This window comes from Schistocerca piceifrons, chromosome 4 (assembly GCF_021461385.2).
Source record: "Schistocerca piceifrons isolate TAMUIC-IGC-003096 chromosome 4, iqSchPice1.1, whole genome shotgun sequence".
NCBI classification, from domain to species: domain Eukaryota; kingdom Metazoa; phylum Arthropoda; class Insecta; order Orthoptera; family Acrididae; genus Schistocerca; species Schistocerca piceifrons.
In genome coordinates, this window is record NC_060141.1 from 61,544,619 (window position 1) to 61,616,707 (window position 72,089).

Below are 72,089 nucleotides of genomic sequence, written 5' to 3' on the forward strand. Positions count from 1 at the left end.
AAGCTTGGAATCATAACCACCTAGATTTTCAATGATTGAGCCATGATAATACGAGACCAATGTGGGAAACACAAAAAGATGAGTGCCTAGATTTTTGATTATTACATGAAATAACTTTATTAACTGTGCTCTAATGACACCTGCCACATAATAACTTAGTTGTTGCCCGAAAATGCAGTATTTAGCAGTTTGAGGAACATCACAACCATTATTAAATGCTGACCCTTGTCGTGGTAGGGTTGTTAGAAACTGATAAAGGAATGACAGATTAGATGAAGGTTTTAAAAATGTGTTACTGCATATAAAGATAATAAAGATTTAGAATGTAGACATCAAGCTGACAAACAACTTCAGTTAGCGGCAAAAGAGACTGTGTATGCTAAAGATGCTTCACTTCGTGAAAAATTAGCAGCAACAGCTGTTAGAGGAATAATGTATGGGAAACAGAAATTAGGTATGCGTATTATACTTGATGAAACTGGATGGAGTTCGTAAAAATAATAATAATTTTTTGTCTAGGTAAATGAATAACTTAAGCACTGATTATAAATCTCTACCTCGTGGCAAGGCTAAACCAAAATCAATTAAAATTATATTGAATAATGAACAATTAAACAGTATTGATAATTTCTTAACTCATGCACAAAAAAGAAAGAGAGATAAATCGACAAAAATGATGATAATTTAATCATATCTTCAGGTTTTCCCATTTTAAAAAGGATTATCGAATATCTATAGAAAAAAAATTCTGGATTAACAGACATGGAGGATTTTTACCATAATGTCTGGCCAATTTACCATATTTAGCAACAATTGGCTCATCAGCTAGTGGTTCTGTAGCCATTGCAAATGCAATAATATATGAAATAAGATTATAAAGAATTATAAGAACAGAAAAGATATATTTGGCAATAGAAAAGAAAGCTGGCACTGGAGTGAAAAAGAAAAAAATTGCAAAAAATAACAGATTTCTATCCAAATCCATCAAAATTTTGCTAAGGCACTAAAAATTAAACACTTTGGTGGTGTATTCTTGCTTGATGAATTGCCAAATAAACAAAAACATCTTGAATGTAGAATAGTAAATTTAGATACACCTGACCATGTTGGTACTCATTGGATTTGATATTATAAATCGCAAAATATGAAATTTATTTTGATTCATTTGGTGGTAATACCCCAAAAGAATTAGTGATTTATTTGGGAAAATGTTGTTACGTTGAAAGAATACAGAATTTAAACCAATTTATTTGTGGTCATTTACATTTATTTGTTTTATAACTGTTTCTCAGATAATTACAACTTTAATGATACATTAAATTTTATAAATGGACTTTTTGGAAATAAACGAAATCATCCTAAGGGTGATATGAACGTTAGAAAAATAAACTTAGACAATATAAAAATTAATTACTAGTAAAAATTGATCCAAAAATAGAAACTTTAGCTAAACAGTTTCATAACGAATTATGTGAGATTTTGAAAGTAACTGAAGGATATGTTGATTTTAAAGATAGAATATTAGCATATTTAAAACATCCAATAAGTGGGTATGATGCAGTTACCAAACAATATGTAGAAAAGTAATATGTTACTATACCTGGATACACAATTGTTCTAGCACAGCTCATTAACTATTTCACTACAAAACACTGTAATGAAAAGATTAATAAACGTATTAAAACTATCCTAACTAATTACTTTACAAAGAAGAAAGTATATAAAGCTTTTTCAGACTACTTCTGAAAGACAGATTGAAGGGGAGTTGGATTGCCCTATCCTGACAATCTTAAATTTAGTGACTTGGCATCCCTGTATTACAGGATCCACTGCAGCCACCGACATGAAACTTTTACAGGACATTAAGCTTTATGTTCTGTGTCTATGGAACTACAATAATTGCATTTCAGCCACTGCTTTCGAAATACAATTTTTTAATTACACAGATAAAATGTTGTGTACTTTTTTGTACGTTTTCCTAAATAATGGTAATTATACATACCATTATGTTCTTCTTTTAGTTCAATAGACTCAGGATATGTATGTTATTACTCCCCGAAAATTTGAATACTGTATCAAAAGTGGTTTCTGATATTTAGGGAAAATGCAGCAGATAACATAAATTTTCAGAAACGGCTTCTAAAGTTTCAAAAGACTGTAACATGCTTAATTTTTTTTTTGTAGAAGCACCATGCACCATACTATATCATCTTCTTGATATTTTTCCAAGTTTTTACTTCTTTTCTTCTTTCTGGACTCCTTAGTGGCTAATTGTTCTGCATACTCTACTTTATCAATCCGAAACTTGTCCATCTATTCAAGTTCTCTGATGCAGTTTGCTCCACGATTAATTCCCGTACGCTGTAGCACTTTCACCCTGCCAACGTTGCCATCATTAAAAGCAATAACAGCACCACTGCCCCCCACTATAGTGTCTTCATTCCAACAAAAACAGTTTGGTAAGCAAGTCCATGTGGGAGCATGCAGACGAATTGTTACATGTGCACAGTACAGGGGCAGCGGCAAAGACTCTAGTGTGCACATAGTCATTTACTGTTTGCTTTTTTTGTTTTGTCTTGTTCTATGTTAATGTCTGACTCATGGCTTCAGAATAAAGTTGAACATTAAGAATAGGGACGAGTCTATCATTAATTGAATGGAGCTATGTAGTGGCTACAAAGTGTTGACCCCAAAGTCAAAAGAACAAGTATGGCAAGAGGCAGAGGAGAAGGACAACGAAGGTACACTACAACATACGCCAAACGGCAGAAGCTCTACAGCACAATCAGTACACCGGCAGGGTACGCTGCGTGGTCAGGTTCGGGAGTTATGGAACGACGTTCGATACCATGGAATGGATTCAGCGTAGCGGGTCAGTGATATTACCAGGACAAAGTCCGCGGCCGGAACACATATACGAGGGGAGGATTCGCTGGGACTACGCATGACAGTACGCCCGCCGCCGTTCCTCACCAATAAACTGGAACTTTGGTTGTCCATGTTAGAACTGGCATTCATGCATAATCGGGTAACTGATGACTGGGAAAAGTTCATGACAGCGGCAAACAGTCTGGATGCCAGGGCAGCGATATTGGTTGAAGAGATAATTAGACGGCCACCGGAAACGCGGCAATATACAACATTGAAGGGTTTTTTAATAAGCCGGCTTACTAAACCGCTAGATCAAAGAATCTGTCAGGTGTTGCGAGGTGAACGTAGAGGTGACAGAACTCCCTCCGAATATTGGAGGCATTAGCGTGGAATCGTGACGGAAAATGAACTTTCGAACACTACACTTCATTCCGTTTGGGCAGCACAGCTTCCGTCTGCAGTAAGAGCAGCTGTGGCAGCGAATGACAGATATGATATACAAGCACTACTCCAACTCACTGATAGGGTTCATGTGATGGTTGAACCAACAAATTCTCTCAGTATAACAAATATGGAGGTGACAACGGAAGAATACAAAGCGGCGGCGATTAATAAGCAGTGGCGCGTTATTACTGGTACACAACTTAAAAAACTCAAGGAGCAGCTAGACAGGCTGCAGAGGCAGATGGAGGCATTGAGAGCTACCGCTTCGGAGGTCCTGCCGACACATAAGGACAGCGGAGATGCCGGGAAGGAGCAGTTGTGTTGGTATCATCAACGATTCCGGAAGCGAGCCTCAAAGTACATTCTACCGTGCAGTCACGCTCGCCGTGTAAATAACATGGAGACTGTAAGTACAGACGTTTCTTTATTAACGGTATCTCGGCGACTTTATGTCCGGGATGTGACGGCTTCATGTTATTGTTTGATAGACACGGGGTCTGATATCAGCACGTGGCTAAAGGGGAAATGTACTTCCATCAGTGACAGCACATCGTTTTCCCTCAAGGCTGCAAATAAACAGCCCATAATGACGTATGGCAGTTGTGTCAAAGAAGTGAATTTAGGACCTAGTATTATTTGTCACTGTACTTTTGTCATTGCATATGTGGCAGCGTGCATATTAGGAGCAGATATTCTATATGCATTCGGTATTGCGGTGGACATTCGGTTATCGCAGCTTAGAAGAGGCAAAGAAGTGGTTCATGGTCATGTAGGAATAATCACAGAGATGGTACACGGTTCGGTTGGAGTGACAGAAGTATGCCGACTTAGAGAACCGTCAGCGCAGCCGATAGCCAGGGTGGCCCATTATACAGTTCACCACATAAACACTGTGCCGGGGGCTACGGTCTCCCTCTGACCGAGAAGGTTGGCCCCAGACAGATTTGCAGACACAAAAGCTGAGTTCGAAGAGATGTTGGAAATGGGGCGATACGAAGGTCTGATAGTGCATGGGCGTCACCTTTACATTTAGTACGGATAAAGACGAAAGTTGGAGACCTTGTGGTGATTATAGGTTGTTGAATGCCCGTACGATCGGTATCTGGTTCCCAATAAATTGGCTGGAGCTGAATGTTTCAGTGTAGTCGACTGTAAAAAAGCATATCCCAAATACTGATGGCTGACAGTGACATACCGAAGACAGCAGGCACTACACCTTTCGGTCTTTTCGAGTTTTTACGCATGCCATTTGGTTTAAAAAAGGCTGCACAGACATGGCATCGATGAGGTGCTGCGAGGGCTAGATTTCACTTTCGCCTATTTAGACGATATATTGGTGTTCTCAGCGACAGCAGCCCTCCTCGAAGAGCACCTCCGGACAGTTTTCGAGAGGCTATGTACTTATGGTGTAGTGGTAAATGACACCAAATGCAGTTTGCGTAAAGATCGGGTGACTTACCTGGGTCACACAGTCTCAGCAGCTGGCATCCGTCCTTTGGAGGAGAAGGTCGAGGTTATACAGCAGATGCCTCGCCCGTTAGATTTGCAACAGTTGCGGAGGTTCCTAGGTGTTTTAAATTTTTACCGCAGCCATCTGCCAGGAGCTGCGGCTTTACAAGCACCACTCACGGAGGCTTTGGCAGGCACGAACACCGGGAAAAATCAGAAGCTTCAATGGACAGCAAGCATGCAGCGCGCTTTCGAGCGGATCAAGGAAAGCCTAAAGCAAGCGGTTTTACTAGCTCACCCAGAGAAAGATGCGAAGTTAGCTATTGTTGTTGACACAAGTCAGGTGGCGACTGGGGCAGCGTTGCATCAGTGGACTGCTGGTCACTGGCAGCCTTTAGGATTCTTCTCCAAGAAACTCGCAGACCCACAGCGGAATTGGAAAGCGTATGATAGAGAGCTGCTGCCTGCTTACGAAGCCATAAGGTATTTCCGGCCTTACGTGGAAGCCAGACCATTACATTGTTTACAAATCACAAACCGCTCACTTTCACATTCTGCAAGCGTACGGATGCTTCGTCACCTAAACAATTCAGGCAACTGGAATATATAAGCCAGTTCACTACTGATTTACGAAATATTAACGGGGCAGAGAATATGGTGGCAGATTACTTCTCACGAGTTGCGGCAATAAAGTATTCAGTTAACTATGCTACAATGGCGAGAGAGCAGCAGGATGATGCACAACTGCAAGTTTTTCGGCAGAGCACGCCCACCGGGTTGAAGTTAAAAAAACTATGTCTGGAAGGTGAGACAATACAGTTATGGTGCGATACCTTACAGAAACGGCCTAGACCTTTTGTGCCGGAGAGTTTGTGCCAGGAAGTATGAAAAGGGTTACATGGTTTGGCTCATCCAGGACCCTGAGCGAGTGTAAAATTAATGACAGAGCGTTTTGTGTGGCCAGGAATTAGGAGAGACTGTCGGAAGTGGGCGCAGACGTGTGTGGATTGTCAGCGATGTAAAGTGGGACGCCATGTGAAGAAGACAGTGGGTAAAGTTGACGGACCAACTGGTCGTTTCGAACATGTGCATCTGGATATTGTTCGACTGTTGCCAATGTCCGAAGGCTGTTGGTATCTACTGATGGCAATTGACAGATTTACGAGGTGGGCAGAAGCAATCCCCATTTCAGACATATCAGCAGAGACAGTCAGTCGGGCGTTCTTGACAACGTGGATAGCACATACATGTCACGACGGACCGAGGATGTCAGTTCGAATCCTCCTTGTTCCTGGAGCTGGCAAACATGTGCGGGTTCCGCCGTCACCGTACCACAAGTTATCATCCCGAAACCAGTGGCACCGAACACTTAAGGCCGCATTAATGTGCCATAGTAAGAATTGGTCAGCAGCATTGGCACTAGTGTTACTAGGCTTACACACTGTTTTCAAAACCGACCTCGGAGCATCTACAGCGGAATTAGTATACAAGGAAACCTTACCCCTACCCGGAGAGTTTTTTCAGAAGAGTAGAGGCGAGACGGACCTACCATACTTGTTAACGAGAGTAAGGGCTCAACTGGCCGAGCTTAGGCCACAATCGGTGACACGACATGGCGTTAGGCCGTCGTTCGTACATCGAGAGTTGAGCAAATGCTCGCATGTAATGTTGCTAACCGACGCATTCAGAACTACATTGCAGCCACCATATACGGGACCTTATGAAGTACTACACCATACGGACCTGGCCATGACTATCCTAGTTCGCAATAAGGGTGCTACTGTGTCAATAGACCGCGTGAAGCCAGCTCACTTATTGCTAGAAGATGTAAGGCCAGAAGAGGAGGCGGGCCTGCAGCAAGACGAGGGGCCCCTGCAGGGTGCAACGGATGGTAGGACAGTGAGCTGGATGAAGCCACAAGAGGATAGGATGATGGAGGAAGTACAGCCGGAAATTCGCATAAGAGCCGGGCGAAGGGTCCGGTATAAGTTTCCGCTCATCCCACACGTTGGTGACAGAAAAATTACACATGACACGTGTTTGTGCACGATAGGTTCCAAGACTGTTGATTCCCAAACAAAAGGACATTCGTGTGCAGGTATGCATGGAGTTAAAATTGATGTCAGAGGAAGATCCAGAGTCCCTTTCAAATGTAATCACTGCTGATGAAACTTGGCTACGTCATTTTGATCCTGAGAGCAAACAGAAAAGCCCAGTGTGGAAATCTCCTGCATCACCAACCCAGCAAAAAAGCAAAAGTGGTTGCTTCTGCTGGGAAGGTTATGGTCACCTCGTTCTTTGGTATTCATGGAATGGTTTATCAGCGGGTTTTACCTGCACACACATTAGTAACTGGACAATACTGTAGGGATGTCCTGAAAACATTGTAAGTCCATATCAGGCGCAAAACACCACATTTCCGTGAAGCAGGCTGGATGCTGCACCACGATAATGTGTGCCAATGTTGTTGCTGAATATCTTGCAAAAATCAACATGAAGTACATCCCTCACCCTCCCTATAGTCCGGATTTAGCCCCATGTGACTTTTTTCTATTCCCTAACATGAAGAAACGCCTTTGTGGGAGGCAATATCAATCATGAGAAGCAGTGATGAAGGCTGAAGAGGCGACTTTGAAGCACCTCTCAAAAAATGGTTTACAGCATGCAATTGAAGGCTGGCAGAAACGATGGGACAACTGCATCACATTTATGGGACACTACTTTGAGAAGGACCATCAAAATTATGAGAATGAGTAAAGGTATGTCATCAAAGAAAAATTATTTTCATTCTTTATTGAACAGCCCTCGTAAGATTAGGGATGATGAAGTATTGAAATAAACATTTTAATACCATGTACAATCAAGAGATTTATTTTATTTGGGCAAATATAGAATGTAATTCGTCACATACTACTTTTAAAATAGAGACAAACATATGTAATGTTGATGAATTGGTTAATTAATATCCAATTTAGTACAATAATCCGTTATTTAAAATGAAAGTGAAAGACAAATTATTTATAACTCTAAATCTATCTATTAAAACTGTAGCAGTTTCAGGTAAACTACTCATATTTGGTGAACTTATTCAGGAATCAACTAATGATGAAAGAATGGAACAATAACGGAAATCTTATTAAATTTTTATCCATATAAATGAAAAACCATATCTACTGTTTGAAGTGTAAAAACTTTACTGAAACACATAATCCTAACAGGGAACCAACAAAAAATGGAAGACAGAGAATTGAAGGTCTTTGTGCAATTTGTATGAGTAAAAAAAATAAATTCGTTGGCAAAATTTTCTAGGTGAAGAAATAATTGATGAATTCCATGAACCAATGAGAAAATTTAGAACACAAATGTTGTTTCTTTAGGCATAGCTGCTTTGGTCGAAATGGATTCTGGTAATTTGAAAGGAATTTCAAAAATAAGTAAAGGCTATAAATATTTATTTACTGTTATGGCTGTTTTTTCAAAATTTGCTTGGGCTGTTCCAGTTACAGATAAAACAGGGCAGAATCTAACTGATGCTTTTCAAAAAAATATTTGAAAATAGATTAAATGTCAAAGACATACACAGCTCTTAAGAGCAATCACCAAAAAATTTAACAACAGATAATGGTAAAGTATTTCATACCAAAGACCTTAAACAACAGATGAAAAAATATACTATACATTATTCACCTTTTACCTAATTAAAAGTCTCAGTTCTTGGAAGATTTGACACAACACTAAACAAAAGATGTGGGAAAAATTGACTTACCAGGAAATTAGAAATGGCTCTGAAGCAGTTTCAAAATTAGTTGATGAAAACAATAACAAAAACATTCAACAATAAAAATGAAACTGCTAGAAGTTAATGAAAAACTTATAAACTGGCTACTATTGTATGATAAGTTGAAATTAGAAAAAAGGGGATAGAGTTAGAATCAGTAAAGTTAAAGAACTTTTTGAAAATTGATACACAAGCAATTGGTAAAGAGGAATATATAATATTGAATCTGTTATTCATGCTAATGCAATCACATATAAATTAAGAAATTTAAATGTTGATGAAGTAAAAGGTAATTTTTACAAGTATGTATATGTTACTGAAAAAGTTTTGAAAAAGACAAGAGATAAAGCATATGTTAAATGTTTGGGATTTGATAATTCACACAATAGTTGGATCGTTAAGGATAAAATTCTCTCGTAAAAGTTAGACCTGGTAATTTTTAAATATTAAAGCAAAATTTCATATAAAAATGTGTCAAACAGTATGAATGATAAAATCAGCACTTTCACTTTTTCTGTCTGCATGTTGTACTGGTGATGATGAAGATCTAGTCTCTAAATTCATAAATAATTAACTGAAGACGATGTGAATTATTTATATGACATAAATGTTAAAAAAATTTCATTTCTTATGTTTACATTAAATAAATTATCGATATTTAAATTTTATTATTGTATTTGGATTAACATCACCTAAAATAGTCACAGATTCATTGCATATTATCCACTTCATACTTCCTACAGTTGTCTATCCCTTAGATTCAAAAAGATTTTCTAAAGGGCGTCTAACAATGTTCAGTTCATCAGGATTCTCTTCATAGATATTCGAAATAATTGGAGTTAGTTCTTCTTTACTGAGATCATCTCATACAATTGCATCGATTACCTTATTGTTTACATTAGTTGTTAGTTCTTGAGATACTTTTAATGATTGGATTTATTGAGAAGGTAGGAATATGCTATTGAATATTTTATCTCTAGCTTCCTCATAATGTAATTTTAGTTCATTTAACAAGTCACTCCCTTTATTAATAAAAATATCTAAGAAATATTTTATGTCATCAAACTACATATTGTCCAGATCTTTACCATCTTCTTCTGAATGTGTTTTCAAACCTGACTGAAAGAAATCTTCAGAAATATGATAATTAACACAATCTTCCACGTAATAGTATTCAAACTTACTGTCTTGTCGTTTACCAGCGTTGTAGACAGATAGAATTGATATAATTTTAGTTTCCATTGTGCAAACAACTTTTAAAAATGGTCTTTTTGTAGTTGCTTTTTAAGAATATAAAATTTCATCTGTAATTAATGCAGTTTTCTTATCAAACACTGGAAATCAATTATCTTTGAGCAATGTACTTCAAATAAAGTTGATATCATTTTTTAATAAATTCAAAAACATTCAGCATAGATAATTCTGAATTAGATGTATTTATGATAGCTGTGATTTATTAGATTTTTTATTTTCGTATTAAAGTATACAATACTGGTTCAATAATAAATACAGTATGAGGGTGCAAATTCTATAAGCAAGCTAAACGCCTCCCTTCAAACTTTCATATGTTTTATGATGTTTTTCTCTAATGTTATCCTATCTGTTTTTATTAATTTTTTCAGGCCCTACCGTTGTAGGTCTGTATTATTTATTTTTCTGGAGTGTATAGTGTCACTCACTGAAATTCCATACTGAATACCTGTATTTTATTTTATATCTTGAAATCTACATTTTCACAACTGGCTAAACACTTAGCCTCTTGAAAGACCTCCTAAGTAATGTATAAAATATCATTAGTTATTAAAACATTTTTAAAACTGTTTTCAGCACATGTTGTCACAGGCTCTAAATTTTCAGCCACAAAGTTAATCTTCTTTTGTTTTAGATTACTAGGACATAAATTTTTAATGTCTGAAAATCAGTACAAAGATATTAAAACTTCATTTGTAGTTAATGCATTTTTCTGTCCAAACAATGGAATCGAAATATCTTTTATGATGACTGAAAGCAATATTTTTACAGAATATCGAATTCTTGACACCCTGAACGTCAGTATTATTCAAGATGTCTACATTTTTTGATATATGTATGTCTTCATAATTAAAGTATCAAATATTAAATGCAACTGCAAAGAGGACCAATTCCCCCTCTAGAAATTGAGCAAATAAAAAAAAATTGGTTTGTAATCAATACATTTTTTCTGTTCAGACAAAGGAATCCAATTGTCCTTAAAGCAAAGACCGAGATTTAACTGGTAATTAATCATACAAATTAGGTAATTTTCATAATTCATTACAGTATATACAAGATCATAATTTCTAAATGATCAAATTAAATCTCGATTTATATTTTCAATGTTTTCACTGTAACACTCAAAGACTGTAAAACACCATATTTAGTCAGTGTTATTGTTAATTCACAAGGATTTGCAAGAGGTTAAATTTTCATTGCATTTTCGTAATTGCCTTTGTTGACAAGGACTAAGTTAATCTCTCTAGGAAACAATCAGCTTCGAACTGGGTTTTTACAGACGTTTTAAATTTCCTTTGTTACAAATCTAATAAAAACTGTTTCTGATAAATGACATGCCAAAATGATTTAAAAGTTTGCAAATTAAAAACTACAGCAAAACCATTAGGATTTGAAGGTTATTTGAAACTAAGAAAACAACAGCTTATTGAACTTGTTAATAACCATAATGTTTACAAAGACAAGAACAATGGTTTAATGAGAAAGTGAAAAATGTTATTAATAATGACGTGAATGAATTAAAGCTAAACATCAACAAATTATTCAAATAACTGATGTTCTGTGCACAAATTTAAATTTTGGGCAATTATATGAATTGTATTTAACATATGAAATATATGGTGAAATAGTCATTAATTACATTAAAAAGGGATAACTATTTTGTAAATCTGAATGTAAAGACTTAATTTCGAGATATTATAATAAATTTGAAAAATTTATGTGATAATTTCGCTATAAATGAGATTGGGAATATATTCCAAGAAGCCAGGAAATACATGAAGATTTTATAAGGGAATTTCAAGATCAATTAGATTTTTAATAATACATCAGATACAAAAATTGTCATAAGTTTTTATGAGAGGATTTTAGGATAAAGTAAACTGGAATTATATATCAAGTTCTCAAGCATTATACGAAAATTTTATGAGAGAATTTGAAGATAAATTAAATTGGAGTGAAATATCATGTGCACAAAAATTATTTGAACATTTTGTAAGGAAATTTCAAGATGAAATAGGTGGCAAAACGTATTGTGTTATCGAAAATTTCTCAAAAATATTATGGAGGATATGAAGATAAATTAAAATGGAAAGATATATCAGTTGGATAAAAATTATCTGAAGATTTTATGAGAGAATTCCAAGATAAATTAAATTGGAATGGTATACCAAGTGATCAAGTATTGTCAGAGTTTAGACTAGAATTTGAAGATGAAGCTAATTGGGAATATATTTTAAAAGATCAAAAATTATCTTAATCATTCAAACCGAAAATTTTTAAATGTTATGAAATACTGCTGAAGTCTGAATGTTGCAAATGTTCTATATGTTAACTTGTGAAAGAAATCAATTTGTGAAAACAAACTGTAATCATATTTTTCATAAAGTATGTGTTGGTTAATGGTTAGCTGATCATTCTCCTTGTACAATGTATAGAAAGTTATTGAAAGAATATGAACTCAATTCTGGTGAAGGGGCAGTTTAAGTAGTCTTCAGATAGTGTCTAGATTCATTATATCATTCGTAAATGAACACTAATCTAAAAATTTTGCATGGTCGAAGTCCTGGATTCCTTTAAACCTTTCCTCTGTTTGTAATATTAATTTTACTAACTCTGTTTTTCGAAACTGTTACTGCCATTCACATTCGAATACCCATGAATTTAATACCCTTTTTATTTGTTTCTTCTTCTCTAAATCCTTTGGAAATGGTTTTTTTAATACTGATCTGTAATTTTTTATCAAATATGTTTCTACAATAGCTATAGTACTTTTCTATCTCTAAAATTTCTGTAATAACTTGGTGCTTCTAACACTAATCTGTAATTTTTTATCAAATATGTTTCTACAATAGTTATAGTACTTTTCTGTCTTTAAAATTTCTGTAATAACTTGGTGTTGTCTTACATTTAAAATTCCTATTCCTTAATCATTTTCATGCCACTGAATTTCCCTTACTATTGTAAGAATAACATCTCATGTTTAAATCTTTCGCTATTTTATGCAGTTCTAATTATCCTTTACTTAATAGTTTCTTTATTTTGTACTTCGTATTTTATACATTTTTGGGAAGTTGTTATAAATATAAACTAATTGGCTTAAATTATTAGCTGTTTACATTATAAACTTTTTATTAAAACTTTCATAAGAGTTAAAACTTTTTAAGGATAATAATTGGACAGTACAAGTTACTAATCTTTATTTGATATTATTTGTGATAAACAGTCTTCATTAATGCTGGAGTTAACAACTGTTTCAAAAAATTCATTGCAAAAGCTAGAAAGTTTTAGCTTTCTTTAACATAATTTTTTTATGTCAGCGGTGTCGATTACAACTAAACTGTGTAAATATTATAACACTTAGAAATCAACTGATAATATTACTTCACAGAAATACCTAAAAGATGGCTAAAGAATGATATGTAGACAACATGTAAATGAATATCATGTAAAAGTGTACAGTGAAAATCTGCATGTGGAAAAATATATTTAAATATTGTTATAAGAGTCAAGTACAACGAATTTCGATTGAAGTACATTAAAAAATATTATTGTCGATGAAAAATAATGAAGAACCAATTGATAAACCCTTAAAAATGTATTGGTTGTCAAGAAATTAATGATTTAAGTTGTTTTTATAGAAATACCACAAATAAACATAATAGTGAATGTAAGAAAGTCTGTAAGAATATATGCTAAAGAGGAAAGGACAATCATTTGATACTTAGTCTTAAAATACCTATTAAGTAAGAATTTGCATTGGTCAAATTTTGAAATCCTAGTTTTTTATGAATGTATCAAATAAATGGAGCCATTTACAGCCACCCAACTCCACGAATAATATAAAAGAAAAATTGAAGAGATTGTAGTACATTAATAAGTCTGATCCAATTACATTTATTAAGAGTCATCGAGTTACAGACTTAAGTCTGCTTCAACTGATTCAAGGTGGAGCTCTTGGGAACAGTTACCACATTTTAATGATAACATTTTTGAAACTAAAGAAGATAAACTATTCAAAAAACATCTCCATTTTCCACTAATATCTATGACCAACAACCAAACTCAGTTGAAGCTAACTATTTCTTAACTGTGGTAAAACAGTAAATCACGAAAATTGTGAAAGAGAATCCAAGACTACAACAGACACTGAAAGTAACTTTTAAATGTTTTTCGAGTACAAAATGCAGACATGTAAAAATATTATGGAATTTAAGTTCCAGACAGTAAGCTGTTGGATCACAAATGCAGGAGAGTTAATCGAAAATATAAGAATAGTAAATAAGAGATTTTAACAAGATTGGATAATTTTCAAGCACATTGATGGCCGTTAAATACAACTATTAATTTGCAGTTAGGAATTAGGAGATATGTACCACTGAGAGGATTATCTTATGCTGAATTACCAGATTAAGCAAAAATTAAAAAAGCATGTCTAACTGTAAAAAATAATGATCAAGAACGTTTTCTGTGGTCTACAAAATCTGCAATATATCGCATAGATACAAATACAGAAAGAGTTAGTAAAATTTAATATTGTAGGTATGATATCAATCAGAAACTTAAAAATTTTGAATTTCCAGTAGTGATTGGTAATTTTCCAATAACTGAGAGTATAATTAATGTATCTATCAATGTTTATTAGCTTGATGTAAAACATCAAGTGTATCCATCAAAAGTTTCGAAACATAAGTGAAAGAAACATGTAAATCTCTTTTATTTCAAGGACAGAAGTAATTTGCTCTGTTTTTACATAAAAAAGTTTATCTAGACTTGTTTCGAGCCAAATTAATAAACATGAAATAGTATAATTTTTCTGATTTGTGTTTACTCCACTTGAATAGTAAAGAAAAATTAGATAATCACAAATGAAATTTTGTAGTTAACAAGCTGTTAGAAGTAGAAATACCAGAAATAGGCTCATATGTGCATTTTAAAATTTATCAACATACAAATAAGTTCAGTTTGTTATTTATGCTGATTTTTAAAGTTTACTATTGAAGATGGATAATTACTAACCATATTCAGAAAATTCATACACAATGAAATATCAAAAGCAGTAATCAAGTGGATACGGTTATTTTACCAAGTATGTAGATGGTCATTATATAGATCATGTTGTATACAAAAGACCATATTGTCATACAAAATTTATTGAATATATGAAACAATAAGTAGAGAATATTGGAAGAATTTATTCTGAAGTTGAAGAAATGAAGCTGTTGACTTCTGAAGAGCAATCAGGATATGCAAGATAATAAGTTCATACACTCAAAGAAAAATACAAGTCTCATCATTGGGATCATTTGACTGGAAAATTTATAAAACCTTTATGTAAAATTGTAATTTAAAGCTGACACATCTGAATTTTGTACCAATTTCTTTACACAATCTCTTGGGATATGACTCACATATGTTTGTAAATGAACTTGATGACAGTAAAAAAGAGATAGATTTAATATCTAATAATGAAGATAGATGTGTCAAATGTAAGCGTAGGCTTCCGTGGCCATTGTCTTCTTAAAAAAAAATCCTTCAGGGTATCAGACCGCATCATCATAATTTAAAATGCGCCAACGTTTCGGCCAGCGTTGCAGCTAGGCTTCATCAGGGCCTTACGTTAACTGCTAAATGAACACACTTGGTTCCTTAAATAGCTGCACGAGAAAACCGTGTCGTTACTTGATTGGCTGTAAAAGCAGGGGGAGGAGGGGTGAAAGGTATGCTTTATTGGTGTTTCCTTTATTATCTGTCATTGGCTGAAATAGCTGTTTTCTATTGGTCTTTATATTAATCCACCCCATTGGAGGAGACGGACGATTGCAAGTCGCAGCAAGTTGCAGCCGGCTTCTGGACAGCATGGAAACAGTGTGACGTCACAGCCATCACCTGTTCGCTATTCGTCCGTCTCCTCTAATGGGGTGGATTAATATAAAGACCAATAGAAAACAGCTATTTCAGCCAATGACAGATAATAAAGGAGACACCAATAAAGCATACCTTTCACCCCTCCTCCTCCTCCTATTACAGCCAATCAAGTAACGACACGGTTTTCTCGTGCAGCTATTTAAGGAACCAAGTGTGTTCATTTAGCAGTTAACGTAAGGCCCTGATGAAGGCTAGCTGCAACGCTGGCCGAAACGTTGGCGCATTTTAAATTATGACGATGCGGTCTGATACCCTGAAGAATTTTATTGAAGATAGATGTGTCAGTTTTGGTAAAAAGACAGAAAATATCAAGATGAGGTTCACTGACACTTTTACGTTTATGGTTTCTTCACTTGACAAACTTTCATAAAATGTGAAGAGAGATCAAATGAAAAACAAATTTTTTTCCAGAAGAATTACTCCATCTAGTGATCAGGAAAGGTGTTAACACATATGATTACAAGGCATCTTGGAAGAAATCTGAAGAGACACAGTTACCAGCGGAGGAAGAATATAACAGTAGGCTGAATGGGGTTGAAATAACTGATGAAGATCATAAACATATGACAAATTTAATACAAAAATGAATATCATGATCTGTATCTTAAAACTGGTACCTCATTATTGGCTCATGTATCTGAAAATTTTAGAAAAACTTGTATAAATGCTTATAATGTACATACATCTTGGTATTTTACTGCACCTGGATTATGTTGGGATGCCATGTTAAGAAAGACCAAACAACAATTTGATTGATTACATTATTATGACATGATTTTGATTGTTGAAAAAGACATAAGAGGAGGAATATGTCAATGCAATTAATAAGTATATGAAAGCTGATAATGTTAAAACGATATCAAACTTTTTAGCATATTTACATGTAAACAATTTATGTGGTTACACAAGGAGTCAATATTTACCACATGTGGATTTGAAATGGATGAACCAGTTTCTTTTGATTGTGCAAAAATACGTGATATTACAGACAAATCTGCACATGAATATGTATTTGTTGTAGATCCGTTACATTCAAGAAAATTACATGATTTGCATAAATATTTACAACTTGCACCTGAAAATAAAATTGTTCTGAACACTAAAGAATGCAAATTGTTAACTATCTGGAAAACAAAAATAGTTTTGCTTTACACTAATCTTTTTAAAATTTAGTCAGTCAGATTGGTTGAAGAAATATGTAGATTTGAATACTGAAACGAGAATAAAAGCCAAAAATGGTTTTAAAAAGATTTCTACAAGTCCACGAATAATTCAGTATTTGTTAAGACAATGGAAAGTATCAGAAACAGAGCGAATATAAAATTAGTGTCAGATGGAGAAAAATGTGATAAACTAATAATAAAACCAAACTTTGAAGGAAGAATTATATTTAATACAAATTGTGTTGCTACTCACATGATTAAACTAAAATCACATTTAATGAACCTATCTGTGTTAATATGAGTATACTTGATTTATCTAAGGAACTGATGTATCATTTTCACTGTAGAACTACGAAACCAAAATATGGAAAAAAAGTATTTAGTTGTTTTATCAAGATATACACAGCCATATTTACGAAATACAAACTGAAGATTTCTATGAGGACATGAAATTGATGATTGATTACTTTGACAAAGCTGACTATTTGTCAGAAAATATTTATGGTATTCAACAAGTAACCAAGGATGTATTAGGAAAAATGAAAGATGAATAAAATGGAAAAATAAGGGAAGAGTTTTGTGGTTTAAGAGGTAAGATGTATGCTTATATAATTGGTGGTAATACAAACAAAAAATTTAAAGGTTTTGAGAAATGTGTTGTTAAAAATAGAATAAGTTTAGAAAACTATATAAAGATTGTTTATTTGACAGTAGAGAAAATACAGAGCAATTAACATGATTCGAAGTGAAAAACATGAAATTTGCGCATGCATTGAGTCCTCTTGGTTATAAAAGACATGTTTTGAAAAATAAAAAAAATAGTTTACCATATGGACATTATGCATTTGTAAAGAAACCGAATAAAATTTTTTCTATGTAAATGGAAACATTTCTGAATTATAAACGTTAGTGATTTACAAGTAAATGCTTTTTATATTAGTGATTGTGAATATGTACTTACCATATATGGAGAAAAAAATTGTTTGGAACTCAGAGTTGATTTTAAATTTATTTTACCTAATAGATATTTAGTAATTGGGATATTCAATTTTTTGAACAAGAGAATATTAAATTGACAGATAAAGAAATGAGAAAACTTAAAATTTATGATAAAGACTTTCATGATTTGGAATATGAACTATGAAATTTTTAAAAATTTTATTCTTCCTGTTAAAATATACAAGCTTTAAATGGACAATGCCAAGAAGTATAGTCTGTGTATGGATGAAACAATATTGAGGAATATGATAAAGATAGGTATCTATCAGGTGGGTATCATAGTATATGTAAAGAATGTGATAAGATATACCAAAAAATAAAAGTTAAATGTGAGCGCAATAGAATTGTAAACGAGCCTTGTATCAAAAAACACTTAAAAACAATTGTTCATAAAAACCTTATGGCTGCTCGAGAAGAAAGAATTAAATAAATTTTAGATATGTAATTGTTTCCTTTATTTCTTTAACTTCGATTTTTATTATCTTACATTCGCCTTTTTGTGTAAAATATAATTTTTTATAATAAGTGAATGTAATAAGAAAAAATGTTCATTCCTCTTAATATTCTATGTATTTTATAATACTAAAATACATGGTTTTTTAATGAGAGTAAGTGATAGTGAGTTAGACATGAAATACAGACAATAGGAGGATGTTTCAGCAGTTTCTAGATAAAAAAAGATTGAGTAAGTGAAACTCACAAGCACATTAAAAAAGAGTGTCAGAACCTGCTGAAACGTTCTACTAGCCATACGTATCTGTAAACTGTAATTTTATGTGATTAATATGCAAATCTACATAATCAACATATTGTAATTAAATATTTACATATGTGTAAAAAGTGTTCTAGTATTTACATACAGTTGCTAATATGTGTACTAATAACCTGAACTGTAATGTAATATAATACTTTTGTTTACTCATAATTTGTACATTTACTGTAATTTACATGTTGACAATTCCAGTTGTATGAAAACATACTGAACAGCTAATAATAAACATTCTAAACATTTATTTATGTATCCCATTAAATCACATGTGACATAATGTACAGTACTGTATGATATTGGGATCTGAGATATAACTAACACAGTAACACACTAAAGTAAAATACTGACACAAATTGACCCATTTTATATCTGGGGGTAATTTGCTCTGATTTGTTACATGAAATAAATAATAGTTTTTACTTAACCAACAATGATAACTAGACAATTGAATCGGTAGTTGGAGGAAGGGAATGAACATCGAAAATAATAAATCTAGGTTTTGCCAAATTCAAGTCATGATAGGGTACACGCAACTATAGAATACAAGAAAGGAATGAAAACCTTCCCATCAAGTCTTGAAAACCAGGTCTGAATATTCTGTAAGTTGGAAGAAGGAAACAAAGACTGGATTTATTTCTGTCTTCCAACTACTGCCATGCATGGCCAAGACATGGCAGCAGGGCATAGGACAAGTTCGTTCTTGCTCCATCTGCTGAATATCTTTTTAACTAGTTAGTTTGCAAACAGTTGCTTAATGTGATTATGTGTTCGTGTAGAGCTTTTAATAATCACTAATTTCTTCATACTACAACATACGTATACAACGTCATTGATTTCCAAGAGTGATTCTGAAGTGGCTTCATTGTTCACAAACAAGTGGAAAAAAGTAGTTTGCAATGTTTGGGTACATCCACAAGTAACACTATTCCTGCAAAATCAAACACCAGCATTTCATGTTCTTCCAAGTAGAAATGTACAGACAACTTCCCTCCTGAAAAGAAAAAATATTGTCTAGATAATTCATATGATGGATGAACCAAAAATGAACAAGGTACATTCCTAATGGGTCTGATAATAAGACGTGATCCAAAACGCCGCTGTTCAAAGAACGAAAACCCTAAGAAACGAGACAACATTTTCGATTTCTTTGTTCTGAAGAATGCCAAGAAGTTTGTAGAAGTGCATTTTCCATTTTATATGGCATAAAAAATAAAGTGCTTTTCCATTTGTCTACTTTAATTGCTTCTGGAAAATCTGCAATTGATATGTGCAGTAAAAATATGAACTGTGGTAATGCTTTACCTACACAAATACTAAGTGCTATTGATGATCATATAAATAAGTTCCCAATACACCATTCTCATTATTGCCGTAAATCAATTAAATGCCTAAGTGCTGAGCTGGACATAAAAGCTTTGCACCACCTGTGAATTTTGGATAAAATTTGAAAGGCATTATTAATTTATATCTTTATTTTTAGTCACATTTTCAATCATTTAGAATAAGGAAACAAATTCATCAACTTTTTCTAATTTTATGAGTCAAAGTGCAACATCTGGAAATTGTCCGAACACTGGAAATGGATGGAGATGTTCTGTATGTGCAGTAAAAATAATTTCTGCTTCAATTAAAAATGCATGTGTTATACAGTTTTTTCGAATTTCCCAACAAACCGGTTTATGGAATTATTTCCTTCTTCCAACTGTCGATTCAATTTATCTGAATCAGAAAGGTTTATAATTTTGGAAAATAATTTTCTTCTTTGTGTAATCAAAAATGACATTATAAAAATACATGAATATTTTTTTATGTTACAAGTTCATATAATTTGTATAAGAGATTGACACTGCTAAGATAGAATTGTGAATTAATTAAACTGTTCTATGAAAACCAGAGATAATGAGAGTAATAATAATGCTCATTGTCAAGATAAATATAAATGTACAAATCTCAACATCCAAGTAAAGTTTAAAAAAGTGTTCAAAGTTAAGAGGAACAATTTTTTGAGTTACAGACGCTGAAATGTCAGTTTATATAAAATGGAAATAAAATACATTATGGTATGAAAAATATAAATTTACTGAGAATGTAATATTTATAGTAATGTAACAGAACTGTTGATTTTTTAAAATGTAGATGATGATGCATGGTGGTGGCTGTTGGGTCACTGTTTACATTGGCCTTACGTGAACTATTTGACATTATAATAAATATAATTTCTAGTAACAAGTGAGATTTTCTAGAATTCAAATGTGTGTACCAATGTCGAAAAAAAATGTTCAAATGTGTGTGAAGTCTTATGGGACTGAACTGCTATGGTCATCAGTCCCTAAGCTTACACACTACTTAACCTAAATTATCCTAAGGACAAACACACACACCCATGCCCGAGGGAGGACTCGAACCTCCGCTGGGACCAGCCGCACAGCCCATGACTGCAGCGCCTTAGAGCGCTCGGCTAATCCCGTGTGGCAAATGTAGAAAACGATTATGTTAAGTTTTAAAGCATTCTGTCATTTTGCTTCAAATGTTGCAGGAAGTATTTAAGTAATGAATACAACAATAAGTTTTACACTGTAATTTTTCCTTTCATGTGCATGTGGGGCAAGTAACATATTACATGCACAGTAAATGCATCCTATACTGGAGCTAGTCAGTGCACCTCTCTGTTTCATCATATGTGGAAGAATCCAATATGAATTATTTCACAACCTGATCCATAGAACCAAAATTTTAACTCTGTACTTGTAAATTTGACAATGTAACTCAGTCTTATGTCTTTTGCAAACAGAAATGAGAGATGGAACTGACATGGATTTAATTTCGAATAAACATAATTACTTTCAGTATTTTCCATTTAATTTGAAATCATAATTACATTAGAAACTGTCATTATTCCTATATTTACATTTAATTATAAAAACAAATGTAAAAAGAAATGACAGTAGAGTGTATCTCACTGAACATAATACTAATTGTCTTGACAATATCGGTGTGTTGTGAGTTTAATATTGTTATCTTTGTTCTTGTCTACTTAGAGTGTTTTGGTGCGATTCAGTAGCAGTTCTAACGAAGTTGTAAGGTATTTGTAATGAAGATGGACTTGCGGTCTGTAAGTTGGCTGATGTAGAAATGACTTGAAATGACTGTGTGATGTTGAAAATGAAATGGCGCAATAAAAACCTTTGGAAAAGAATATGCTATACCACAATGAATTATTGTTCAAAAATATATGCAACTGGAGATCTCAATGCAGCTTTTGCACAAAAGGAGACTACTGTTGTGCCAAAGAAAAATGCGAATAATCTTCAGTGATTGTCAAGAAAGCAGCTAAGTTGTAAAATTTAAAATTTTTCCGGTGAACAGAATGTTCAAAACATTTTTGGGTTTGTGGCCAGTCCTCGTTCAATACATGGCATGATATTTCAACTGTGCATCAGCCAGTCATCCTCAGGTGAGGCATCGAAGATTACTGAAGATATCCTCCATTTCGCAATATGTAGCGCACAGTGCGCTGTGAATAATCTGCATTTGTGTCAACATCAGTTTGACAGACGGAGCACACTATCCCATAGCAGCGCCCTCTCTGGTGGAACTGTAGGAGTCGGCTGTCCTCTGCATTACCACTCGCTGCAGCCACTTTGATTAGAGCAATGTGGAAATGAAAAGGTTCCATGCACTGTCCAACTGGTAGCCGCTATCACGATTCATCAGATTTTCCACCAGGTGTAATTACACGGATTCTCTAATAATAGAGCTCCAGAAAGGTGTTGCTTTGGTCAGAATTAATGTTTTATTATCCTCTGTTGAAAGTACAGTGGAAATACAACGTTCGGCGATAGTGGCCTTGCCTGACTGCAAAAGGCGAGTGTAAAATCGATACTAAGTGCAGCATTCTTTCACAGTGCTTGTGGTCTGTCTTACATAAGCCATACCACATTGACAATGTACTTTGTAATTTCCGACCTTCTGAAACAATAAATCGTCCTTCACTGGTCATAAAAGGTCTGCAATCTAGAGTGGTGAGCGGAAAACCAGTTTCACCTGAAATTTACGGAGGATTCTTGCTACCCTAAACGAAGATTGCCCGTAAAAGGAAGAAAAGCTAAAAATTTTGCCGGTGTCTTCTCTTTATCCACTCCCTGGTTCTTGGTTTTAACTGAGAGTGGCCAGTTAATCTGCTAGGTAGGCTGTACATTATTCCTGGACGCTGCCTTTAGGTGTGTGAGCTCTATGGTCGAACTTTCTGGATCTCAGACTATGTGAGCTCTGTGTGCAATTCTCTTAAGCATAGTTTGCGATGTATGGAACCTCGAAGTTCGTAAATTTTAGTCAGTATGAGTGGGCTCACAATAATCTGAATACTCTAGAGATCAGTCTTTCTTCTGTTTAACTATGACATACAAGAAATGTAGATAACCATCTTTGCCTATTTCCATAGTGAACCAAATACTGTTATGGATGGAGTTGAGGTGGTGTAGAAACTTCATTAATTTATCATCTGTGTGAGGCCACACTATGAGACTGTCACCTGAGTACACCTGAAATAAAGTTAGTTTTGAGGGCAGTTGATCCAAACACTCTCTCCTCAAAGACCTCCATAAGAACGTTGGCCATCGAGGGAGACAGATGGCTACCCTGGCAATGCTGTCAGTCTGTTCAAATTATTCTTGGTTGAACATGCAATAGGCTGAGGGAAGTGCGTGCTGAAACAAAGCAGTGATTTCCACCCAAAATTTCTCATGAATTAGTACCAGAGAATCTGTGAGAGGGATCTTTGTAACAAATGATACCACATAAAAACTAACTAAACGGTTCAAGTTGCTTAGATGGACACCTCCAGTCTATTAACAAAGTCAGGTGAGTTAAGAACTTCTTGTGAACATTTGCCCAGCAATGGTCACAGGAAACAAGGAAGATATTGAACTAAATCGCGTTTAGGAGCTCCTATGCTGCTGTTGGACGTAAAAGAAGATTTTCCCTACGAATTTTTGGAAGGCCATACAGTCTTGATGCTACACAAACATCTGGTCTTAATCTCTTGAGGTAATGATGAGGAATTTAGGCATGCAGAAGTTTCCATTGTATACGTCCCGTAGGTTCATAATCCATCCTAATTGGCAGACTGTGCATTTTATTAACATACACATTATGAGGTAACATGTCAGTTGCATTACCTCTGTCAGACTTAAATACAACAGTATCGGGGTCCTGCCATAAGCAGTATAGTGCAGCCATTTCTGCACAGGTTAAGTTACTTACCTGAGGAGGAGCTTTCGAAAGAACACAGAAAGTTTCTCCTCTTATTTCTTCTGCAACATCCAAAGGAAGAATTTGATAAGAGCGGTGCTTTAGTTGTAGGTGAAAAATGAAGTCCCTTGCTTAGTATAGACAGTGTTGCAGTGCCCAAACTTTCCCTCTGTAAAACTGACAATGTAACCAGACCATACACCCGCTTGTGGCGGTGACTGCTGTGGCAACAGATGATCGAACTTTCCACATAAGCCGAAAAATTGCATCCCCATGGGTCCTTGAACTCGGCAATATCCCTCTATCAACCGAGTCGCATAATACAGGAGACGGATGTTTTGTAATATGTAACTGGTACAATTCTTCTGAAATGAGATCTGTCTTTTGTCTTGATTAGCAAATCATCTCTCTGAAAATAGCATGACTAGCCTTATTGCAAGGGAAACTTCCCATAGCATCCGCTACCAGATTTAGTAGTAAGATGGCCCAGTCAAAAACTAAACACAGACAAAGCATGAAAACAACAAGAAGGCATACTGAACCATGAAAAAAGCTGAAAAATAGAATTGGTGAACAGTCCAAGCTGAAGATGCGCAACATCGAGCGAATTAGAATAGGTATGGCATCGGGGCTATGTGGTTACACTGCTGGACTGCACTGCAAAGGGCGAGATGTGTGTTCAGATCAGACCCCCCTCATGCCAAATTTTTTCACAAAATTATGAACTGTCCGTCTGGTCATTGTCTTGTATGTTGGCTGTATTCAGATCTGAGTCTGTGTCGTGGTGTAAGGTCCATAAGCAAACATGAGGTATAACAATGAACCTCCAGATGTGTGTATATCCACTTTTTTCTACACAGGTTCCACATGTTATGACTCTTTTCGAAGCTTTGCCTATTGAATTCCTTTCTTGTAAAATAGTTCACACCTATTTAATTGTTTATTTCTTGTTTTCATTTCTGTGAGAGGTCTATGTAGCATCTCGCCTTCTCTAACTATTCATCACATTTAATTGCGACAGTAATACATTCTTATCATGTGACTCACATTCGATAACCAATGTATAGTATGACAATTGCAAAGCCTACAGAAGGAGATCGGACTTGTCAATGATTGGATGCATAAATTTGTGAAAGAAAATGGGACATGAGGGAGATTTGAACACGAATTTTCCACTTTGCCGTCCAACCCCGTGACCACACAACCACGAAGCCATAGTTCTTGCAATGTGCTCGATGTTGCACATCTTAAGCTTGGACAGTTCAGTTTCTATTTTGCATTTTTTTACAGTTCAGTACACCCTCTTCCAGTTTTAATGCTTGAACCACGTTCAGTTTTTGATGGGGTATCCATCGCTAAATCTGAGGGTGTGTGATGGAGAGCTTCTCTTGTCATCAATCTTCCATGAGGCGGTAATCTTAATAAAATACATCACCCTGGCAAATTTTGATAGTGGTTAAGGGAAGGGGGAATGATATTCAGATGTAAAAAATTTAAACTGAAGGAGTTCAAATTTTTGGGACACATTTCAGAAAAGGAAATTTCGCCAGATAATACCTAAATTGAAGCAACAGCAAAATTTTCGATTCCAAGGAACAAAAAGCAACTGAAGCCTTTCTACAGGCCAGTAGGTTTTTATAGAAAACTATCAAACAAATCCAGGTATTCATTTTGCCAAATTTCTAACCCCCCCCCTCCCCCACAAAAATGAAATTTGTTCGTGCTAGAAACAAAATTCAGTTTTATGTATTCGTGAGAACACCTTAGGTATTATGAAACAGTCATACGAAGATCATGGACAGTTTCTGTATGCTGGGCGCAGCTGCCTGCATGTCTAGAATGCTATTTTGTGAACGTCTACATGGGAATGCCCCTTCATAGCTCTGTGGCAGTGATCGACAGTGGATCGACTATCGACCTCAGCAACTCGAACTTTCTCTCTGAGACTGACGGTCTTTGGACAGTTCTTTCTTGTCTTGCTTGGTATGGGCATGTTGTTCATTCTGCTCTGTAATCTATCGTCAATAAAATGTGTTAGTCCAAACGAGTGCTATTTCTGTTAGATGTCAGTTGTGTCTAGTTCCACAGTGCCCATACTGGTGACACTGTGTTGCTCATTTCAGACAATTCGTTCCAGTTTTGCATCCACATCAGGTTGAAACAGAGGATAATCAGCACTGGAATGATTCAACGCACATGCTTGAGGGTTCCACGCCTGGATATGTTTGTGAAGTCACAGTGCCACCACGAACTCTGCTGACAGACACACGTTATACTGTACTTTCTACTTCACAGAAACATCCTATGGTACACCTAACCTCTGCAAACACACCATGGTGGAAACGGGCACACCAGCTTCATTGTAAACATACGGCCATGCCAAACACTGGTTCACATCTGTAGCGCCAGATCGCAGTTTGCTTACAGCAAAGCCAGACGTTAATGCTAACTGGTGTTAATCTGACAATACCATAAATACCACATGTACTGCAAAATCAACATATGATGACCACTCAAGTGTACAATACAAAGTGTACATTTGGGACAGCTGCCTCACCTTTTGAACATGTTTTGTGCTGCAAACAGTCAAATTTCAATCGTTTCGTCCATGAGGATAAATGTCGTGCCATCCCTAGCAGTGCACTATGTGTAGCCATAATCTTGCACATGGCACACAGACCTAAGGGGACAATGTGTACAGTACTACTACTCTCAATGCCTCGTCGATGAGATCCAAAGACTATGATCACACTTTACTCATGACAACACCTATCCACCATACTGTGTGCATTATCTATGAACATTCATCAAGCACAGCCAGGCAGATTGCCCAAACTTCTGCATTTACAAAATACAACTCCAAGACCTTGTTCGTTTTAGTCGACAACTTTCTCAATTTCCATGGTATCCAGGAGACAATGCTTGATTTAGTTGCCTGATCAGTCACAGGCATGACCTAATTAGCGATGCTGCTATCGCCACCAGTGTATCATAAATATGAAACAGCGAAATCAACCACCATAGAGCGCCTGTCGCGCCCACTGGATGAAACTATTAACCACATAATCGACGATGATCACCTGGTACCCAGGACATCCTTCCAGCACTGGCGTCACCTCTGTGCTCTAATTGATCCTGTATACATGCCAGATGTTGCACTGTAGATTTGATGGTTAGTTAGGCTCCGCCATGAACTGCAGCTACAGCTATTGTTGCACGCATCTGAGATTGTCGAGGTGAAGTTTTACAAGGCTGACCAAGCCTCCAGAATTATATGACACAGACTGTTTCTACTGGCTGTCACTTTGAGGGTGGGAAACGAGCTTGGTAACTGTACTAGCCCCTTCCCTCCGCTCCCTTACTACAGCAGCAGTGGGCATGCAAGGTCAACTGAACTACAACAGCAAATTACAGTAGTAGCTGCAAGCTTGTACTACCAGCGGCAGATCCATGACTGCCACTGACTTTACACGAGCACCCATATGAATCCATCACGGTAACCAGTAGAGATGGGATGGAAAAAACTATGGCCATGCACAACACGCAGCATTCCATCCATCTTGGTTTCAAATGACATAGGGAGAAGCAGCAAGAAACAGCCCTGTGCACAGCCAAATACTGCACTCAAGTCGATTTAGGCATCATGGCTTACAATGACTCCTCATGGCACTGTCATCAACAGTCATCTAATATCTCCAACACACCCAGTTGATGATGTTACGCTCAGGACGCCACATTGAGCATGTACTTCCTCATTGATTCCAGAGCAGATGTTATCCACCTGATACCACAACCTCTGGCTACTAAAATGTCATTATGCACTACCAATATGTCCCTTATTCATGTGCAGTTCTGAATATCCAGTTCTTTGAGGGCACTACGAATACCATTCCTTCACCTTGTGACACATTCCCATCCATGCTTTCTGAGTGCTCCTCTATAAAACAACTCTTGATTTCCCTACTTGTAAAGATCTCCTGCAAGCGATCAGAGAGCGATGCCTCATGAGCCCACAGTGGGGAGCTCATACACATTATGAACACAGAGATGAATAACCTTGCACGAGTTTACTGAACACCATGAAACCTCACCAGTATGCTCTCACATGGCGTTGCCACACTGACTGCTACCACAACACAGCTGTTGGAGCCTCAGCCACTGGACATGAATGTTATTAACATTTCCTTTCTCTTGATCAGCAGTCTCTAGTGAAGACACTTGTCTTACTCCAAGGTATGTGATGGACGTACAGGTAGAAACGATACTATCGGTACCTGCTGAATAATAAACACAATGGAAGGTTCCCATGTGCATCATAAGGCTCACTGCCATACTCTAATCAAGTTTCACCATGCTGAAGTTGTTGTTAATGAAGTGGTATCCACTGCGATTGTCCAACCATCAGACTGTAACTGGTCTTTGCATATTCACCATGTATCTCAAAGACAATTCATTCCTTTTAATATAATTCTGATTTATTGTTCCATCTCAGTTGCACATTTTTAATTAGATTAGATCTTTCAATCATTCTTGATTTTCGTCAGATCTAAATAGTTGCGTCAGCAAACCGTCTTGTCTATTTAGAACTACATATAAGATTAGAATCAGTATTCTGATATATAGTTCTGAGATGAAATGACTGGTTGCTGACGCACCTACTTAGATCTTGAGATGATCCAGAGTGATTGAAACATATAATTTTATTAAAGATGTTCAACTGAAATGGATTATATAACATTTATTGTCAGTACCCCAATACATAGTCATGAGTAGACAAGACAGATTGCTGATGCAACTACTTAGATCTAAAGATGATCCAGAGTGATTCAAACATGTAATCTCATTAAAAATGGGCAACTGACCTGGAACAATAATTGAGAATCTTGTGAAATTTAAAGAGAGTTGCTGAATTTCTCAAGATGATTATGTTGGGTATAGTGACAGTTCATTCCATCTGTGCAGGCCTATCCCTGGTTGAACACATGCACTATCATTGACAATTACCCCATTCTTCGTGTTCAGGAATTCACACAACTCCTTAATGAGGCAGAAGTGGTTATCATATTCAATAATAGGATAGTTTTCTTACAAATCCCATGTTTAGGAATGACATTCTAAAAACAGCAATTATTATTCCATTCAGGCTCTTTGAATTCTATTTTATACCATACAATCTAAAGAATGTGTGACTACACTTATTGATCCATCTTTGTTAGGAATCCCACATTGTTATCCACTATCTTGATGAGATCCTTATCTTCTCTTCCTCAGTCGAGAAGCAACAACAGGTATGTATATGTGGGCAGACAATGTGGTAATGGATCATTGTAATCATCAGCCCAGTTGACTTGCACGAGTTGGCTAAATTACAAGTTGATGAAGCTGAACTTCAAAATTTGTGTCAAGATACCAATTCAGAATTACACTTCATGTCTTCCCAGCTCCCTGAATCGGCCACCCCTGTTTGGTGTGATTCTTCCAATGGTAACCCTCGTCCATGCATTCTGGGTCTCCTATGCTGGAGAGTTTATTCATCCCTACATGACCTCGCACACCCAGGCATCAAGGCCACTACATGCCTCACTGCCTAACATTTCGTGGACTGGAGTGCAGAAAGACTGTCGTCTTTGCGCTAGAGAGATTTCTGCGCCACTGTAGTAAAGCTAGATGACACACACAGTCACCATTGGCGACTATTGACATCCCCAACGGTCACCTAAAACCCATGCACCTAAAATGCACTTAGATTTAGTTAGGCCCTTTCCTCTTTCAGATGGTTTTAAGTACGTTCTATCAGCGATCGATCCTACTATACAAGCTGACTTGAAGCACCTCTTCTGGCTAACATCACTGTGGACTAAGTAATCCTGACCCCCATGTCTGTGGATTGTGTGCTTTGGCTGTCCTTCCCTTACGATGGAACAAGGCTGTCCATTTGAATCTCTACTACTCTCTGACTTGTGCACCTTACGTTGTGTGGACAGATTCCATATCACAGTTTACCACCCACAAGACAGTGGGCTAGCTGAACATGGTATTGTGCACTTAAAGCAACCATAATGTGCCACGGAGGGTCATAGTCAGAAGCTTTGCCCTGTGTTAATGAGAATTTCTGCAGCCAATAAAGACGATTTAAAGGTTTCCCTTGCCTAAACACTTTATGGCGAGCCGTTGGTTTTACCCATAGAATTCGCTGAAGAAACTCCTCTACCACCTCTAGAGGCCCTTCCTGATCTAGTCAAGCGCAGTCGCCCTCACATTTCACACATACGCATGCTGGCCCTGTGCACATATTCTCACACAAGTGTTCGCTCACAGTGAGTTAGTGCATTACAAATACATCATGCTACACCATGACACCACCTGGTCTATCCTTCAATCTCCTTATTCAGTTGCTACAAGGATCTCAGAAGTCTGGCCAACACCTTCAACATTCTTCTAAATGTAAAGAGTCAAACTATCTCATTCAATAGAGTTAAATCTGTGTGGACAATGGATGATGAACCACCTTTGCCCACAAACACTACTCTGCAGGGGCTGGTCAGTGACAATGCAAACCCATGTGCAGATCCAGACTCATCTAGTGATACCATTTATGGTGCATGGGTCGAGACCGCCCCTAGTTGTGATACTCCCCTCTCAGATGAGGATGTGCAACCATGCTAGTACCTTTTGACCTCTTCACCCTACAGTGTTACGACATACATGGATGATATATTGGATTTCCACCCTGAGGACATTTCATTGCAGCTACGCAATGGCTGCTCCTGGTGTTTGCTGATTTTCCTAAAGCGATGGAGAATGTATTGTTCCAACATGACTGCCCACTGGACTCTCAGCAGCTTTTTAGTGATGCACATAAAGATAACATCACAGCTCACACCACTAAGGATGGCCACCTTCACATCACTGTACCATCAGGAGTGACTGCACATACATGAGTTACCTTGATAGATCTCCCATGCTCCTGCACATTTTGACTTTTACACTCACCTGTTTGGCTGCAGGATTTCGTCCTGACAGATATACACTCCCTGGCCAAACTCCAAACTGAGCAAGGTGGCACAGTGGGTAGCACACAGGACTCGCATTCAGGAGAATGAGGGTTCAAACCCACATCTGGCCATCCTGATTTAGGTCTTCCATGATTTCTCTAAAGGACATCAGGTGAATGTCGGGTTGGTTCCTTTGAAAGGCCATGGCCAACTTCCTTCCCCATCCTTCAATAATCCGATGGGACTAATGACCTCACTGTTTGGTCTCCTACCCCAAACAATCAACCAACCAACAACCTCCAGTCTCAGAGAGATGGTCCAGTTGTGTCTCACGCAAGTGCCAGCCCCAGCGTGAATGGTCACGCGGTCCTGCGCACCAAAGCATCGAGAAATGGCCCGCTGTGCTTTTCTTCGAGATGGGCTGCAGCACATCTGGTGTGACAAATGGCTTCACCATCTTATCGACTCTGTCCCGCCGCCACATCCTCCTACAAGGCCCTCACTCCAGCCACAGTGGCGGAGGCGTCTGTGGTAGCGATCAACAGTGAATCGACTATCGACCTTACCAACTCGAGTGATCTTTCCGAGCCTGATGCCATTTCTTTCTTGACTTGTTCGGCATGTGCAGAATGTTTACTCTGTCCTGTAATCTCACATGAATAAGACGTGTTTATCTGGAATTGCAGTATCTCTGTTATACAACAGTCGTGTAGTTCCAGAATAGCCATAGTTCTGTAGATGATAATCGTTTCCACCTACAGCCGTTCACACTTTGTAATTGAAAGCTGTCAAAAGCATTGCCAGGTGTCAGCGATTTCCTTATGTTGACTCGACTGTAGGAGTTCCTTAGACATAAAGAATAAACATCTATTAAAACTTCATGAATGATGTGGTATTTTTTTCACGGATCTCAGTGTTTATGACATTTTAATTTTGAACAAAGTGCCATACAAAGAATGCAATTGGAGAGTGGAGTTACGAATGTCAGGATGCATTAGATGAAATCAAAAATCAACTCTTTCATAGGAAATGTTGTATAGGTGAGACATGTCTCTTCCTTTTTGCAATATGATGGACAGCAGCGTTACTGGTTTGTTCTTTGTTCTCTGTGGAAAGAGAAACTGGAAAAATTAAATACAGATCCATTGCTTTTGCGAGTAGCATTTTACAAAAATGTGAGAAAACGTGCACTATGACTGAAAAGGAATTATTGGCAGTAAATTGGGCATTTAGAAAATTTAACACTAGAACGACCAAGGATTTCAGTCTATCTAGAAAGACCGACCTATCATTTTGATGGATACAGTTTTATTTTCCGTTTTTAAAAAAGTAAACACATTTTAACATACATCAGTTTATTTCAGACAAGTTACACAGCTTACCAGGATACAGTTCCACTTTTTCTGTAGAATTACATTTTATACCTAAAAGTTAAGAAAAACATTATGTAACAAAATGTGGAATGGATAACTTTAAGTAGAAAACCATTGTTTTTTAACATAAATATCTGAAAAGCACAATATATTCAAGAGAAAACCTTTATAACCCTGCTTTTACTCAATCAAAACCACCTGCTGCATCGTGAGATCTCACACAGATGTATTCAGCATTGCCTAAACATGATCCGTAAACATGTTATACATAAATGCTTACTTCTGGTATCGCCTCTACACCTTCCAATTTGACAAGGCTTCCAAATGTTGCAATGTTGTGGTAGTGTATTAGGAAGAGTATTTTGCACCCTTGTGGCCTTATATGCTGAAGCCAACTCTTGTGCCAATTTGTATATAAACTGATGTCTGCAAAATTTTTCTCCTGTTACTTCCTTATAGAGTACCAAAGCATTTGTAGCGGCTAAGTCCAAGACATTGAAATAAACGTGCATGGGTCATCTGCGGCATCCATACTTCACAGCGTAAAGCCGAGCCATTTCATCAGTTATGTCAACACTATACTTGGTGGTGCTGTTATAGGCCACTGACTCTGGTAGCTTTTTAGGATGACGTTCATCAATAGTTACTGTGTCATGCATTGAACTCAAAATAAACACATTTTTATTTTTTTTCTCTGACCGCATATTAGAGTCATGTCACCTGACTTATAAAGAATAGTTGTGCACAAAGGTGCTACAGCAGATTTCTCTGATCGAGGTATGACGCTTCTAGATTTCTTCACTGTGCCTACAATGCTTGTACTCTTACATTTCAAATTTTCTGCAAGGCGTTCCCTTGACAAACTGTCGCAGATTATGTTTCTTCCTGCGGAAACAAAGGGCTGCATAAGACAAATTACAACATACTCTGCAAGGGGAACACTTGTGGGCCGCTGCTCATCTTTGCCTAGGTAAGGAAACCCATTCACCAGACACTTAGACTTCATATCAACTACAGGCCCAAACTTCATTTCAAATTTGTCTGGTTTATTGCTTATGCACTGAATGAAATAGTATCTAGGCTTGCATGGAAACAGTTGCTCATCCACAGTGATATTTTCACCTGGAATATAGCACAGCAAGGATCTGGCAATGAAAGGATTCCACACAGGGGTAGCGAGTGCAAAACGATCTGTCTTTAGTCTATGTGACTGTGTGCTCTTTTCGTCGAATCACATAAACCGCAAAATTTCGGTGAACTTATTTCTGCTCATTGTGTTCCGAAAAAATGCTGGTCCCCATGTATTCGACCATAACAGCTTCAACGGAATGTTTTTTGCTCTATATATGCCTCGTACATACATAAGTGATATTGCGGCTTCTATTGCATCGACGCTGATGGTCCAATCAGCATGATGTAGCTCTCAGAGAGCTCTATTTTCTGTACACTTCTTTATATTTTGAAGAATGCTGTCATCAATTAGCAATCTCTATGGACTAGAATATATACCTTTCCTGACAAACTTCTTCGCATAGCCTATAGGTCCTGGTGCTACTTTCGAGGTGTTCTGCTGTGGACGTCTTCCAGGAACAGCTTTCGTTCATGTAACAGTCCATGTTGTTCCGTCATTAGCTGTCTCACTACTCCCAGTGGAAAGATTTCCTTCCATCTGAATTTTTCCTTTCACTCTGCCACGAACGCCTCAAGTGCTGTTAGCTGGAGGTAAGCGCACACTGATGTTTGACGTACCTGAATATACACTATATACTAGGATAATTCAGGTACAACAAAATGCATGAATTTCAAATTATAATACAGAAAAATAGAAAACATTTATAATGTTTGCTGAAATAACATTTGCAATAAACTATAAAATAATAATGCAATGGCTACACAAACGTGGCTGCTATAGGCAACTTCTCGGCTTCCTCTTGTCCAGCAGTTGCAAAATCGCTGTCCGAAGAGTCACTGATTTTATTGATGGGAGGGATATATTCCTCATCATCAATAGCGCTTGCAGCGTCGTCTTCTCATAATTCACCAGCTTCACAAACATCATCAGGATCTTCTTCTTCAGATTGACCAAAAATGGCTTTCCTAGGAAGTTAGCCATTACAGCCGAACAAGATCAAGAAAGGAATACCTCAGGTGTTTTCTGAAAACACCATAAATTGCAGTTTTTATGGCAGAGTCTTTCTGAAATTATTTCCCAGCCTTTCCACGCACACACTTAAGAAAGATGCCTGCAAGACACGTAACCTGCTGAACACAGAAGTAAAAGCAGCTTCACCACAGTCACAGGTACGTTTAGAGATTTGTCACAGGAAGGCCGAGATGGTACAAAGCTTTCTAAAGAGTTACATCAGTTCTTCTCAGTTCCCCGACAGTGACATTGCTGCATATCAATTGATATGCACACTAACGAACTCCGAGATGTTTTATCACCACCAGTTATCTTGTTACAACTTGGCAGTATTTGTAGGTGACATCCTTCAGTCTTACATATGCATGTGAGATGAGAGTATCGTTGGTAGGGATGAAAATGAAATTGCTTCATGCATTCTGAAAGTGTCAAACACTGGGATAACAACGAAGAAAATCCTTATTGTTTGGAGTGACAACTGTGTTGCACAAAACAGGAATCGGATGATGGTATTTATTTTTCTTTTTATGGTGCAAAATGGGTTGTCCACACGAATAGATAAACGACTTCTTGTTAGTGGACACAGCTTCCTCCTCTGTGACTCTGAGTTTGGCTTGATAAAGAGAAGGAAGTCCGTGACAAAGGTATTTGTACCCTGTGATCTATTCAAAATGGTCGAGGAAGCAAAGGTTATTAGACCTTTCAAAGTAATGTATATGTATACTTCAGATATTTTTAATATGCAAGTTGCGGCAGACGAGATATTGCCTGCAAAAAAGCTGAACGTTTCAAAAGCTGTCAGTATCACATATGATTCAACAGATGTAGCACGTGTAGCAATAAAAGAATGTTACACCGACATGGAAAGGATCCATAAGGTGAATGTGCTCCAAAAAGGGAAACATACAAGAAACATTCAAACTGCTACCTTCGAATCTATTTCCTTAAGCCATTCAATTACAGGTGAAAAGAAGAAGATTTAAAGGCTATGATACCTTACCTGGGAAAGAATGAGCATAAAAAATATTATATGCAGGTCTATGGAGAGTGACTAAGAACACAGCACCTAAACTAATTTGATGGGACTTAGCACGTTTCATAAATGTTTCTGTTTGAACTGTCTTCAGCAGCAAACGATTACAACTGTGTCATGAAACCACCACTAATATATGATAAGACACTCAGCTGTAACATGGAAAAGTTCGAGGAATAAATAATTAAAACACTGCATTACACACAGTTTGTAACAACTCCAGTTCATAAATTTGGCACTTTGCGACTTTCTACAGTTAAGTATCCACAGTTCTTATTTCGGGTAAATGATCATTAACTGGCCTAAATTTACTACTGTTATCTGTCTTCGATTCCTCTAATTTTGCCAAAATTAACTGCAAAATATCAGTTTTCAGAGCTTCTTTGCTGACTACGATTTCACATGGTTCAAACATGTCCTGACTGGATTCTTCAGCTTACAGTTCTACCTTTACTTTCGTCCCTATTCATTTTGTTAACAATACATGAGTCCACAAACAAATTAACTTCACAAACAGTTTATACTTATCCTTCCTTTTTCATGTCGCTGGTTGTAGTCGTAAAGTCCTCTTCACGTTCATTCGAACTGATCCACCATTATTAGTAGTGCATCGTCATTTTTGGAATAGAGATCCTTTGTTGGGCAGCCTTCAGTTTTTGCTCCATGTGACCGAAAATTTATATGCACACAAATTTAAAAAATCAACGAAATAAAGCAATTTCTGCAACAGACAAGACTTCATTATTAGTCAGTTAATCACAGACGACGCCCACACTTGTAATCTCCTCTCTCCCCTCCCCCTTGCTAATTCCAGCTATTGCCAAAAATAAGCAAAGCCTCCTATGGAAAATTTGAGGTGAGTGAAAATTACAATAAACTTTCTAGTTTACTATCTTTTCGTGTAGAGTTGGCCCCAGTTCTTCCCATCTAGGGGTATGGTCCTTGAAGCTGAAATTGTCACATTTTAGGTTCTCATTGTTGAATTGACATAATAAATTTGAAGATTGTTGTTGCAGAATATTTGTTGTTACATTAAATATTTTGTCACATTTTATTATACCATACAGTCTTTTAAATTTTCTCATTAACAAAGCCAAAATAATATTGTTCACCTAAAATACAAAAATATGTCCGATCACATCAGAGGCATGCTTACTACTATCTGACTCAACGGAAATAACAACATTCCAAAAATTCTTGACAAACGAATTTTTATTAATTTCGATTATTATTTCATAAATGAACCCAGAAAAAAACATAGTAAACAATACTGGATTGTGCAATTAATAATGGAAATACTGAGATTATACTGAGCTGTCCAAAATTTGAAAAATAATACTAGTATAGACAGCTACTGTTGAGGAAAAGTAATGCTAGAGGATGATGTCCCACTACAACCTTCACCTTTCAGAACGTCATCTCCACTGACCAGCAGCAATCACACTTCACTCCATCCACTTCATGAGTGTCAGTCTGGCAATGAATTGTTTGGACAGCTAGTCAACTGCAGTGTCATCCAGACCATTCCCCTTCCCCCACCTCCCACCTGCTCCCTTTCCAGTGAACGTCAGTTCGAAGGGGGGTCTGAGGAGACAAAGTAGTGATTATCAATGTCAATAAATTGTCAATGTGAATAAAATTCACCAACAGCCATATAATTTAAGATATTATTTTATTTTATTCTGAAAGTAACCAGTTTTGGCGTTTCATTACGCCATCTTCAAGCCCCATACACTTCTATCCAAGTAAACGAACTTGTCATATAGCGCCATAAATCATAGGATATCGTGAATTCCAATCGTTATGCAAATCAGTTGGAATGAATGAACTGCATAACGATTGGAATTCATGATATCCAGTGATTTATGGTACTATACATTTATTTGGGTAGAAGTGTATGGGGCCTGCAGATGGCGTAATTAAATGCCAAAACTGGTTGCTTCCAGAAAAAAATAAAATAATATCTTAAAGAATATGGCTGTTAGTGGATTTTATTGACATTTACAATTACTTATCAGCTGAAGCCCCCAGTCTATGATGGACCAACAGAGATGTAGTGATCATGCCAGCCAGTTAGAAAACTCTCTGGGTCAACACTATGACATGACAATCTTTAGAGGCAGTTTATTCTGAGCTTCTGTCGTATGCACATGAGTTTCAGGGTATTGCTTCCAAGCAATAAAGTATATTTAACCCACGTTGAGAGTCTCAATCTTTTATCTGGTGTGTACTCACGTGGTTATCCCCCACACAGTTTTATGAATGACAGCTTGTTTAAATATGCAAACAGAACTCAGGCATTGGAAACAGGAAACAGATCTGTAGTTCTGAAGGGAAACTATAATAGTGCACATGAAACTCCGTAGTCATTGGGATATGTTGCAACTTGATACGAAAAACAGTCAGTTCCTGTAAATATGCAGGAAATACATCTTTTGTTCCTAGCACTCCAGTTAATTCATTTCCAGTATTTCATGTGGTAGTTACGTACAAGAACAAATTTTCAAGACAAGGCAAGTGTCCACAGTTCGTTGCTAAGCAGAAATAAATGAGAATAATCTCCTGAATGTGTAAGTTAACAAAATTTATTGAGATTTATATGTACCAAAAGGAAGATGGTTTGGAAAAAAGGCCAAAGACTTTTGAATGGAGATCGCCACAGTTATATTGAACATGAAATCTGTAGTAACATCAGAGATCAAACACGTGATGCAATGTTACTAGTGGTATTGCATAGTTATACATGTAACATTAGAAAAATGGTTGGGAGAGACTGCTCAACACTTTTGAATGAAGTGTTGCCACAGTTATATTGGATATGGAACCTGATGTACCCTTAAAGGTCAAACACATGATGCAATGTTACCATGGGTATTGCATAGTTAAATATAGGTTGTTGAGATGTGTAGTATTGATTAGTTTGCTTATGTTTTACAAAATTCGAGGTATCAGACAGTGAACTTGTAGTGTTAGGTAAAGCATATTCCATATGCGGACACCATCCTGTCAGTATGATTTAATTTTGGTACAGTTCAGTGCTATGTAGTAGATGTATACAATAGGAAGGTACATGTGAAAAAATGCTTATATATTTCTTGTTGTTGGTAATGATTAAATCATGCACTTGAAAATTTTTAGAAGCACAATGGAATTTTAATTTAGAAAACAGAATATAATTAAAACATGTCTAAAAATATGATGACAGTAAAATATTAATAATCTCTACAATTCAAATATTAGTTGTCCTTGTTATTACCTGTTAGTGTTTTGATGACCTATTCTGTCACTGTGTAAGTTAATGATAATAAGAATACGTTATGAGAAACATCATCAACAAAGAATGATTACTAATAGAAAGATGTTGGTTAATAATAGTAACAAGATATCAGAAATTTCAAGTTTTCTTTGTAAATAATGGATAGTTTGTTTATGAATTTAACAAACAGACGAATTACAAAATGTGAACTTCGGTTTTTCTGTGTAATAGTCAAGCCTACTTACTAAATTTGCTTGAACCGCTCTAAAATTAAGAATAAGAAAGAAGAAAGTATTGATTAAAGCTATAAAGTTGCATTTGCAGAAAATAAGTATGTATCTTACTTTACAAATAAGCTTGTAGCTTTTACAATTGAAATAGCCAATTTTTATACAAGTTTAAATCAATTAGGCAATTATTGCTACAAAGTTGGGGCAAGCTATAAAATCTATTACATAGGAGGTAAACATTCTGAATGATTCAGCTAAGTTATTCATCCTAAATATATTTGAACATGTTTAAGTAATGTACTCTTCTTTTTCACAGAGACACTTCTAAGGAAGACCTCCATCATTAGTGTCTTGTTTTTTATCATAGATTATTAATATAAAAGATACAGGATACTGACCTAAACTACAGATTTTTGACAGAAATGTAATAATTTCCACTTCATGAATCGTAGATATCAAAGTACAGTAAATAGAGATTAAGGTTTATCTAGTTTAAACATAAAAAAGATTGCTTTCTTAAATGGATATTTATGATTTCATTTCCAGATAAGGAAACACATCACACTGGGTAAGGAGGAACAGAGTTTTGACCCACCAAAATACTAATCTAAAAGAAGCACAGAGGGAATACAGCTTTCTATCATATCTACTGGGTGATCAAAAAGTGAGTATAAATTTGAAAACTGAATAAATCACAGAATAATGTAGATAGAGAGGTACAAATTGACACACATGCTTGGAATGACATGGGGTTTTATTAGAACAAAAAAATACAAAAGTTCAAAAAATAGTCTGACAGATGGCGCTTCATCTGATCAGACTAGCAATAATTAGCATAATAAAGTAAGACAAAGCAAAGATGATGTTCTTTACAGGAAATGCTCAATATGCCCACCATCATTCCTCAACAATAGCTGTAGTCGAGGAATAATGTTGTGAACAGCACTGTAAAGCATGTTCGGAGTTATGGTGAGGCATTGGCATCGGATGTTGTCTTTCAGTATCCCTGGAGATGTCGGTTGATCATGATACACTTGCGACTTCAGGTAACCCCAAAACCAATAATCGCATGGACTGAGGTCTGGGGACCTGGGAGGCCAATGACGACGAAAGCGGCAGCTGAGCACATGATCACCACCAAACGACGTGTGCAAGAGATCTTTTACATGTCTAGCAATATTTTTTTTTCTTTTGGTGCTAATAAAACCCCATGTCATTCCAAACATGTGTGTCAATTTTTACGTCTCTATCTACATTATTCCATGGTTTATTATTTTTTCAAATTTATACTGACTTTTTGATCATCCGGAATGTAGAATACGTATATCAAGCCCTGGCTACCTTGGAAAAAAAGAAAATATCTTGCACAAACCAAGAGAAGTTACATATTGTGCATCACTAGAGTGTGCAGTACTGCATAGAGATCAATGAATTTGTGTGTACACAGGTATCTGTCGTAAATCTGTTTCTTCAGCAACTCAGATTTTTTGGCATAACTTATTTACAATTAAGGCACAGAAAGTAATATTTATTGGATCTTCTGGAATTATAGAAAACAAAGATCTTCTGGAGGTGGATCTGGGTGAAAATCACATGATATATTAAACCATTCCAGAAGTACTTGTGGTGTGGTATAATATAATCATTATATATCCTGTAAGAACGGAAAAATACAGCAAGAATGTATGAAATGGAAACATAAATCACCAGATGGAGAAGAAATACTTAAACAAGTAATGAACAACTAACCAGCAGAAGAAGTATGAAAAGAAATAAAACAGTTAAGGGCTGGATAATTCAAGTGAGACTAATTGTGGAATTCGAACTCACCCAGTAGTCACTGAGCAACTCTCTCTCTATTTGTGTATGTGTGTTTTATTTGTAACAGGATTCAAACTGTTGTGTGCTAATTTCGAATCTGATAATTTTACATACTGCAGCACTAATGTGATTCACTATTATTTTCAGTGGGTAAGAAATATAGGACCCAACATAGATACCATCATGAAAGTATTCATAAGTGAGTCGATACATACTTCATGACAAGGGATACACTGCTGTATTTTGATGTTGAGGATTCATAGTCCTCCAGTTTCCTCTCTTGACTTTCTGTAACATGGCTAGAAATATAGTCCTGAAAAATAAAGGGATATGAGCTTGAAGACCTCGAATTATAAGATATGTTGGTAAACATAAAAGATTTCAGTTAAAATAAGTACTCACTGATAAATCTTGCACTATATAAATCAGATTAAGTGTTTTTTAAAGAGACATAACATTCAAAGGTAAAAAGTACTTTAAAGTTTATTTGTAAGATATTGGCTCCTACTGCACTATACTCAATACCAACTAGCATAATACAAGCATTTTGTCAGGAAAACTCTCTCTCTCCTAAGAACAAAATGCTGTAGTTTGTTGAGATATGTATGAAACTTAGTTTGACCCTCCAAAATTAGTGGCAAGTGGAAATCATTGTAAGCTCTGTGTGTTTCATGTCTAGATGTAACTTTTCATTTATAATCTCAGAAATGAATTCTTGTTATAAGAAACCCATTTAGTAAAAGTGTAGTAACATAAAACCATCTTGTTGAAACCACATAATCCAAACAGCCAATGAGTTGGATGCTGAATACCAACATAGGGTCTAATACCATAGTTACACATCCTTGTCTATGAAAAAGTTGGCCTGTCATGAAAGAAAAAGCTTTAATTTTCATGATTGCCTGGGTCAAATTGAACAGAATGGTTTTTGATGAAAATGTTAAAAAATCATCAATATGCCCCTTTCAGGATTACTATAATCAAACAGTTGGCCTGTTTTAGGATGGAGTTGTCGGTGTGGCTGAGCTATTGTGTACATTAGTGCACTGTATTAATGAAAGAGTGCATACTGTATCACAGTGTTTTGTATTTATTTCGTCCAATGAATCTTCCATGAACAGTACAGCACATCAGATATTGGACAGGTCAATGCAGATATATCTTCATGTTTACAATCATGAATACAGTTTTTCACCACTGACTTATAATTGAACAACTTTAGCTAGAAAATTACATCTGTAATATGAATAAACTAATATTAATTATTGTAGTCTTTACATTCTGAAAGTAGGTATCCATATTTACACAACATTTTTGTAAATAATAAACAGTACAGTTTATACACATAACACTAACTTTCCTAGGCTCTCAAAGGATTTTATGAAATCCTCCAGACTATGATATCAATGCATCAATCAATACACTTTTAATACTGCTTTAAATTTTTTCCAGATCATTTGTTACTTTAATTTTTTTTGGAGGCTTACTGTAAATAATAATATTACCATAGTGCACTTTTAAAGATGTAAAGACATGGAAGAGGAAGGATCCCCATTCTTTTAAATAGTAGTCTTTAAGGTTTGTTCTTTTTCATTCCGGCCATGATTCTCACTATCCTGTTTTGCTGCCTGACGAGTCTTAGGCAGGATGGCGAATTACCCCAGAAATGATCCCATACTTCAGAATACAGTGTGTACTACCATGTAAAAAGTCACTAGGCAGTCTTCATGACAAAAGTTTTCAAGCACTCTCGTTAAAAAGCATATGGGACTTAGTGTCTTAAATATGCTATCAATCTGAGTGTCCCATCTAGGGTCATCTTGGAGCCAGATCCCCAAAAATTTTGTGTTTAGAACATTTGTAATATCTGCCCTTGATACTTGCAGTTTTATGACCTGTTCACTGTTTCTCTTGATGTTACGAAAATTAAAAACTACTGTTTTACTTTTATTTATTATTAGTTTGTGCTGGATGAACCAGTTCACAAGACTAGTTAATGTTTCAGATAGTGTTGTCTGTAACATTTCTGGTGTCATCTCACTGAGTAAAATGCTTAGGTTACCTGCAAACTGGATAGTGCTATGACACAGTTTGGTTAATGCTAGGTCATTTAAATATATCAAAAACAGGATGGCAGATATTACTGAGCCTTGTTGTACGCCATACTTTATTTCTTTGAAATCAGAACATTGCGTGGTTGATTTATTATCTTATTGAAAATGTATTTCTACTATCTGCTTGCAGCCAGTAACATTCGATCTGAGCCAGTTGTTAGTTGTACCTCTAATTCCAATAGTATCAAGTTTATGTAGCAATACAATATAGTCTATGAAGTCAAAGGTCGTAGACAGATCATGGCATACTCCAGTTACTTTTTCGCTACTATGAAGTTTTTGGAGTACTTCAATGAGAACTTCAAATATTGCTGTTTCTGTTTATTGGTCTTTCCAGAAACGATGTTGGGCTGTCAGTAATATTGCACACTTTTCTAGAAAATCTAACAACTTATTATGAAATTTTTTTCTAGTAGTTTCGAAAATAGAGATAGCAAAGCAATTGGCTATATGTTCTTTTTATAGTACCCTTTTTGAACAGTGCTTGAATTTCACTACCTTTAAGCCATAAAGAAAGATTTCAGTTGTGAATGAACTGTTGAAAAGGTGGCGTAATGGCACTGCAATGAGGTAACCTGCGTCTTTAAAGACATAATCCTGGATCTCATCCATGCCTGTGGGAAATTTTGCTCCTAACTTACTAACTACTAGTACATTTCTTTAGTGTTAGGTGGGGGAAGAAATTGTATTGGAAAATTTTCTGCAACACAGTGATTGTTCACTAATATAGAGAAAATATGCATTAAAGTCACTTCCTAGTTCTTCCAGATTTGTAATTGGTTTTCTGTCTTGGTGTAGCTAGAGGTTTTCATTTTTGGGAGGGGGCCATTTACTTGCTGTCTGACTATCTTCCAGGTGACTTTCATTTTGTTGCTACTTTTCTAGCTTATTTTATGACATTGTGAAGCACTCTCTTATGTGCAGTGCTGCGTTTGCCCAATATACAGCTGGCTGCATTCACAGGCAGCCTTGTATATTCTAATTACGTTCATTTTCAGCGGGTCATTCACAGAGCCAAGACACTCTTTCATGTTCTGCAGTGGTCAGAGGCCTGTTTTTGTGTTTTATTTTTCAAGTAGCTTTGTGATTTTGTCTGAAGGCAGTCTTGGTATGGATGGAAAGCGAGACACTTGTCTTTTTCTTCCTTTTGCTAGTTTCTAACATCTAGTCTCTTTTCGAATGCCATAATAATATTTGCTTCACTACAATACTTGAAGGAGACATTTCGCGAAAATACTGAGCAAGCAGCTACTGGGAGAGCTTCATAAGTACAGGCTCAGTACAGTCTTTTCAACAGAGATGAAGGATATCAAGTAAGTGTGGTGACGGTATCCAGTGTTAGTGGAAACAAGACAAGAGAGCAACCAGCACCATCCAACTCCCAAAACATAGCTGGAATGGCCACATAAGGACGTGAATGGAGCACTCACTACCCTATCACTTCAGCCTCACTGTCCTACTCATCCACTGATCAAATGGTACATGGTCGCCCATAGGCAGGTGGAGGTGGGCACTCCACTAGTATAAATGTTACAGGATCTGTGCATCTAGAGACTTCATCAAAAAATGTTAAGTATGACACTTATAATGGTATTTTAACACTGCCACTTGCTTGAAACACCACAGCTTTTATTCCAACAGATCTTGTAATCACAAAAATCAGGATTTTGGTTCACAAAAGCCCTCTGCTCCATTACAGGGCCCTACACCCAACGCCTAAGAATCTTGATCACGTGAAAGCAGCAGTTTATGGACTCTTAAATGCTGGAATCGTGAGTCCATCTGAGAGGAACTGGTCTTCGCCCAATCAGCAAGTCTCTAAGAAGGACAGTTCATTCCAGCTGTGCAGGGACTATCACAAGCTCAATGCGCATACTATTATGGGCTTCAACATTATTCCTCACAGTCAACACTTTGCTCAACAACTCACCAGCAGACAGATTTTCAGTGTGATTGATTGTCGTGAAGTGTGTTATCAGATCCCTATGTTCAAAGACAATATAACGAAAGCAGTGATCATTACACTGATTGGTTGGTTTGAATACTGCTTTGTGCCACGTAGTCTCAAGAACGCTGCTCTGTACTTTCTTCCCTACTTTTTTGCTATGCCTGTCTTGACGACATTCTCATCTACTCTAACTTCAATGAGTAGCACGAGCAACACTTAACATAGGTCCTTAAAGCACTCGCCGAGAACGGTGTGGAGATTAACCACATCAGATCACAACTGCACCACACGAGTGCTACCTTCCTGGGCCACACCGGCACTGTTCCGTATCTGTCTGATGTTGGACCACTTTGCATTTATCAATGACCTTCGTTTACCAGAGACCTATCGCAATCTGTGATGATTCCTCAGAATGGTAATTTTTTTATGGAGCCATATACCTTGCTCTCCTTCTCTCCATGGCCTGATGATGAACGCTTTGGAAGGTAAGAACCCTTCTGGGGCAAAAATGCAGCGATCCGACGACACGATCCACATGTTGAAAGCTCTCAAGACTGCTCTCACGAACGCCCTTACACTTGCGATCCTGCTAACTGATGCTCATACCTCTGTCACGACCGAGGTGAATGAATCATTGAACAGCGCCGTTCTTCAGCATCACATGGGTGATACGACCAAATTTCTTCGTTTTTACTCAGAGAAACTCTCTGTTTCTCAACACAAGTGGTCAGCATTAAACCAGGGATTCAACGATGTCTATGAGGCTGTACAATACTTCTGTGAGGACACTGAAGGATGAGAATTCACTATCTTCACCGATCACAAATCGCCTGTGGATGCGTTCCACAGCCCTGCGATTGATCTTTCCCCCCAACGTTTCTGTCATGTGGACCTCATTAGCCAACAAACTACACACGTCCACAACACCAGAGGAGATGATAAAAGTTATCGCCGACTACATGTCACATGGCATGCCACTTCTTCTCCCTTGGACTTGGATGAGTTAGCGCACTTGCAAATGAGTGACCCAGACATTCAAAATCTGCAACCATACACCACCTCTGCGTTGTTAGTGGAATCCCGCTGTCTGCCAGTTCTTCACATACAGTGCTGTGAAATACATCTACAGGTGTTCTCGACGCCCTGGTCTTGGTCTCCCCATGACGTAGAGTTTTTTCATCCACTCGTGACCTGGCACATCTGGGAATTAATACTACCATAGGTCTGGTGTCAGACTGTTTCACTGTCAGGTGGTAAAAAACGATTGTCGCTCTTAGATATGTGTGTGCTTACCTTGACAGAGTAGCAAGGTTGATTGTCATGTTCAACACCCAATAGGACAAATGACGGAACGACGGTTCTGTCATGTAGACCCTGACCTCTTGGGCCCTCTTTCCCCTTCAGAAGATTCTAGCAACATACTATCAATCATCGATCATGCTGGCAGATGCGTGGAGGCTGATCCTCCAGCAGACATATTTGCAATTAGTCACATGAGTCTTTGTCACTATATAGCTTTCCTGCTTCTGTTGTCCCTCTTCTATCAAAACTCACTGCTGGAGACAATAGAAGTTACTCCTATTTACCAGCTTATGTGCCTGTGCAATGCCGAGAAATTCCACAGGACTCTGTACCATCCCCAGAGCAATGGACTGGTCAAGTTTTGGCATCACACGCGCGTAATGGGGCCCCTTAGGGATATGGCAGCAAGAGAGGGGAAGAAAACCAATGTGCACTCCGTGTGCATACCGGGGGGAGTCATTCCAGATGTGGAAAGGGTCCTTCCGGATGCCATGAAGGGTACAGGGTGCACTCATCTGCATGTGGTCGCTCATGTCGGCACCAATGATGTGTGTCGCTATGGATCCGAGGAAATCCTCTCTGGCTTCCGGCGGCTATCTGATTTGGTGAAGACTGCCAGTCTCGCTAGCAGGATGAAAGCAGAGCTCACCATCTGCAGCATCGTCGACAGGACTGACTGCGGACCTTTGGTACAGAGCCGAGTGGAGGGTCTGAATCAGAGGCTGAGACGGTTCTGCGACCGTGTGGGCTGCAGATTCCTCGACTTGCGCCATAGGGTGGTGGGGTTTCGGGTTCCGCTGGATAGGTCAGGAGTCCACTACACGCAACAAGCGGCTACACGGGTAGCAGGGGTTGTGTGGCGTGGGCTGGGCGGTTTTTTAGGTTAGATGGCCTTGGGCAAGTACAGAAAGGGCAACAGCCTCAACGGGTGCAGGGCAAAGTCAGGACATGCGGGGACCAAGCAGCAATCGGTATTGTAATTGTAAACTGTCGAAGCTGCATTGGTAAAGTACCGGAACTTCAAGCGCTGATAGAAAGCACCGAAGCCGAAATCGTTATAGGTACAGAAAGCTGGTTGAAGCCAGAGATAAATTCTGCCGAAATTTTTACAAAGGTACAGACGGTGTTTAGAAAGGATAGATTGCATGCAACCGGTGGTGGAGTGTTCGTCGCTGTTAGTAGTAGTTTATCCTGTAGTGAAATAGAAGTGGATAGTTCCTGTGAATTATTATGGGTGGAGGTTACACTCAACAACCGAGCTAGGTTAATAATTTGCTCCTTTTACCGACCTCCCGACTCAGCAGCATTAGTGGCAGAACAACTGAGAGAAAATTTGGAATACATTTCACACAAATTTTCTCAGCATGTTATGGTCTTAGGTGGAGATTTCAGTTTACCAGATATAGATTGAGATACTCAGATGTTTAGGACGGGTGGTAGGGACAGAGCATCGAGTGACATTATACTGAGTGCACTATCCGAAAATTACCTCGAGCAATTAAACAGAGAACCGACTCGTGGAGATAACATTTTGGACCTACTGATAACAAACAGACCCGAACTTTTCGACTCTGTATGTACAGAACAGGGAATCAGTGATCATAAGGCCGTTGCAGCATCCCTGAATATGGAAGTTAGTAGGAATATAAAAAAAGGGAGGAAGGTTTATCTGTTTAGAAAGAGTAATAGAAGGCAGATTTCAGACTACCTAACAGATCAAAACGAAAATTTCTGTTCCGACACTGACAATGTTGAGTGTTTATGGAAAAAGTTCAGGGCAATCGTAAAATGCGTTTTAGACAAGTACGTGCCGAGTAAAACTGTGAGGGACGGGAAAAACCCACCGTGGTACAACAACAAAGTTAGGAAACTACTGCGGAAGCAAAGAGAGCTTCACTCCAAGTTTAAACGCAGCCAAAACCTCTCAGACAAACAGAAGCTAAACGATGTCAAAGTTAGCGTAAGGAGGGCTATGCGTGAAGCGTTCAGTGAATTCTAAAGTAAAATTCTATGTTCCGACTTGACAGAAAATCCTAGGAAGTTCTGGTCTTACGTTAAATCAGTAAGTGGCTCGAAACAGCATATCCAGACACTCCGGGATGATGATGGCATTGAAACAGAGGATGACACGCGTAAAGCTGAAATACTAAACACCTTTTTCCAAAGCTGTTTCACAGAGGAAGACCGCACTGCAGTTCCTTCTCTAAATCCTCGCACAAACGAAAAAATGGCTGACATCGAAATAAGTGTCCAAGGAATAGAAAAGCAACTGGAATCACTCAACAGAGGAAATTCCACTGGACCTGACGGGATACCAATTCGATTTTACACAGAGTACGCGAAAGAACTTGCCCCCCTTCTAACAGCCGTGTACCGCAAGTCTCTAGAGGAACGGAAGGTTCCAAATGATTGGAAAAGAGCACAGGTAGTCCCAGTCTTCAAGAAGGGTCGTCGAGCAGATGCGCAAAACTATAGACCTGTATCTCTGACGTCGATCTGTTGTAGAATTTTAGAACATGTTTTTTGCTCGAGTATCATGTCGTTTTTGGAAACCCAGGATCTACTATGTAGGAATCAACATGGATTCCGGAAACAGCGATCGTGTGAGAACCAACTCGCTTTATTTGTTCATGAGACCCAGAAAATATTAGATACAGGCTCCCAGGTAGATGCTATTTTTCTTGACTTCCGGAAGGCGTTCAATACAGTTCCGCACTGTCGCCTGATAAACAAAGTAAGAGCCTACAGAATATCAGACCAGCTGTGTGGCTGGATTGAAGAGTTTTTAGCAAACAGAACACAGCATGTTGTTGTCAATGGAGAGACGTCTACAGACGTTAAAGTAACCTCTGGCGTGCCACAGGGGAGTGTTATGGGACCATTGCTTTTCACAATATATATAAATGACCTAGTAGATAGTGTCAGAAGTCCCATGCGGCTTTTCGCGGATAATGCTGTAGTATAGAGAGAAGTTGCAGCATTAGAAAATTGTAGCGAAATGCAGGAAGATCTGCAGCGGATAGGCACTTGGTGCAGGGAGTGGCAACTGACCCTTAACATAGACAAATGTAATGTATTGCGAATACATAGAAAGAAGGATCCTTTATTGTATGATTATATGATAGCGGAACAAACACTGGTAGCAGTTACTTCTGTAAAATGTCTGGGAGTATGCGTGCGGAACGATTTGAAGTGGAACGATCATATAAAATTGATTGTTGGTAAGGCAGGTACCAGGTTGAGATTCATTGGGAGAGTCCTTAGAAAATGTAGTCCATCAACAAAGGAGGTGATTTACAAAACACTCGTTCGACCTATACTTGAGTATTGCTCATCAGTGTGGGATCCGTACCCAATCAGGTTGACGGAGGAGATGAAGAAGATCCAAAGAAGAGCGGCGCGTTTCGTCACAGAGTTATTTGGTAACTGTGATAGCGTTACGGAGATGTTTAACAAACTCAAGTGGCAGACTCTGCAAGAGAGGCGCTCTGCACCGCGGTGTAGCTTGCTCGCCAGGTTTCGAGAGGGTGCGTTTCTGGATGAGGTATCGAATATATTGCTTCCCCCTACTTATACCTCCCGAGGAGATCACGAATGTAAGATTAGAGAGATTAGAGCGCGCACGGACGCTTTCAGACAGTCGTTCTTCCCGCGAACCATACGCGACTGGAACAGGAAAGGGAGGTAATGACAGTGGCACGTAAAGTGCCCTCCGCCACACACCGTTGGGTGGCTTGCGGAGTACAAATGTAGATGTAGATGTAGAAAATGGTCCTCATGTGTCACTAAGGCTCCTGCTCAGAGGCCCTTCCATGGGTGTTACTCAGCATCTGCACAGCCTTCTAAGACAACCTAAACCCTTCCTTAGCCATAATATTTTATGGTGATACTCTGATATTCCCTCCCAAGACTGTCAAACACTCTGAGCCCCTCTCCCCTGCTGAGCTGCCTCCCTTAGTCGAGCGCATTTGCTCACACATTCCCAACATCTGACTCTGCCTGCACATGCTCACACTGCACTGTGAGCGTTCATACACAAAGACCGAGATCACTGTGAGTTCGTTCTGCTCCGAGATAACACTGTCTTTGCAGCATTACTCATGTTTACTTCAACCCAAACAGGGTGCTTCAGCATACGAATAAACCTTTGGACACTTGTTGAGTGGGAAATAACAGATCATGTAACTTAACTGAGTTAAACCCACTACTCTTGACGAAGACACTACGTCAATATCTCATTCTGATATGTCATCCATGGCCATGCCTTCCTCTGTGTGCACTGATCAGTTACCTTCCATGTTCATATCTCCCTGAGTATCCACCAATGCCAGTAGTACTCTGTGTGATCATTCCCTGGCACACGACACGCCTTCTCCCTATAAGAACTCAGTACTGTTGTCGTCTCACTTTTCTCCCAGTTTTGCCGTCTTTGGGGTAGACATGTCTGAATTTTGAGTCGAGGACGTCTCTCTCCAAGTCCGAGATGTGACCCTCTTCATTTTTGACGATCCTCCACGTATATGCTCGATGATTCAGCAACAGTCCATCTTTCTGTTCCTTCCAGCTTCCACATGTCTCTGATGAGGACAACATCATGGCTTCCGTCAGCAGCAACGGACCCCTCTTTTTCACTGCCCCATTCATTCCTCACCTTCCCTCTACGTCCTTCTCATTGGCTGCAAGACTCCATGGTGGACCCATGATTTCACACCACATCCAGCTTTGAGAAATGGTCCAATCATGTCTCCCTCATAGGCCTGCAACTACACAACTGTTTGCACAATCTTGTACATTTCTTTGACCACCCTGAACGGCCCACCACTCCACCCAATCGACTGCAGTGCTGATCCTTCACTTCTGCCCTGTGCTTAACAGTGCCAGGGCAGAGGAGCTCTGTGGCGGTTATCGATAGTGGATCGACTATCGAAAGTCTGCTAACTGCTTTGCAACCAAATGATAAAATCTTTGACTCTGTCTGTTTTCTCTTGCCATTGTGATTGTTAGAGAATTACAATTTTGTATCAGTGTATCGTAATAAATACATTTAGTTACATAAACTGACCTCATGTCATTATATTCGCCAAATATAGCGGCCTCATTTCCACAAGAGTATGTGTAAAGATAGCTGTTTTTGTTTTCTCTCTTACAGTGTCACATATGCCACATACACAGAACGGCGACTCATGAGTGTTTTATGTTCTGTGTTTTGTTAAGAGTGATTCTGCAATTTCAGTTCATCATGAGTTTTATGTAAGGTTCAATTGTGATACTCCAAGTGGCAGAATCATTCACTGATGGTATGGTCCATTTTAAATGGCTGGATGTGTGTGTAAAAATGAAAGCATGGGACAAGAAAACGTGTATGAAGAAGATATTGATCATGTCAGAGCATCTTACCTTCGTAGTCTTAAGAAGTCTGTTCAGAAAACAATTTCCAAAGACAACAGTGAGCAAGATTTAATGAAAACGTTTAAACATGTGCCCATACCAGTTACAGTTGCTACACTTAAAGCCAGATGACTGTGGTGTATGTCATAATTTTGCAAGTGATGTCGTAACGATACAGAACAGAACAACTTTTAAAAAAACTACAATTTTGAATACATCAAAGAAAACGGTACTGTCAAGTGAAAGTTACATAAATACAGGAGTTTGAATTGTAACGTTGTCAGATTATTGTACTGATGAGAATAAGTCAACGTAGGTTGAACTGTGAGCAGTTAAGTTGAACTGTAATTAATTTATGAAGATATTGAACTACAAGCTAAAAATGCCAAAAATCATTTGTGGAATTTGTACACAGAAAAGTGATAGAAATTACAATGCAGCTAACTCTAGAGAGACAGGATTTATTTTAGAATTAAAATTACACTATATTTGTACACTAAATAACAAAAATAATGAAGACATTTTTGTGGCTGTTTATTTCAATTAATTTCGAAATAAAAATTGTAATATTTTGACATGATAACTGTTTCAGAAACACTGCAATGATTTTCAAACTCAAAGTTTTGTAAAAGAACCGAAATCTTAAATGTAAATTCAAATAAGATTGGTTGAAATATTGTTGGTATCTAGATAAGGAGAATGGCAGTAGTTGTGGTATATAAATCTTTCATAATGTTTGAGACATAAAACTCGAGGCAGTTTTATCTGTGTTGTTTTTTAGTGTACATGTTTTAAAATTATTTTTACTGTTTTTGCTACGTTATTTATTTGATTAATTCGACAAAAATCGTCTGACGTTCGGAAACTTGACCCAGATGTTATTTAAGGTAGAGGAAATGCAACATATCTGAGATACACACCTCAATGAAGATTGTTGATTACTACCAAGTTAAAACAGAGAAAAGAAAAAGAAAAATATTTCTCTGTTAAATTTGATCAACTTTAATTTAGAAGCAACACTAGCCAAATCAGTGTCTCTTAACAAATCACATCACATTTTATGTTCATGGATGGAGGCCATGTAGGTGTTCTTGCCCAGGCTGTTTGTTATCTCATTTTTAATGTGCTTTAATGTTGGAAGAGAATGTTCTTCGCTGCAGAGGAACATCAAAGAAAGTAAAAACCTATGACTATTTCTACATTTGGGAAACACAATTATAATGAATTTTCCAGTGAAAGTTTATAAAATTACAGTTTCAGGGACTCATGGTTTAACATTTGATAGCAGAAGCCACATCTATGTTCAGCAACTCAGCAAACTACACCAGTTCATCACCTACAAATCGTCTAGGTCAGCACTGTTGATAACTGTGTTTCTTTTCAAGATTCTTTCTGCTGTTGAAGACTTGAACTACCGAAGTACTCGAAATACACAAATTATTTGATGGTATGCTTCTATGAGTTTAGTTTATGCAGAGATTACATTATGAGTTATGACAACAGACACCCGAATTTCGAAAAGTTTTCCAAGTGTTTCATTTTTTCCAGCTTCCCTGAGTGTACTAGAGCCAATGAAATGGTTGTACTTTGTATTCCGCTCATATTGCCTTGAAGTCTGTTGCCCATGTTCTTCATAGCCAGTCAGCACTTTGGCTTTTGCTTCAATATCTGAAAATATGGAACACATTGCTTAGACGCCACTATGTCACAATGTGTAAAGGGCATATCTCGTGTTTTTCTTGATTAGATGACTGTGTCAAGTGCTACACTTTTTCAAGCTTTCTAGGACTTTGTTTCAAGTGATAGCCATTATTCCCTTTCCCACTCAACCATCTTCGAAACTAGTATGTCAATGCACTAACAACACACTACCTTTTGATCAATGTTGTTAGACATGTTACCCAAGACTTGTTTGATAGTAGTAAAATCACGTACAGATGCTTCATTGTATCTGCTCGGGCCGACCACCTAGTGTCTGACAACCTTTCACCTTTCTACAAATACTGAACATTCAGCCTTTATCCTATGAGCGTAAGCCTTAGCCAGTATGCTGCGCAGCTACTTGGTAAAATCATGTTGCTTTTAATGGTCCAGTGTCCGACAAGAAATGATTTTCGTCACAGTTTTACTAAGGAGAGTCCACCATGATGGATGACTGCATGTGTGAAATATGGTACACTGCTGTATGGTGGTTTATAAAGTCTCATCCTGGTGTCTCAGTGGCAAATAAATGTTTACTGTATTCAGGAGTAAATGAATTACAAAGATAACACCTTATTATCAGATCAAACACTGATAATCAATACCTAAATTGTTACATATCTCACTTATAGAACCTATTAGGATTTTTCTTTAACTCGTTAGTGTACATAAAGAAAATAAATAATAATTCTTCAAAGCTTCTCATTTTCCTGTCAGTAAATTTCACAATCGCCAAATGAAATTGAATTTCAGTCTCTTAGTATCTTCTATTGTTGTTAAGTATTAGTATTATATTCCACTAGTCCACATCGAGAAAGAAACAGGAACACAAAAGAAGCATAAGAACCCTGAAACTACAACAAGTTATACGACAACAGTCCACTGACAAGAATGCAACGTTTGTTCTATATGGCATATGTCAAAAGTATTGTCAGAAAAGTAAAGACACTGTAGAAGGAATGAACGACTGTAATAGTAGACTTATAAAAATAAATAAAATATTTATTAATTACATTCCTATTGGTAACATCAGAATCCTATTCTAATTGATTGGGTTACTAAGACTAACTTCAACAACGTTAAGGAACTCCCTGTACGTTTTTCTGTGTTGTGAACACCTACAACACATAATGTATGGTGTGGTCAGCGCTCACTTTTGGAAATGAGGTAAGACTTTACTGCTCATTATTGATTTGGACACTACTATATTTTCATAGGACGACTGGTACAATACCATTCATATCTAACTTGACAGACTTTTTTTAGACCCAGCCATGAGGCCCCTAATGTGTGGGGCCCACAGCATTTGCTGACTCTTGCTATGTGGCTTATCTGACAATGGTATGCGTGAAAGCTGGTTAGATTTTAAAGTATTGCAGTGAGAAGATGACTTTCTACATCATTCAGTGATGAGACAACCTTTTGTTGGAGTGGGAAGGTAAATATCCATAATGTTCGTATCTGGGCGTCAGAACATCCTTACAAACTTGGTCAGTATCAAAGAGATTTCCTAAAGTGAAACGTTACCTTCTCTGTGTCCTGACATCAAGTATATAGACTATTTCTTTTTGCTAAAGATACCATAACAGCAGTAGCTTATCTGGTTATCATGCAGGAATGATTGCTTCCCCAATTAGAAGGTGAACCTGAAACTTTATTTTGCAACAGGAATCCCTGCTCGTTGGCATCTCTTTATACCAGAATGGTTTAACATCGTAGTCCCTGATTATTGGACTAAATGTAACAGTTAATATGATAGAGATCTTTTCCCCTGACCTCCACATTCACATGACTTCAAGCGTTGTGATTATTTCCTCTGGGGCTTTATAAATGATCGTCTGTATGTTATGCCACAATGATTTGAAAGAGTTGAGATACAGAATTGAAGAGACTATTGCTTTCCTTGATCTGGACTTGCTAACCGAAGTGTGGGAATAATTGGATATGTAGCGCATAACTAAAGCTGCACATATTAAACATCAGTAAAATATACTAAGCTATTTTACGTTCAATTTAATGTATGATTTGTTGTAAATAATCTTAATTAAATGGTTATAATATACGATTGAAACTGGAACACCCTGAATGTGAACAAATTCCATATGTAATCTGCGTAGGGCCCATAAACAAATATCTCTACTGGAAAACCTCAAACTTCCTTAGCACTGTAACTTCCAACATGAAACCACTACATAGGAGTCTATCCAAAGAAAGAATAAATCTGAATACATTTCATTTGTCAATATAAACATCATAACTGTTGTCAGAAGTATATGTATTCTCCAAGGACTTCCCATTTCTCCAAAGTAGACCACTGATGTTAGAAATTTCTGTATTTGTGTCCACAAACAGAAATTTCCTCTCACAAAGTTACTGTGATCACTATCTGATCTAGATAACAAGTTTATCCCTCTGCATAGTTCTCCACATACAAATAAAATAAGAAATCTGCACAATGTTCATGCTCTCTTCCCAATAAATAGTTTTATAGTTCTCATTAATGTGCATCATTTATTGGTAAGAATAACTAGGAATAGACAACATTCATCAACGCTGGTATGTAACACCATATAACCCTACAGTTAAACAAATGACGTCTTAATAAATATAGCTAATTTCTTTATTCACAAGTCAAACATATATTATTCTGCAGTCCTTTTATGTTATCAATAAATTCTATTGATAAATTTCCGTAATTCGTAACAATAACGAACTTAGTCCTTCGATAACTTTTGCATATCAACTGAAATGTTCGATTCTGCATAAATTTTTCCAAGGCTTGGGTTGATTTTCTTACTTGAAATATACATTTCTCGTCTGTAGATGTTTCAGAATGTTTCTAACTGTCGAAAAACTATTTTTCTATAGATATAGTTTTATTATTTACATCAACATACTTCTAGTAAAGATTCTGTACCACGAAAATTAATAGACATAATTTCTAACTTAAATGATCCAAAAACAAGTTAACATTAGGGACAATTTTTGTAGTCTTCAGTTCTTATGTAAGTAAAACTTCTGCCTTCATTTATAATTATTCTGGTTTTGTTATGGACAATCAAATAGATTTCTAAAATAACAGGAAGCTTCTGTTTTTGTTGTTAAAATATGCAACCTTTCTTATTAATCATCAAACCTATATCTTCACTCAAACAGTTATTTTCAAAAGAAAATATACAAACTAAAACTGATGAAAATATCATTTACAGAAGTCATATTAATACTAATTTCTTCTATTTCCTTTCTTGAAGGTTATGTAAACTTGGGCTATAAAAAATATACAATTTTCTTGGCACCAAGCAAATCAGAGCAGGACTGGCATTTTTAGAGTACTGTTTATGTTGTTCTCGGACAGGTTATGATCTCTGTACAGTGTGAGTAAGTTTAATACTGTGTGTGTTTGAAGAAGGGTTAATACAATTATCAGCAAAAGTGATGTTTCAAACAAACATGAATAAAGTATGATGGAAAACTGTATCTATAATCTTCCAGCATTAGTCATTACCAAGAACCCAAAAAAAATCATCGTATAGATGACAATGATGGAAGAAGCTCTGAGACAAAGACCACCTTTGTAAGATAAGTGAAATTTTTCTTAAAATATCATATTTATTCCTTGTGGACTATTTTACACATTGTGAAAACTAAAAAGAATGTTCATTACAACCTCTGATCCTTACATCAATATAAGTGATCAAATATAAGGGAAGCACATCATATGACATTTTACAATGCTAAAATCAATAGCTTGTCAGAACAATAATATGACTCTCCTTTTGCTTATCTGGTTGTTTCATCATGATTAACTAGGCGGTATTAATCATGGGTTAATTTTCATTGAAGGGATGCACCTTTACATTTTTGCATAACATTTTCTTAATATGGTGTAAATTTCAACCTTAATGTATGCTGTAGTGTACTTGTTTTAATGTATCTGCACTTTTTCACCTAGTGCTCTTTTTATCATTAAAATATTGGGTTCTAAAACGATATATGGGGAAGTTGTAGTAATGTTCTTCTGAGACCTAATTACAAGAAAGGATTTTTAAAATATATAGTTCTATGAGGAAATAATAGATTCTGGTTGCTTCATCCTTCAGTTATAGTTTTACAGTTTTCTGTTAATAACAATGTACGCAGAACCACATTTAGAATGCTCAGAAATCTTAAATGTTTCTACAACCTGTACACATAATTATTTTATCTCTTAATCCACCATCATTTCAACAATATAGACTAAAGCACACATCTTCAATAACTTACGATTTAATTGGCTTTCCTAAGTTCCTACAACTTAGCTAAGTTTCTTTCTGCACATTATTGGAATAAATCTCAAAAATACCAGTGGTTCAGTCTTACTGAAATTATCTCAGACACCTCTTTCTCAGCCATATTTTTCCTGTTTCATCCTATTATTCTCCCTTCTTCCACAGACATGGTGTCTGTATATATGAAATTCCTACCTAAATTAACATAAATACAGGTCCTCCTTTCTCAGTACAAATAATGTATCTCCTTCTATGTTTTCCTTCCACAATGTATGCGTTTTGGCACACCACTCTGTCTAGAAAATAGTTCATCATCCTATATATATTCGTTTTTTTTATTTTTTTCACTGGAACATCCTTATTCCTATTTTGCAAGTAACAACACCTTGGTTCACAGTTTCATCTCAACTCCAGTTATTAGTACTCATCTATATCTAGAGCCAGTGTAGAATACTAGTTTGTAGATTTCTATACTGGAATCATTGCAATTAGTAGCATCCACTTTGGTCGTCAGTGTTCAATGAACACTAGAGGTGCCCAAATACAAGAATATTAGACAATTCATATGGCATTTAGTGATTAGTAAAAATGAATATGGGTTACTGTGGAAAGAGGGACATCAAATATTAATCACTTGTGTGGAAAAATGGTCTCCAATCGGTATTGCCTGTGTCAGTTCTAAGTAGTTTTCAAAGCACCCACCTATATTGTTTTTCACAGCATTCCCCATTATTGCATTATTTCTTATAAACTAATTTCAGCATTTCATTATGTTATTTTCAAAGCTACAAAAGCACATTGTTATGGTTAATTTTTACACTTATGTCAGCATATTATTAAGTACCACTTGAGTCAACTACCTCACCTAGTCTTCCCTCTATTCCTCATCCACCCCATTAATGTGACATTGCTAACAAATTAAAAAGAAATTCTAATGCACTGTGCAACAAAATAAAATACTTTAACATTCTGAATGATAATAGAATGGGCATCAAAGGAAATTTTCCTTAAAATGAATGAATAAGACTGGAAGAATCCAACAATTTTGTGATTGAAACTGAAATGGAAACAAGAAGGGTCTCAGAATGCTTGCATTGGAATGGCAAACGTAGGACTGGATTTATCTGGTAGCCAAAAGAGGGAAGAAAAGAATAAAAATGTAAAGAGTGTTAAAGACTATAAAAGAAGAATATAGACCAAAAGACAAAATCCTTCCCAGCTCTCAACCCAGGATCTCTTGCTGAAGGGTATTTCAGCCATAGGCCAGAGGACAGTGTTGCTCATCAGTCCAACTGAACAGAGATCATCAGCTTGATCCCCACAGGTCCCTAAAAGTACTCTCAACACTGTACTGTTGTGGGACAATGTGGATTTCATATTCTCTGTGAGATATGTTCCTTGAGTCATCAGAAATACACAAATAAAGTTGGCCACTCGAGTGACCAATTACGTAGTATATGCATCATCATTACGCCTTTGAGAGAAAATTCCTTCTACTGCATTTTTCTTTAAGTACTTGTAGTTTAGTGATGAAAGTAAAAGCCTACATTTGAGTCAGTTGTCAGAAACAGTATCATCAATTAAAAATTCTACAAAATTCTACAATGCCTGTGAAGCTAATATGATATTTCTCATATCAAAAATCAAACTTAACAGCAGACTCTGCAGATATTTGTGTCTTGATGCTAAATGTGATACGTTAGTTGCTTAGCCATCTTAATCACACATGCCTATGACGTTAATAAAGATAGCTGAAGTAAATGTAATTAATGTATATAGTGTAGTAGAAAAGGACGATCTTGCATAAAAAGTGCAAATAAGGAAATACAATTACCAACTATGGCCCTTGTATGTGATAGCCCACAAGATTCACAAAGAATGTGGGAAATCTCTTAAGATATAAATCTTTTAAGCTTGAAGGTTTCTACCTCCTTATTAGAAAATGGGTAATAATACTTGTCTAACATCATATCATCCAACTTGAAATCAGGAGCTGCAGCCTCACTATTATGTTGTTTTACTTTTTTATGCAACTTTTTATTTCATTTTTCTTTCACATATTCATGAATATAGTTCTGTTGTGGAATTATGTACTCCGGCCATTTAAATAATTTTAATGAGGGCTCTAATCATATCTCTGTATAATACCTCCTCTAGCCAAATTTCTGTAGGTAGGTGATGTTACTTATTCAAAATTGTTTGGAGTTTGTGTGTTAGTTGTATCCAGATATTATGTCAACTCACACAATAGTATAAGAAAGTTGTCTAGTTTCCTTCATCATTCTTTTGGACAGATCAGACTGTGGATGGTAATTTGAAATTGTAATATGATGAGCTCCTTCCGAACCTAAAAATTCCTTGAAGTTATAGCTTATAAACTGTGTATCCTTATACATAAGTAATTCATCTGTAAAATAATTTTAAAAAATTATTACTGTTGTAATATTTGCTATTTTAATGGGATATAGTTCAACATGTTTCAGCCAACATTACATTGCTACGCAGTATATGCCACACGACCTCTACCTTTCGGTAAAGGTCTAAATAAATCTAACACTAGCAAATAATTCAGTTCTTTGGGTATTATTGAATACATCTTGCAATCTAAGCAGTTACTACCTTTCTTGACTTTTTAACATGAATCATATTCGTGTAAAACATCTTTTATACATAAATTTTTAAAATAAAGGAATAGAAGGGAAAATATTATGAGGGAGGTTTGATAAGTTCTCAGAATGACCACAAGAGGTCAGCCCTAGCGCAACGAGTTGTTCACGTGATATTCATTGCATTGTTGCCTGTAAACAAGTGCCACGTCAGTGCTCTTGGAAGAGAGCTGTGGCAGTGACATACCTATGTCGTTGTTCCTGCTTAGTGATTTGCGAAGATGGAAAAAAATCGATATTCAAGCAGTGATTAACTACTTCGCAAAGAAAGATAGAAAGCAAAGGAAATTCACGCCAATTTAAAGAAGACACTGGCGACTCTGCTCCTTCATATTCAATTACTGCTAAGTGGACAAATGAATTTAAATTTGGTCGGGAGAGCTTAGATGCTGATCCACGCAGTGGTCGTCCAAGATGTGTCACTACTCCAGAAATCATTGCAAAAGTGCAGAAACTAGTCATGCAGAATCGCCGATTGAAACTGTGTGAAATTGCTCACGCTTGCCAGATGTTAGCTCAAAGGGTATATCAGAATTTAACTGAAGAATTATAAATGAAAAAATTATCTGCAAGATGGGTGGCGCGACTCTTGATGCTGGATGAAAAACGAACGAGATTGGACATATCAGTAAAACGTCTGGCCCGTTCTAGGAGAAGCGAACAAGATTGTTTGCGCCGATTTGTGACCATAGATGAAACTTGGGTGCTCTACTATACGCCAGAGACAAAATGACAGTCAAAGCAGTGGAAACATGCTGATTCTCCGCCACCACTGAAAGCAAAGGCAATTCCTTTGGTGGGAAAGGTCATGCTATCAATGTTCTGGGATGCTAAGAGGATTCTGTTTGTAGTTGTCTCCCCACTGGGCAAACCATTACTGGAGAATATTATCCTAACCACCTGGACCAATTGCAACAAAAGATACGCAAAAAAGCCCAAGTTTAGCAAGGAAGTAAGTCATCTTCCATCAAGATAATGTGCACCCGGACACATGTACCATCGCCATCGCAAAATTCCACGAACTAAGGCATGAGTTGGTGGCAAACGTGCCTTATTCACCTGATATGGCTCTGTTAGACTTCCATCTCTTCCCAAACTGAAAATTTTTCTTGGTGGACAAAGATCCACTACAAACGAAGAACTGATAGCAGGAGTTGACAACTATTTTGCATGCCTGGAGGAAACTCATTTTCGAGATGGGATGGAGGCACTGGAATATCGTTGGACCAAGTGCATTAATCTACGAGGAGACTATATCGAAACACAAAAGAGTTTCAGTGATGTAAGTACTTTTTTCCCATTCCGTTCCAAGACTTTAAAAACGACCCTCGTAGGTGAATATGGGCTGTGGGAAAGGAATGAAAGAGGAAGCTGCCTGGTAGAATTTTGCACAGAGCATAATTTAATCGTAGCTAACACTTGGATTAACAATCATGAAAGAGTGTCTTATACATGGAAGAGATCTGGAGACGGTGGAAGGTTTCAGATTGATAATATAATGGTGAGACAGAGATTTCGGAACCAGATATTAAATTGTAAGATATTTCCAGGGGCAGATGTGGGCTTTGACCACAGATTTACTGATTATGAACTGCAGATTAAAATTGAAGAACTGCAAAAAGGTAGCAAACGAGCTGGGATCTGGATAAACTGAACGAACCAAAGATTGAAGAGACTTTCAGAGGGAGCATTAGACAACGATTGACAATTACATCGCAAAGGAACACAATAGAAGAAGAATGTGTAGTTTTGGAAGATGAAATAGTGAAGGTAGCAGAGCGTCAAGTAGGTGAAAAGACGAGTGTCAGAAGAAATCCCTTGGTAACACAAGAGATATTGAATTTGACTGATGAGAGGAGAAAGTATAAAGATGCAGTAAACGAAGCAGGCGAAAGGGAATACAAGCGTCTAAAAAATAAGACTGATAGGAGGTGCAAAATGACTAAGCAGGAATGGAAAGGGGACAGATGTCATATATCATTGGAGGAAAGATAGATGCCACATACAGGAAAATTAAAGAGACCTTTGGAGGAAAGAGAACCACTTGTGTGAATATCAAGAGATCAGATGGGAAACCAGTCCTAAGCAAAGAAGGGAAAGCAGAAAGATGGATGGATTATATAGAGGATGCATACAAGGCATATGAATTTCAAGGAAATATTACAGAAATGGAAGGGGACATAGATGAAAATGAGATGAGAGATATGATACTGCTTGAAGAATTTAACAGAGCACTGAAAGACCTAAGTGGGAACCAGACCTAAGGAGTAGACAATATTCCATTAGAACACCGATAGCCTTGCAACAGATAGCTATGGAATAGATAACTCCCTCCATCTGATGAGCAAAACGTATGAGATAGGCGAAATACACTCAGACTTCAAGAAGAATATAATGACTTCAATTCCAATAATGGCAGGTGTTGACAAGTGTGAAAAACACTGAACTACCTCTTTAAAAAGCCACAGTTGCAGAACACTAACACGAATTCCCTAGAGAACAACGAAAAAGCTAGCATAAGCCGACCTCAGGGAAGATCAGTTTGGAGTCTGGAGAAATGTAGGAACACACGAAGCAATACTGACCTTGCGAATTCTCATGGAAGACAGGTTAAGGAAAGGCAAATCCACGTTTATAGCATTTGTATATTTAGACAAAGCTTTTAACAATTTCGACTGGAATATTATTTTCCTCATTCTGAAGGTGGCAAGGGGTAAAATACAGGAAGCGAAAGGCTGTTTACAATTTGTACAGAAACCAGATGGCAGTTATATGAGTAGAGGGGCATGAAAGGGAAGCAGTGGTTGGGAAGAGATTGAGACAGGGTTGTAGCCTATCCCCGATGCTATTCAATCTGTATATTGAGCAAGCAGTAAAGGAAACAAAAGAAAAATTCATAGTAGGAATTAAAATCCATGGAGAAGAAATAGAAACTTTGAGGTTTGCCGATGACATGGTAATTCTGTGAGAAACAGAAAAGCTCTTGAAAGAGCAGCTGAACGGAATGGACAGTGTCTTGAAAGAAGGAAATAAAAGGAACATCAACAAAATCAAAACGAGGATAATGGAATGTAGTTGAATTAAATCAGATGATGCTGAGGGAATTAGATCATGGCATGAGACAATTGAAGTACCTGATGAGTTTTGCTATTTGGGCAGCGAAATAACCAATGATGCCTGAAGTAGGGAGAATATAAATTATAGACTGACAATGGCAAGAAAAGTGTTTTGGAAGAAGAGAAATTTGTTGATACTGAGTATAGATTTAAGTATCAGGAACGCTTTTCCGAAAGTATCTGCATGGAGTGTAGCTGTGTACAGAAGTGAAACATAGATGATAAACAAGTTAGGCAAAAAGAGAAGAGAAGCTTTTGAAATTTGGTGCTACAGAAGAATGCTTAAGATTAGATGGGTAGATAATGTAATTAATGAGGCGGTACTGGACAGAACTGGGGAGAAACGAAATCTGTGGTTCAGCCTGACTAGAAGAAGGAATCGGTTGGTAGGACACATCCTGAGACATCAGTGGATCGTCAATTTAGTAGGGGGGCTAAAATAGTAGAGGGAGACCAATAGATTAATACAGGGTGTAGATTCAGAAGGATGTTGGTTGCAGTAGTTACTCAGAGATGAAGAGGCTTGCACAGGATGGAGTAACATGGAGAGCTGCATCAAACCATCTCTGTACTGAAACCACAACAGCAACAGCGCTTACATATTCCAAAATGCTCATAGTTTTTGTGTAAGTACCAGATGAGACCAGTAGGAGTGCATACTCATTAAATTTTCAAGCTTCTATCTCTCTAAAAATCAAGTCTATTTTTGTAACAACAACTTAATATTATCCTTTGTAATCAACATTCCTTGGTTTAGAAATGGAAAAATGGGACCAAAAAATTCATCACATTTTACACCTTCTTACCTCATTGTTAAAATACTTATTGTCATAAAAGTAATTTTAAATGGTTCCAAGTCCTTCAATTCTACATTCGTTAGTCATTCATAATGGTATACAAGGAAGTGTCTAATGAACCCAGTGAACTTTCAATGTGATTATTTTGTAATTTAAATACCTGTCAAAACAGAAAAAATTTCATTAATTTACTATGTAATAATCTACTTTCCGTTGTTGATGCTAATGCTTGTGGTCCAGTCCAAATATATCATTGTTTTAAACCCCTAATATTAGAGTCTGAAATTTTCTAGACTCGAGATAATAGACAGTAGTTCTTTATTAGCTATTGTGTAACTCAAATCATACTCATTGCGATTGTGACCAGTAAAGGCCATAGTTTGATGCTTACTTTTCACTGGAATTCTCTCTCCTTGAAACAGTTAACGTCTGAACCCATACACTCTTGTGTGTGATCAACTGAAATGCCTGATTGAGTTTAGAATGATGCAAAATTTTAGCTCATAGCAACAACGGTACTAGAAGCTTCATATGTACAATCATCTCACACCCAGTCAGCTTTCCCTTTTAATAAATTTAATAATCCTGTATCATTCATGATCTGTCCTTTTATAAACTTCCCACAGCAATTAGCCAATCCTAAAAATTTGCACAGTTGTTTTACATTCTATGGCACAGTACAATCTTTTGGAGGTATGGTCTGTCTTTGCATTAAATAAAAGCCAGTTTGTTTTTTTCCATATGCATAAATAAATATTAACCATTGACTTTGTCATTTGTGGTGTGGCTTGTGTGTCTCAGCGATACAGATAGCCATACCATAGGTGGAATCACAACGGAGAGGTCTCTGTTGAGAAGCCAGAAAAACGTATCGTTCCCAAAGAGGTGCAACAGTCTGAATAATTGACAGATGTGGCCTTGTAATATCAACCAAAATGGCCTTGTGGTGCTGATACTGTGAATGGCCAAAAGCAAGGGGAAACTACAGCTATAATTTTTCCTGAGGGCTTGCAACTCTACTGTATGGTTAAATGTCGATGGTGTCAGCTTGGGCAAATTATTCCAGGGGGAAAGTAGTATCCTATTTAGATCTCAGTGTGGAGAACACTTAAGAGGATATCGTCATCAGAAGAAACAAAACTGGCGTTCTGCAGATCAGAGCGACTAATGTTAGGTTCCTTAATCAGGCAGACAGGTTAGAAAATTTAAATGGGAAGGGACAGAGTGAAGTTAGATATAGTGGGACTTGGTGAATTTTCGTGGCAGGAGGAACAGGACTTCTGGTCAGGTGAATACCGGGTTATAAATACAAAATCAAATATAGGTAATGCAGGAATAGGCTTAATTAATGAATAAGAAATAGGAATCTGGTTAAGCTACTATGAACAGCATAGTGAATGCATTATCGTAGCTAAGATAACCACAAAACCCACACTCACCATGGTAGTAAAAGCTTTTAGGTCAACTAGATCCGCAGATCAGGAGGAGACCGAGTAAATCTGTGATGAGATAAAAGGAACTATTCACATAGTTAAAGAAGACGAAAATTTAATTGTGATGGAGAACTGGAATTCGATAGTAGGAACAGGAAGTGAAGGAAAAATAACTGGTGAATATAGACTTGGGGAAAGGTATGAAAGAAGAAGCCACCTGGTAGAATTTTGACACAGCATAGTGCAATCATCGCTACACTTGGTTTAAGAATCTTAAAAGAAAGCTATATACACAAAAGGGACTGGAGACACCAGAAGGTTTCAGAGTGATTATATAACGGTAAGACAGCGATTTCGCAACCAGATTTTAAATTTTATGCCATTTTCTGGGGCAGAAGTTGATTCTGACCACAATTTGTTGGTTATGAAGTATGGATCAAAGCTGAAGAAATTGGAAAAAGACAGGAAATTAAGGAGATGGGACCTGGCAAAGTTGAAAGAACAGATGTTGCTAAGAGTTTTATAGGGAATTTCAGGCAATGGCTGACTATAACAGCGGAAAGGAATTATTGAATTTAACTGCTGAAAGGAGAAAATATAAAAATGCACCAAATGAACCAGGCGAAAGGGAATACAAACGTTAAAAAATTAGATTCCCAGGAACTGCAAAACTGCTAAGCAGGAATGGCTAGACGACAAATGTAAGGATTTAGAAGCATATTTCACTAGTGGAAAAGAGAAGCAGCTGTATGAATATCAAGAGCTCAGATCGAAAACCACTCTTAAGCAAAGAAGGGAAAGCTGAAAGATTGAAGGAGTATAGAGAGGGTCTATACAAGGGAGACAAACTTGAAGGCAATGTTATAGACAGGGAAGTGAACACAGATGAAGATGAGAGGGAAATATGATTGTGCGAGAAGAATTTGACAGAGCTCTGAAATATTTAAATAAAAGTAAGGGCCCAGGAGTAGTCAATGTTCCGTCAGAACTACTGATAGCCCTGGGATAGTCAACCATGACAAAACTCTTCTATCTGGCGCGCAAGATGTATGAAACATGCGAAATACCCTCGGAACTTAATAATTAGAATACCAAAGAGAACAGTTGCTGACAGATGTGGAAATTACCAAACTATCTATTTAATAAGTCATGGTTGCAAAATACTAACACGAATTTCTTAGAGAAAAATGGAAAAACTGGTAGCTGCCGACCTTGGGAAGATCACTCCGGATTCAGGAGAAAAGAAGATAGGTAAGAAAAGTCAAATGTATGTTTATAGCATTTGTAGATTTAGGTAAAACTTTTTACAATGCTGAGTGGAATACTCTCTTTGAAATTCTGATTGTAGCTGGGATAAAATACAGGGAGCGAAAGGAGATGTACAACTTGCACAAAACCAGATGGCCGTTATGAGAGTTGAGGGGCATAAAGGGAAAGAAGTGGTTAAGAAGGAAGAGAGACAGTGTTGTAGTCTGTTGCTGGTGATATTCAATCTGTGCACTGAACAACTGAAGAAACTGCAAAAAGGTGGGAATTTAAGGAGATGGGACCTGGATAAACTGAAAGAACCAGAGGTTGTACAGGGTTTCAGGGAGAACATAAGGGAACAATTGACAGGAATGGGGAAAGGAAATACAGTAGAAGAAGAATGGGTAGCTTTGAGGGATGAAATAGTGAAGGCAGCAGAGGCTCAAATAAGTAAAAAGACGAGGGCTAGTAGAAACCCTTGGGTAACAGAAGAAATATTGAATTTCATTGATGAAAGGAGAAAATACAAAAATGCAGTAAATGAAGCAGGCAAAAAGGAATACAAACATCTCAAAAATGAGATCGACGGGAAGTGCAAAATGGCTAAGCAGGGATGGCTAGAGGACTAATGTAAGGATGTAGAGGCTTATCTCACTAGGGGTAAGATAGATACTGCCTACAGGAAAATTAAAGAGACCATTGGAGAAAGGAGAACCACTTGCATGAATATCAAGAGCTTTGATGGAAACAGAGTTCTAAGCAAAGAAGGGAAAGCAGAAAGGTGGAAGGAGTATATAGAGAGTTTATACTAGGGCGATGTACTTGAGGACAATATTATGGAAATGGAAGAGGATGTAGATGAAGATGAAATGGGAGAGTTTGACAGAGTACTGAAAGACCTGAGTAGAAACAAGGCCCCAGGAGTAGACAACATTCTATTAGAACTACTGACAGCCTTGGGAGAGCCAGTTGTGACAAAACTGTACCATCTGGTGAGCAAGATGTATTAGACAGGCGAAATACCCTCGGACTTCAAAAAGAATATAATAATTCCAATCCCAAAGAAAGCAGGTGTTGACAGATGTGAAAATTACCGAACTATCAGTTTAATAAGTCACAGCTGCAAAGTACTAACGCGAATTCTTTACAGACGAATGGAAAAACTGATAGAAGCCGACCTCGGGGAAGATCAGTTTGGATTCCAGAGAAATGTTGGCACATGTGAGGCAATACTGACCCTACGACTTATCTTAGAAGAAAGATTAAGGAAAGGCAAACCTACGTTTCTAGCATTTGTAGACTTACAGAAAGCTTTTGACAATGTAGATTGGGATATTCTCTTTCAAATTCTGAAGGTGGCAGGGGTAAAATACAGGGAGCGAAAGGCTATTTACAATTTGTACACAAACCAGATGACAGTTATAAGAGTCGAGGGACATGAAAGGGAAGCAGTGGTTGGGAAGGGAGTGAGACAGGGTTGTAGCCTGTCCCCGATGTTATTCAATCTGTATATTGAGCAAGCAGTAAAGGAAACAAAAGAAAAATTTGGAGTAGGAATTAAAATCCATGGAGAATAAAAACTTTGAGGTTCGCCAATGACATTGTAATTCTGTCAGGGACAGCAAAGGACCTCGTAGAGCAGTTGAACGGAATGGACAGTGTCTTGTAAGGAGGGTATAAGACGAACATCAACAAAAGCAAAACGAGGATAATGGAATGTAGTCGAATTAAGTCAGATGATGCTGAGGGAATTAGATTAGGAAATCAGACACTTAAAGTAGTAAAGGAGTTTTGCTATTTGGGGAGCAAAATAACTGATGATGGTCGAAGTAGAGAGGATATAAAATGTAGACTGGCAATGGCAAGGAAAGCGTTTCTGAAGAAGAAAAATTTGTTAACATCGAGTATAGATTTAAATTTCAGGAAGTCGTTTCTGAAAGTATTTGTGTGGACTGTAGCCACGTGTGGAAATGAAACGTGGACGATAAATAGTTCAGACAAGAAGAGAATAGAAGCTTTCGAAATGTGGTGCTACAGAAGAATGCTGAAGATTAAATGGGTAGATCACATAACTTATGAGAAGGTATTGAACAGAATTGCGGAGAAGAGGAGCTTGTGGCACAACTTGACTAGAAGAAGGGATCGGTTGTTAGGACATGTTCTGAGGCATCAAGGGATCATCAATTTAGTATTGGAGGGCAGCGTGGAGGGTAAAAATCGTAGAGGGAGACCAAGAGATGAATACACTAAGCAAATTCAGACGGATGTAGGCTGCAGTAGGTGCTGGGAGATGAAGAAGCTTGCACAGGATAGAGTACCATGGACAGCTGCATCAAACCAATCTCAGGACTGAAGACCACGACAACAACAACATTGAACAAGCAGTAATGGGAACCAAAGAAAAATTTGGAGAAGGGATTAAAGTTCAGGGAGAAAAAATAAAAGCTTTGAGGTTTGCCAATGACATTGTAAATCTGTTAGAGACAACAAAGGATTTGGAAGAGCAACTGAACGGAACGGACAGTGTCTTGTAAGGAGGATATAAGATGAACAACAATAAAAACAAAAATAGGATAATGGCATATAGACGAATTAAAGAAGGTGATGCTACGGGAATTAGATTTGGAAACAAGATACTTAAAGTACTAGATGAGTCTTGATATTTGGCCAACAAAACAACTGATGATGGCCGATATAAAATATAGACTGGAAAAGGCAAGGAAAACATTTCTGAAGAGAACTTTTAACATCGTATATAGATTTACGTGTTTTCTGAAGGTATTTTTCTGGAAGTGTGTGGAAGTGAAGTGTCTGGAAGTGAAAATGGACGATAAACAGTTTAAGCAAAAAGACAATAGAAGCTAGAAGCTTTGGAAATGTGGTGCTGGAGAAGAATGTTGAAGATTAGATGGGTGGAACACATAAGTAATGTGTAGGTGCTGAATGGAATTGGAGAGACAAGAAATTTTTGGCGGGGCTTGACCAAAAGAAGGGATCAGTTCATAGGGCACATTCTGAAACATCAATGGATGGCCAATTTAGTACTGGAGGGAATTATAGGGGTAAAAATCATAGAGGGAGCCCAAGATATGACTACAGTAAGCAGATACAGAACGATGGAGGTTGCAGTAGTTATTCAGAGATGAGGAGGCTCACACAGGATAGACTAATATAGGGGACAGCATCAAACCAGTCTTCGGACTGAAGACCACAACAATAATAATATTTATGAAACATCTTCAGTGGCGATTTCCAGTGTTGTTAGTCTTACGAGGATTGTCCTGCAGATGTGTTTATTCGGCTCCCGTACTGCAGATGGTCAATTTCCGCTGTGGCTTAACCTACATTTATTACAACACTTCATTTACATTTTTCATTGCGTCAGTCTGCAGAATGGGAGCCAAGTAAATACATCTCCAGGACTACACACATGGAAACGCTGGAAATCACCACTGAAGATGCTTCATAAATGAAAGAAGCGAAACATGTATGACAAAAAACAAAGTCCCTTTCATCTAACTGCAAAGACAGAACATATGTCCATGAATTTTGAAGCTCCTAAGGATCACAGAAAACAAAAACAGTCATAGAAGAAAATCATCTGCTGACATTATTAGACCATGTACCAATTTACTTTCAAATTATTTGGCTATAGATCAAATAAAAGCTGTAATGAGATGTTCAATCCAGAGGACAATACCCTAAATTTCTAGTGCTTACCTACAAGCAAGAACGTTCTATATTTTCTGGCTTCTTCATTTAATGGAACCTAGCAATATTTGACTTCTAGATCCATTCAGCTATAGAATTCTGCTTCCTCCGTTTAGATGATAACTCTTCTACAGCTACTGTTCTATCCCTTTTAGTTTCTAGATGTCTTTTCAGTGTGAATACTTTCTGCTGGATTCTTCGCTACCTTCTAATTATGGATTATTAGAGACACTAAGACTACAGTCTGTAATCTCATTATCAGATATTTTCTGTGTTTCTTTTCTAATGGTAGTTTGAAAACTCACAGACATAGGATAATGTTTACACCTGAAAGTTTTATCTGCCTTTACTTTAAATTTGCATCGATAATACTCAATTATAACTGATTTATTTTTGTATCTATTCTTATGTTTTAGTATGATATTTTCTAAATGACCTTTATTCTTCCATCAGTGTATTTGATATTTGGAATTTTAATTTATTGTTTTCTGATAATTCTTGTCTTTTTCGTTCCTGTTCTTCTACCACAACAATATTAGTAGAGGCCAATAGATGAATTGCAAACTTGCTACAAAATTCCGCAGATATGTTAGTTGTAGTTCCTTCAGTTATAATGGGTTACACTTGGTTTATCAATATCAGTCATATGTAAGACCATGTCATGCCTAGCAACACCTCAAACATTGTAGCTGTCTATCTCTGTCCCTTAGGCAACGCCTCAAACATTGTAACTGTCTCTCTCTGTCCCTCTGTTTCTCTCTATCTCCCTCCCTCTCTCTGTTATGGTTTGACCGTTTATATATTAACTGATTTTGATCTTGACACAGATTCCTTACCATCTAGAAAAGACATGACATATTATCGTGGCCTTTAAAAGTTGTGACTTAAAAACATCACATAAGAAAAAAGAAATTTTATTTCCTCATCTTGTGTGAATATTAATGCAATCTTTCTTTTAATCTTGAGATACATTCCTCGAAATTATAGGACAAGTAAAAGCTCAAATACAGAATATTTTCCATCCACTAATTACTTTTCCATTCATGATTTATTTGTACAACTATTTTCTCAGAGATATGTAAGAACTTCACAATAACGTTTAGTATACATAGAGACCTCATGTGAACTCTTCAAGAACTGATACAAAAGTGAACATATTTTGTTTACAACATTAAATCATTTCACCATAATCAGGAATGTCCACAGAGGGATCAGTGGGATAGATGTTCCTACTGAGAACACATGTCGTTTACAAATATGAGGTAGATATGCTCTGCAGGGCCTGGATTTTTATGATTTACAATACGTGGAAAATTATGACTAAAATTACTTACTGATACCAATAAAATGACGTAAAATGGTATACCGGGTAATAAAATAAACTATGGTAATATAAAACTTCATGGGAGGTTGGAAATGAAATTTATTAATTTCACTTCCAACCTCCCATGAAGTTTTATATTACCATAGTTCATTTAAAACTGTTATGTTTTCCTTTTAATATACGTACACTGAACCGCCAAAGAAAGTAGTGTAGGCACGCTATTCAAATACAGAGATGTGTAAACAGGCAGAATATGGTGCTGCAGTCGGCAACGCCTATATAAGACAACAAGAGTCTGGCGCAGTTGTTAGATCGGTTACTGC